The 72,089-nt window shown below is 37.1% G+C and overlaps 3 protein-coding genes and 1 long non-coding RNA gene across 7 annotated transcripts; 1 reads left to right on the top strand and 3 right to left on the bottom strand.

Annotated features, from left to right (window-relative positions):
- Positions 1 to 2,495: 2,495 nt before the first annotated feature.
- LOC149818785 (uncharacterized) lies at positions 2,496 to 4,593 on the bottom strand. Its single transcript, XR_016427354.1, has 2 exons — positions 4,258 to 4,593; positions 2,496 to 2,894 (listed from the first exon to the last, which is right to left on the bottom strand). It is a non-coding gene; the product is annotated as an uncharacterized LOC149818785 (long non-coding RNA).
- A 16,508-nt stretch (positions 4,594 to 21,101) lies between these two features.
- LOC149818784 (phosphatidylinositol 3,4,5-trisphosphate 3-phosphatase and protein-tyrosine-phosphatase PTEN1-like) lies at positions 21,102 to 26,869 on the bottom strand. 3 transcript variants are annotated; one of them, XM_089985713.1, is made up of 6 exons: positions 26,788 to 26,869; positions 24,327 to 24,440; positions 23,757 to 23,945; positions 23,006 to 23,239; positions 22,815 to 22,916; positions 21,102 to 21,388 (listed from the first exon to the last, which is right to left on the bottom strand). In XM_089985713.1, the coding sequence occupies exons 1-6, from the start codon at positions 26,863 to 26,865 to the stop codon at positions 21,194 to 21,196; spliced, it is 912 nt and encodes a 303-aa protein (XP_089841839.1). In that variant the 5' UTR covers positions 26,866 to 26,869; the 3' UTR covers positions 21,102 to 21,193. The 3 variants fall into 3 exon arrangements, with proteins under 3 accessions (XP_089841839.1, XP_089841841.1, XP_089841840.1); XM_089985715.1 differs by having other exon boundaries at positions 21,102 to 21,401; positions 26,788 to 26,867; XM_089985714.1 differs by lacking the exon at positions 26,788 to 26,869 and having other exon boundaries at positions 24,327 to 24,447.
- An 8,734-nt stretch (positions 26,870 to 35,603) lies between these two features.
- On the top strand, positions 35,604 to 66,213 carry LOC149818783 (U-box domain-containing protein). 2 transcript variants are annotated; one of them, XM_089984972.1, is made up of 16 exons: positions 35,604 to 36,730; positions 38,150 to 38,354; positions 38,444 to 38,595; positions 38,717 to 38,933; positions 41,109 to 41,261; positions 43,286 to 43,489; positions 43,692 to 43,804; positions 50,605 to 50,719; positions 52,119 to 52,208; positions 52,308 to 52,511; positions 52,640 to 52,735; positions 52,854 to 52,976; positions 53,132 to 53,224; positions 58,971 to 59,135; positions 65,370 to 65,459; positions 65,562 to 66,213. In XM_089984972.1, exons 1-16 carry the CDS (start codon positions 35,883 to 35,885, stop codon positions 65,658 to 65,660), a joined length of 2,967 nt encoding a protein of 988 aa, XP_089841098.1. In that variant the 5' UTR covers positions 35,604 to 35,882; the 3' UTR covers positions 65,661 to 66,213. The 2 variants fall into 2 exon arrangements, with proteins under 2 accessions (XP_089841098.1, XP_089841099.1); XM_089984973.1 differs by lacking the exon at positions 53,132 to 53,224 and having other exon boundaries at positions 65,562 to 65,671.
- Positions 66,214 to 69,705: 3,492 nt separating this feature from the next.
- NRP1 (nodulin-related protein 1) lies at positions 69,706 to 70,563 on the bottom strand. The gene is made up of 2 exons (XM_089984883.1): positions 70,039 to 70,563; positions 69,706 to 69,900 (listed from the first exon to the last, which is right to left on the bottom strand). Exon 1 carries the CDS (start codon positions 70,554 to 70,556, stop codon positions 70,059 to 70,061), a length of 498 nt encoding a protein of 165 aa, XP_089841009.1. The 5' UTR covers positions 70,557 to 70,563; the 3' UTR covers positions 69,706 to 69,900; positions 70,039 to 70,058.
- Between the last annotated feature and the right edge of the window lie 1,526 nt (positions 70,564 to 72,089).

The raw sequence follows: 72,089 nt of genomic DNA, 5'->3' as shown, positions 1-72,089 counted from the left end.
GGATATAGATCATCTGGATCTTATTTAGCATCCCCCTGCAAGCTTAGCTCTCCAATGGTGAGATTGTGCTTGGTTTGAATACCTTCAAAACATCCAATAAACAAGGGTTTGGTCAAGATGTCTACCAAGTGTTCTTCGGAGGTAATAAATCTAAATTCAAGCACCTTGTTCTTAACCTTCTCATGGATGAAGTAGAAGTCAATCTTGATGTGCTTCATGAGAGCATGAAAAACGGGATTTGAAGCAAGATATGTAGCCCCAAGGTTATCACACCAAATGACAGGTGTATTGGGTTGGCCAATGTTTAACTCTCATAAGAGATAGCTCAACCATAGTTCAAAAACAACCCTTGCCAAGACCTCATACTCAGCTTCAGTGTTGGACTTAGCAATCAGTGGTTGCTTGGATGAATTCCAGGCGATCAAATTAGAGCCAAGAAAGGTACTAGTGGAACACCTATCATTTGGGCAACCTACCCAATGAGCATTTGCATACCCTGAAAGCTGGGATGACTAATTTTTGTAAACATGAAAGTTCCCTTAAGATATTTGAGAACCCTTTTGACATGATTCTAGTGAACTTGAGTAGGAGCATGCATAAATTGACAGGCTTTATTCACTACATAGGATATATCTGGATGAGTGAAAGTAATATATTGTAGGGCCTCAACAATGCTTCAATAGTGAGTCGCATCCTCAAAGGGTTCTCCTCCAAATTTATAAAGGGTCACATTAATAGTTGCTAGTGTGGACAATGGTTTAACTTCAAGTATACAAGTGTGTTTTAATACATCCAGAATATACTTCTTGAAAAGAACCAGCCCATTGGGCAAAGGAACAACTTCAAAGCCTACAAAGAACCTTAGAGAGCCTAAGTCATTTATAGAAAAAATCTTCTCAAATTGGTTTATTAAACTTTGAACTTCAACACAAGAATTCTCTATAACAATGATATCATCCACATACACAAGCACAAGCAAGGCAATATTTCCACATCTTCTAATAAAAAGTAACATATTTGATTTTGACTCAACAAAGCCCATTTGAATGAAATAATTGTTAGGCCACTCAAACCAGGCTCTTGGATCTTGTTTTAAACTGTACAGGACGCTACCAAGTTTACACACATAATTTGGATACTTGTTGCTCTCAAACCCTTGTGGTTGAACTATATAGAATTCTTCTTGAAGAAAAGCAATGTTCGCATCCAACTAATGTATAGACCAACCAAGACTCATAGCCAAGGACAAAACAATCCGAATAGTAGTAGGTTTGACTACAAGACTAAAAGTCTCAAAATAATCAACTCATTCATGTTGGTTATATCCTTTAGCAACAAGCTTAGCTTTGTATCTGGCAGTGGACCCGTCAGCATGCCTCTTGATTTTATAAATCCATTTACACCCAACCAGGTTTTGAGTAGGTGATGGAGAACCAAGGTCTAAGTTTAATGCTTAGCCATGACATCTAATTCTTCCTGCATAGCGACTTTCCACTTTTAATCAGAATTGACTACAAAAAATGTTTTTGGCTCAGACTTTTGAGACAAGACACTGACCATGGCAATGCTTAAGGGATATTTGGTGGATAAGAATAGTTTTGGTTTCAAGGTTTCATCTTGGGACCTGGTAATCATGTGATTAGTTTGAACTGGCTGTTGAACTTATTCAGGGGTTTTTTTCCTGAAGAGTGGCTAAGTTTGGGACTAGTAAGGTCAACTACCATAATGTTTTCAATATCAAGACTTGGGCTGACAGCCTCAAATTTTGATAGGGCCTGAGAATTGGGGGTTGGAGAAGAAGGATCAAGGACATGAAGGTTTGTAGTAGGTAAGCTAGGAAGAATAGTGGAATCAAGTTTAGAGGATTCTTGCAATGTACTAAGATCTTTAGATACTTCTTATTGGCAAAGTCAACTGAAGACCTCCTTAAAGGTGACAAGAGCACTAGAACCAACATAAGGAAACTTGGACTCATCAACGATCACATGCCTGGATATATAAACCTTATTTGACAGAGGATTGATGCTTGGTTTTGGGGTCCAATTTAGAGGTATTATAGGGAACAAGATAAGGATAACAAGTACACCCAAAAACTTTTAGGAAAGAATAATATGGAATTTGCTTTACCAATAACACATAAGGTGACTTGTTTTCAAGGTTAGGACTGGGAAGTCTATTTATGAGATAAACAGCAGTTTTAAAGGTGTCTACCCAAAACATGGTGCTCATAAAGGCATGAGACATCATACTCAGCCTTGTTTCTACATGTTTCTGCTTCCTTTCAGTTACCTCATTTTGTTGGGGAGTGTGAGAACATGATATCTAATGATTAATACCATGGCTATTTAGCAAATTTGAAAAGGCAGGACTCATAAACTCGTCACCCCCATCACTATAAAAAAAATTTATTTTAAAACTTTCTATAATATTTTTAAATATTTCAAAGCAACTCAAGGTGTCTGATTTTCTTGCCAAAAAAAAAATAACAAAGAAAATTGAGAATAATCATAAACTAATAACAAATAAAATTTATGTCCATCTCTAGAGAGCACAAAAGTAGGCCCTCACAGGTCAACATGAAGAATCTCAAGAGGATAAAAAGTAGCAGTCTTAGACAAACCAAATGGTAATCAATGAGTCTTCCCAACCACACAGCTAGAACATAAATAAGATAAATGCAAACCATTGACATGAGATAAAAATTGTCTAGAACAAAAAATATCCATAATACCCCTATTGGGATGTCCAAGCCTGCAATGCCATATTTTTGGAGAGGTATCCTTTTGAGCAAAATGTGTATATGCTCCCTTTCTTGACTCATCCTCTCCTTTGCTCCAAACATAAAGACCTCTCTCGCTTTGTCCTTTTAGGAGAGTAACCTTGTTCTTCATATCCTTGACATAGAAACATGTAGGATGAAACTTAAATATGCAATTATTACCATGAGTGAAACGGGCAACCGAAATAAGATTTTTCATGATTTGAGGAACAAGGAAAACATTCTTTAAAATAAAAGAATTTGTCCTTAGAGGGAAGTTTAATTGTATATGAGGAGGACATGAAAAGATTAGCAACATTACCTACCATAAATGTTTCTAGACCATGATATTCGTCTTTTTTAGTCATGACTCTTCCTTCTATTGTCACATGGTGAGATGCTCCTATATCTAGAAACCAATTGGGCTTTTCTCCAGATGACATGTCCAAGACTGCAGCGAATGCCTTAGGAATATCCTAGCAATTCCTAGTAGAGTGGTAAGTTTGACCACAAAACAGACAAATAACCCCTAGTGACTGGAGTTCCCCTTATCTTGATCACCACCACCTCTACCTTGATTATTTTCACAATTACCAAAAATTTCAAAATTCCTACCTTGACTTCTACCACCACCTCTTCTTCCTCTAAACCCTGAACCATGACCTCTTCCTTGTTGAGTAAAGAAGGTTGTGGCAGCAGTGTCTTGAGATGATCGTTAATTTAGCAGTTGGATCATTTTTTCTCAATTTAATAACATATCATATAGACGGCCATAAAAACAAGGAAGCTTTTCATTCTCAAAAGTGGTCGCAATGGTAACAAAGCTTTCATATTAATGAGAAAGAACATTCAATGTATAATGCACTAAATCAACATCAGAAACTAATTCATTTACAGCACTTAGAGAAACAGACAGATATTTGACATTATTTAAATACTCTACATGGTTTTGTCCCCTTTCTTGACATCCTGGAGGTCTCTCTTCATTTGCATAATCCTAAAGCTTGATTGAGAGGCATAAATTTTCTCAAGGGCGACTCATGCTTTCTTGGCACTGAGAATTTTTATGATTTGATTGAGCACAGCCTTAGTCACAATGGCCTTAATCTAGCTTAGAGCTAATTGGTTAGACCTTATCCACACAGAAAAATCATGATTTATAGAGCATCATTCACCTTCTTTGGCTACACTTTAATATCGATAGGGAGCAGGACACAGTCCATTTGCAATTTTTATCAAATCCTGATCATAACTGACTCAATTTATGACCCCCATAACAAGTGGTTATTCCCATGAAGCTTAATAGAAATCAAGCTGGAAAAAGTGTTCCATTGGATTCTCGCATTCGAGACCAATGTTGAACTCATAATGGATAATTCACCATAACTTAAGAAACATGACTGGGATAAAAGGATCAGTTAACCTACCCAACGAACCAAGGCTACCTTACTCAAGCAGCTTCGCACGGATAAACGAAGCAGGGCAATCGACACACTTACCCCACAATGCCAGATGATCTTGATACTCCCAGGGTACACGACTTCCCTGATGAGAAACAGCTCCACGCTGACCACAAGCACAACAGGATCACGGTTGTGCCTTCTGAAGACCCAGCTTCATGCTGGTCTCACACTGAACACAGGCATACGACACCTTGCTGAAGAACCGACACGCTGAACACACGTTGATCGCAGCAAGGTTCACGCTGATCACAAAGAACATACCTCAATGCCCACGACAATGGCATCCACCGCTCCTTCACGCTGGACCAGACTTTGACAGCTTGAACGATTCCAAAAGACCATGGCTCTGATACCATGAAAAATAATCAGAGTCTGATGATGGATGAAACACTATTTTATGTGGTTAGGCTGGCCTAAGCCTACGTCCACAGAAACCTCTTCCAGTCACTTTATTCCAAAAAAATTTCTAAAAGGGGGAGAGGTATATTTATAGCCTTAGGATACAAAAAGGGATAAGGACCTGGGATGTCCCCCAACCATACTCAAGGATTTCTGAAAACAAGAGACCTCTCAACCTGTGGGGTTTTCTTGGATCAGGGAGACTCTTAGGAACGTGTGGACTGGGATGTGGATTCTTATGCATAACTAGATCTGAATCTTCTTTAACAAAGGTGATGCACGCACGCTAGCTGCTCTTACCAGACAAACGGAGCCCCGTTGGTTGGCTCACAGAGTTGCCATCACCATCCGTTCTTTGGGTGCACTCGTATTTGCAAAACCCGGGAGATGGGATGGGAGTTGTTGTTTTCAACTTTCAAATTTAGATAAGATATAGTTGCCAAATCAGATGGTGCAAGCCTTAAATATTTGATCTTTTCATCTCTCAAGGTCCTCTTAGCAATAAATATTTGTTTCTTCCTTCTTCGATGCTTTTACCTGGAAGTTTGACAGTTGTGTTTGAGAAGAATATGGTCAATACAGTTTAAATCCTAAAACGGGGATTTGATCAATCATGTAGCTTACAAATCCTGGAGTTAAAAAAACTAGGATTTGGCATCTCATCACTAAATACAGGATTCCAAACAAAGCCTTGATTGCTTATGCTTTCCATATCCCGCTTGGTTGTATCTAGAAGTGGCTCTTAACAATGTAATGCCGTGTGAGATATTTGTTTGGGGATGGGACGGAAGATGGAGATTTAGTGAATTCCACTTACCGACGCTGCTACTTGGAAGTCTGGACCTGAACCCAAGATTTGTTCAGTCATGGATCTAGTTTCAAAAGTAGGAGACCATGTATTGTGGAAAGATAAACCACTGATTGAGAATGCTAAATTGATGTATAACCACAGTAGGTCTTGTCTACTGTAGATAAAGGTGGGGAGCCTCAATCTCCCAGCTTCATAATTAAAAAAAAAAAAAACTACATCTTTAAACAAAAAAGGATGTAGCTGATAACACTACTCTCATCACCCATTCTCTTTTTTCACTTTCATCCCCCATTGCAACACTAATTCCCAAAGAGAGTTTGGGAGCCTACCATCGGAGCACCATCCGAGTGAAAGTGTGGAATTCATATAATTTGATTTTGTTTGAGAGCATGGAGAAATGGTATTTGAGGGTGTTGACATGGGAAATGCCACCACCAAATCCTTAAATCAACTGCAGCCATGAAGAGGTGGTAATTTCCAAATATATTGCCGACACCGGTGCTTTCAACTACCACCTAGTTCAGTTTAAAGGTGCATTGATTGACCATCCCCCTGCCCAAACACCTTGTTATTCCAACTTTGTGAAAATGGATTTCAGAAAAGAGAATTCAAGCCTAGAGGCACGTTCTTAAGATCGCTATCTTTAGAACTTCAATCGCCCCACTCCGGAAATTCCGAAGATGCGAAAAAGGGTTTTGTTACGACTGAGTTCCCAGGATACAACTAGGCTTGAACCTCAAGAGAGTCACTGCTTCGCAAGAACAGATGACCTCTCCCACACATGAACTCAGCAAGCCAAAACCGAGAAGAAAGAAAGGAGAAAACTGAAGAGTCAGAAATTCTGATGATCTTCAAAAAGACGAAAATAGAAGAATTTATAGACTTTTAGAGAGGCCAAAACGTTTTGCAATAAATGAGATTAAAGGCCATAAATCTGACAGTTTGAAAATAGGACAAAAGGTACCTGGTCACCCACCTTTGACTGTCAATCAAAGGCCTCCAAAACCGTCCAACAGTCACAAAGCGCCTTAAACTCAATATAAATGCTATTAAACCTTTCAAATGGCCAGATGTCTCAAAACCGAAAAATCAAAATGGATATTTGCGCCTCATATGCACCTCGCACCGCTGCGAAGTGCAAAGTGCGCCATCAAAACGCCACATTGCGCGTGCGTGTGCGCGAACAGCGCGTCCGTTGCTGCACGCAATCCACCTAAATACTCAAGGCTTACCAAAGTAAAGAATAGATTACAAACTCTCTATTTAAACCTCTTGAAAAACTTTTCTCTCTTAGATATGAGACTAAACTTTTTCCAAAACACTTTTGGTAGTAACCATTAATAATTTAAAACTTTCCTAACACACCTTTCATTGGAAATGAGAAAGGAATGACTAAACTATCTCAAACAAATGCTTTGAGAAGTGCCAAATCCATGTTTTTTACTCCATGTGTGGAATCCATAGCTGCAACCTTAGGGCTTGGCTTCCGTTTGTGGATTCCTTCCTGTAGAATCCCATTTCAGTAGCCTAAATATTCGTGGGAATTCACATTTACTTCAATGAGAAACCACATTTACCCAGTTAATCCTAAGTCCAATGCACTCAAAACATTCACAAGAAACCTTCTTGCCTCTGAACGTGTTGACTTCTAAATTCCCGTTATGTCTTTGCTAATTCCTCAAATATGCAGTCAACAGAAAGCTAGAATCGCATCATCATCATCATATCATGCCTTGTCCCCCATCTGCATGAGGTGGGTTTTGAAACTCAGAAGAAATTGCCCAAGACTTTGAAGGTCGTCTCCTGTCATAATTGCAAGTTTCCTTGTTCTCACAATATTCTATCATGTTTGGAGAAGATCACCAACCTCAAACAGGTAATCCTGGCATTCCCGTTTGGTTACATGCTGCTGATTCCCATTTGGTTACTTGCTGCTGATTTTCTCAGTCTTTATAGACTTCTACCTTAAGATATATGGCGGCAAATTAAAGTTTGAAACGGTAAACTAATGGCATCCTTTTTTCATGTGAGAACCCGAAATTCTTTTATTTTTCTCGCGTTTTTATCAACAAAATGTCAGCCAGAAAATTAGTTTTAAACACAAAAGGCATATTAATTCACAAAAGAATAAAAACAAAAAAAATACAAAATTTTACTTTTCTGACCATATTAGCACATCCAAAGATCAGGGTCATAATTAGAGGTAAAGTCCCTTTGTGGGCTTTGCACTAGAAATTCAGTCGAGACACGCATCTATCTCAGCTTAAATCACAGGACTTACATTCCAAGTTTCCTGTGTGTGACCATTGTGACGATCTTCGATTGTAAATAGTTTGCCTAGTGTTCTTCCAAAGGCTAAGAGAAAAAGGAGGCTCTAAAAGAAGTTTTGGGATTCAATGGGTCTACCAATTACAGCAACATTTCTCATTCTCCTCATCCATCTGAATGCTAAACTATGGCATCAGATGAAGAAAACTCGAGCGATCTTGTGGGATTCCGACCAGGTTGGTGCAACTTTATTCCAACATGTAATATCTTTTGCTCTCTCTTTTTTCTGGTTCAATTTTGATGTGTGTTCCCTTTTATTTTTTTCTAGCGAAAAAGCATTTGCCACCAACATGGACTGTTGAGATTGGCCACAAAATCCTAAGTCAGAATGTGAATAGAGAGTTTCATATTTCCATAACACCCACTTTTAGTAATGGTAGTGGTGGTGGTGCATTCTCTGCTGGTGGTGCCAGCAGCAGGGGTGGAGGCTACACTGGTGGTGGTCGTGGTGACTGTACTGGTACTGGATATTCAGGACCTGGAGTTTCCGGCACACATGGTGACACAACTTCAGCAAACAGAAGCCCAGCTAGCAGCAGAGCTTGCCTTATTCCTATCAAGAAGGTTAATATATTGGTGGTTACCCTCTACTTTTACTTGTGATTTAAGATTTTATATCTTATCTTAAAAGTGCAATTATGCACAAGATTTGTCCCATTGATGCTAATATCGCAGTTGTTTGTATCTTTCTAATGTAAATATTTTTTTTACTCAGAGAAACCGCCCCAGGCGTAGAGACCTAGCCGTGTTGGCTCAGCCTGCCGTACTTGCGGTCTTTGTCCATGTCGGCATAAAACTCTGAGGGCTTACCCCTCGACCCCATAGAGTCGCCAAGCTTTGGCTTACGAAGGGGTGGCACCCATGGGATTTGAACCTAGACTGCCCGTCAAACAGTCTAGGCTCCATCCCACTACACTGGGTCTTTCTATTGTAAATATATTGCTACAATCATTTTATGTAAAACCTAATTGGGACGTCGCAAGTTTGAATCCCAATGGTATATGGCTGTATAACTGGTAGGGATCTGGCTAACCTCAGCTTTCTCTGTAAAAAAAAAAAAAAGACTAATTGGGATCTCATCAGTAAGCATGTTGATTTATTAGAAATCAAACCTTAAATTGTTTTTTTTCAAGAAAAAAATATGTTTTTATCAGTTGGAACACTTTGAAGCATTTATAACCATTGATTTTTGGATCACGAAAAAATCTTCCTCACATGTTGGAATCCTTTGATCAAATATTGACCCACACAAAACAGATCACATAAATCATATCTATAGGGTCAGATTAACTTTAAAAAACACAAGGGATTTGCTAAGTTGTTTGTACATACAAAGGATTGTAGCAAATCTTTTCCGTATCAGGAATATATTTGCTAATCATTTGTTTGTACAATCTAGGGGTGTCAACGGGCCTGGTTTACCCAGACCCAACTCGAACCAAACCCTATAGGATCCAGGTTTGGTGATAAATAAGAAGACCCGATTAAGACCCTAAGGTTCGATTAATACATGGACCCTATAGTCTCTGAAATTTTATACCAGACCCGGACCCAACCCGAGTTTCGATTAAGACCCACAATTTTTCAATGTAAAAATGATAAAAAATACGATTTTACTGGGTATGGTCTAGGTTTGGTTCACGTAGTTCTTATCGGGTTCAGGTATGGTTTTTTATAGCGGACCTGATTAGACCCGAGTCCAGACCCAATATCATATCCAAAAATCTGGTTTAAGTCTAGTTCTACTTCTACCTGCGTCTCAAACAAACCAGGCTCGTTGACACCCCTAGTACAATCTAATTGATAACTCATGATGTAAGACCCGAAAATTTTCTTAGAAATTATCCAATAGAAGATGAAATTTCATGATGCAATTATTTATGTATTCGTGCATAAATATGTATATGCATATGTATGTGTGCACATTCGTGTACAGATACATATATGTGTAAATGTATATCGAAAACCCTAACGCGAAAGTATATATGTATATATATTCCTTGTAATTATACCTAAGTTTGGTTCAAAAGCATATGATTAATTGAATTTCACCGACGAGACCTCTAAACGATCTAAACCCTTTCATTTTAGGTAATTCGACAAGAGATTGAGATTTGAGAAATTCGTAAGTCTTACTAGAGTATAGATAAATGTACATGTATGCGTATTGCAATGCATTTTTCATCGAAACCCTAAGTTTTATTTAATTTTCATAAGATCAATTGAATGGAAAATCAAAGAATTTAAATGATGTAAAACCCCTTTATTTTACGTACTTTGGGCAATGAATGTATTTCTAAAAGAATTATGGGTTTTACCAGAATTGAAGTTGAACATTTCAAAATATATATACATAATAATTCTAAGTGTAATTTTTAATAAAACCAAAAATCAGCTTGTGGGGTGTTTGGGCTCGACTTAGAGAGCTCAAACATGGACCTAGTTGGGCGTGTTTGACCAGCTAGGAGGTTTGACCAAGTTGGGCGGTGGTCCCTTGATAATTAAAATATAAGATTTTGAAGGATAAAATCCGATTGGCCATGTGGGCGGCAGCCCCATAGCATTTTTGAAAGAAATTAAAAGTAGCAAAAAGGATGCAACCTCTTTGGCCATAGGAGGGCGGCAACCCCAGGGCACAATTTGAAATTGTTCTAAAACCTAAGAGGACATAATAGACATAAATCTATGGCATTTTTGAAAGATTTCTAAATGATTTCAAATGAACGCATCCTATAGGGGGTGTGGGAGGCATACTTGAAATCACTTCCTTGGTGGATGTGCAACACATCCCAACTCTTCATTTTTCTGAGATTTAATCTCAGCCACACCTTGAAAACCCTAGACTTTATAGCATTTTTTAGAAGGGATGAGAGGGAATCAAGGGGCAATTTTGCTCCCTCTCTCTCATCTGTCTTGCTCTCCTCTCCCCTTCCTCTAGCTCCACCGAATTCTTCTCCTTGTGTGTGTGTGTGTGTGTTGTGTGGGGTGTGAACCGAAAGCTTGGTAGCCATCCATTTCCAAGTAACTAAGAAGCTTTCCATCTCCTCCTTCAACCAGGCAAAGGTGTGAAATCTCCACGGCTTCCATATTGTGCGAATCGTGTTTCCTTAAACATGAAATCCATTCTTTCATGGTGTGATATGCCATGCATAGAAGCTGGACGGATTAGAGATAGGTGGAGAAATTTTCGGTCGTTTACTTACACATGGTTCACTTGTTGCGCATACAAGTTCACACACCATGCACCATTTTGCTCACTTTCCTCCTGGTGCACAATACTTGGTTGTTGTATACATGTTGGTTCTCTTGGCCCCTTTTTTGCCTGGCCATGGACTGAACCTATGGAGTTCGGTCACCCCTTGTGCTCAGCCATAGGCCAGTACTTACAGCAGAGGAACCACCCTTATAAGGGTCGGTCTGTTGTGCGATGGTGGCTTTAGATAAACGGTTGTAGCTATGTTCCAGTTCGGACCTAGTTGAGCCCCAGATTTATTTTGCATGGTTTGCCTATGGCATCCGTTGGCTGCACTTACATTTTTAATGTAAATAACACAATTCAAGCCCACAAACGAAGTTATTGCAACTTATCGCGCTCATTTCTAAGCATGATTGTGAACTTTACAATGTTAACCATGATGTTCAAACGTAGAAGCTTTTCACAATACGCGTGATGGAATGATTCAAGAATCATAAACGTTAGTTATGGTTATTTGTGCAAATGAATTTTTGTGGCTAAGGTACACTCCACTCTTGCACATATTGGCACGATCTCGATATGGAACATATGTGACATGCATAGCTGGTAAAATTCACATTTTTGTCGAAAGTACATGCTTGATGGAATTGAAATACTTTCACATGCACATGGCTCTTGTAAGGGCAGTAGAATGGTATTAATGAATTAGCACACTTTTTGCAATAAGTTTGACTATGTCTTAACACGTGTGCAATACTTGCATGGTTGCGAATTTCTATCATATGCATGATATTCAAACATTGTAATATTTTTGAATTATGCTAAATAAAGCACCTTACATGACATAGTTACATTATAAGCACGATGATTCAAGTTTCGTAAGTTACTTAACATGTCTTATGAATGATAGTGAATGACAACATGCTTATTGATAGCCCACATGCACTTGTCGCACATCTTTACATGATTTCAAGTATTCAAATGCATATAATGTGACATGGAAATATCAATGTTAGGGCAAGAATGAATACTTTTCACTTGCACATCATGTCACCAAACTTAGAAAAAATTGAATGAATGATGTTGATAATTCAAGTGTCTTATATTCAATAACGTTTCTTAGCATTTAATGAATGCTTGAATGTTTTCGTGTATGTTTATATTGGACACACGATTCACCCTTGACACTTGATTCGTTCCAAAAGTATAAAGGGGACATGAGGCACCTTGCACGGGTATGGTTGTCTTTGAGACTTTGTTGAATGTTGAACTCCATGGCGAGTTACGTGTGGGAGATGGACCCACCTCATGAGTCAAGCTCGCTTGTTTAAGTATGTCACACCCTTGTATGTTAATTGAATGTTATTGCCTTCACCGATGAAGTACTCTTCTTGGCTTGTTGTGCCAGAGCACGTAAATGTACGAGTGTGACCTCGACATGTTGATCGAGTTGCCCGGCGGAAAACACAAGGTTGAATGGGCTTAATTAAGTACCTCGAAATAAAGGAATGTTGTTGGATATCCCTAATTAAGATTAACTGTTGACTTATGAATTTGATGATTTCCATCATAGTAATTGCTCAATGGCTTACTTGTTCAATTGCTTACTTATTTGATTGTTCAATAGTTAAATTGTTTGACTGCTTAAATGCTTAAGTACACTAAGTTATGCATCTAGATGCATACATGTTACACGATGATGTTATTCATTATTTAGTATTAACTCTATGATTTAAGGTTGTATGTCCCGACTCTTTGTTATAATTAATGAAATGCTCGTTATTGCCATTGAATGATAATGTTAATTACATAATCATGCTAGTCGTTTGATAATGACTCTTACTGCTTATTTTCGATCATGTTGCTTGAGTTGTATCTTTCCTGCTTAGTTGTGACTCTTAATTGCATATATATTATGAGAATGCTTACATACCCAATTTAAATTTCAAAAGCATGCTATTACTTGTTATCCCTTATTACTCAGTATTCATTTTGCTTATTGCCTCTATACTTGCTTATAATTGTAATTATTTAATCATTGTGAATGAATGATAATGAGAGTTGCATCATGTTCGCTTTGTTTCCATTTTTTATAAATGGATATTGTGGATATTCTCTCACCAACTCGCAAGAGTACTGATCCTGTTTTATGGGGATGCAGGTTGTGCGATGGGCTCGATGTGCTGCGAGGATTGGATCTCACACTTCTAAACCTCCCGTGATTCTGGCAGTTATTTGGAGAAATGTCCCATCCTTTTTAGAGACATTTTGTAAAGAAATTAATTGTAGATATTCTGTCTCATTTTGTAAAATAATGACACTTGTTGTTTCCATTTGTTGATTCCTTCTATAACCCACTCAGAATTTCCAACCGATTTTCCTTATGTTTTTTTGCTTTGCGCAATGTTTTCAATGCTTTCAAAAAAAAAACTTTACTCTAAAAATCTAAGGATTTTCCAAGTTGGGATGTTGGGGCGTTACAGAACCGGTATCAGAGTTGTATTTTAGAAGTATGGTTCAAGACTCTACACGCTTCGACCATCGCACTGTAAGTATACCTGACTTAGTAGATTTTATTGATTGTTGTTTGGTTGCTTATACATGCGTAGTTAGATAAATATGTGTGTTTTATCGGTTGTCGTCGGATGTGAGACACAACCTTATGCTTAAAGCCTTACATGATTTGGCTCAAGGCATCGAGAGTCTGAACCAAGCGGTTGAGACTGTTATGTGAAGCGTGCAAGTGTTTGTGAATCAAGCACTTTCTTGTGCGAGATGTAAGATAGATCACGTGGGGTAAATCTGTCCCCATGAACTGAGTTTATGCACCTATTGTGGCCTGAGAGGACACTTAGTAATTGAGTGTCAATTGAAGTTTGGTGTAGAGTTTTGGAAAGGGTAACGTTGTTACGCTTGTGGATGTGGTTTCCTAAGTTAGTTTGTGTCAACTCCTGTGAGAGTTGAAGTCTATGACCTAAACCAAGAGACTACTTACGTATTTCACCTTCTTGTTCCACATTACTTCAGCGCAGACGATTTATGAATTGTAACGATTATCGAATGATTACACCAATTGTATTGAAGATGATGTGGTTTTGATAATAGTCGTCTGATGAGACTCTAAGTTAGTGTTTCCCATTGTTTTCCAACTACGTTGGATATGTTCATAACCCTATTCTTGTTGAAGGGTAATTTGTGGAAGTGATCTTCCGGGCAGACTGCTAGAGCCTTGTCTATGCCTATTGAACCTTGAAATTTCTAGTTGGAGGAAATTAAAGATCCCCAGTTGTTCTTGGTGATGAGAACATACAAATGTATGCGCTTATCAAATTGCTTGTGAGTTGTCAATGATGGCAGTCGATACTTGAGAGGGTCGTAGACGGGGATAATGAAATGTCGATCTTTATGGTGGATTGTTTTTTAGAAAGCGTTGTGGGAATTCTTGTTCCCCGCCACTGTCTGAGGGGCTCGTGGTGTGATGAGATTAGCTCGGGTGGTGATTCCTGGTGATGCCAGCAATGCCATTAGAGGGGTGATTCTTTGATGATGTTGTTACGGTGATGATTCTCTAATGATGCCATTAGAGTGATGATTCTCTAATGAAGGTTATTGGAGTGGTGACTCTCCAACAATACTGTTAGAGTGGTGATTCTCTGACTATGCCGCTAGGGTAGTGATTCTCTAACGATGTCATTAGAGTGGTGATTCTCTAATGAATGTTGTTGGAGTGGTGATTCTCCAGCAAAGCTGTTAGAATGGTGATTCTCTAACAATGTCATTAGAGTAGTGATTCTCTAATGATGTTGTTGAAGTGGTGATTCTTCAACAATGTTGTTAGAGTGGTGATTCTCTAACGATATCATTAGAGTGGTGATTCTCTAATGAAATTGTTGAAGTGGTGACTCTTCAATGATACCGTTAGGGTGGTGATTCTCTAACGATGTCATTAAGGTGGTGATGCTCTAATGATGTTGCTGGGGTGGTGATTTCTCAGCAATGCCGTTAAAGTGGTGATTCTTTGACGATGCCATTAGGGTGGTGATTCTCTAATGATATTGTTGAAGTGGTGATTCTTTAACAATGCCGTTAGGGTGGTGATTCTCTAACGATGTCATTTGGGGTAGTGATGCCTTAATAAAGTGGCTGGAGTGATGATTCTTCAACAATGCCGTTAGGATGGTGGTTTCCTAACAATGTCTTTCGAGTGGTGGCTCGTTATTTATGAGATCGATGTGGTGATTCTCCGGATAGTGCGTTAGAGTTACAATTCTCTAACGATGATCGTCCAGAATGGTGATTTTCTGACGATAGTGGCCTTAAGTAGTGTCACTTGGGGTCATTCGAAGAATATATTGAGATATTGCACAATTAAATTGTGATGTAGCACTGCTTGAATTGTGCATACTGCACTCGAGACTTTTGAAAGATTGATACGATTATTACTTAGCGAGCATGGTTGTGAAACCTATTGATTAATTACTATTATATTTTTTTTATCCTGATAGATGACATGAGAGGCCAGGTGCAGCGATATCATGGACACCGTGAACAACCTTACTGAAGTTGTTCAACAACAGGTGGCCCATGATAAGCAGAACATAGGTACGGTCACCTACAAGCACTTTATGGAAATAGATCATCCTGCTTTTAAGGGTAAGACGGACCATGAAGTTGCTGAGTCATGGATACGCGAGATGAAACATATTTTTTGTGTTCTAAATGTCCCAGAGAAGCAGAAGGTGAATTTTGGTACCTATCGTTTGAAGGATCATGTTGAGAAGTGGTGGAACACGATTTCTGCTGTTAAATTCCAAGATAGGAATGTTACGTGGAATGAGTTTGTAGAGGTTTTGAACCCTGCATATTTTCCAAAGCATGAGCAAAGTAAAAAAATGCAAGAATTTTTAGAACTACAACAGGGGAGTACAACCCTGGCAAACTACATCACTAAGTTTCATTCTTTGGAGTGATATTGTACAAATGCATACAAAATGAAAAAGGATCGAGCAATGAAGTTTGCTCGTGGGTTGAAGCCAACTCTGAGAACCAAAGTGTTCACTAGCGGGCCAAAATCACTCGATGAGGTCATCGAGGTAGCAACATTGTTGAAAGAAAACTGAATTGAGGAGCTGAGGAACCAGCGGAATAAACCCGGATCACAGATCAAGATTCATGTGAGTACTAGTAAGAAGAATCCTAGCGAAAAGCAGTTCAAACCACCCACCAAGAAGCAAAAGCGTCAAGAAGACTACAAGGACCGCCAGCAACGAAGGCAATCACAACAACTAAATGTCCAACAAAAGTGTCGATGATGCAATGAAGATCATCCCTTCGAAGTTTGCCCTCTCTATGATAGCAAGTGTTTCAAGTGTGAGCAGCCAGGGCATATCGCCAAGTTTTGTCCCAAAAAGTCTTCTGGAGAATTAGTTATTGTTGATTAGGGTCCATCAAATGAGAAAATTTGACCATTACCGAGAATCTTGTTAAGGTCGTTGATCATCGGGATCAAGTTTTTACATACCAAGACCATTTTGTTGGTCAGAGAGTGTTGGCAACCCCATGGCATCGAAGAATGCGCATTGGAGCCTGAAGCGAGTATGAGGGAAAACTATCCTGACCTTTTTGAACATTTGATGTTGTGATTTCACGAACAAAATCCTTTTTAAGGAGGGTAGGATGTAAGACCCAAGAATTTTCTGAGAAATTATCCAATAGAAGATGAAACTTCATAATGCAATTATCTATGTATTCGTACATAAATATGTATATGCATATGTATGTGTGCACATTCGTGTATAGATACATATACGTGTAAATGTATATCGGAAACCTTAAAGCGAAAGTATATATATATATATATATATATATATATATATATATATATATATTCATTGTAATTATACCAAAGTTTGGTTCAAAAGCATATGATTAATTGAATTTCACCGAGGAGAGCGCTAAACGATCTAAACCCTTTCATTTTACGTAATTCGACAAGGGATTGAGGTTTGAGAAATTCTTAAGTCTTACTGGAGTATAGATAAATATACATGTATGCGTATTGCAATGCATTTTTCATCGAAACCCTAAGTTTTATTTAATTTTCATAAGATCAATCGAATTGCAAATCAAAGAATTTAAATGATGTAAAACCCCTTTATTTTACGTACTTTGGGCAATGAATATATTTCTAAAAGAATTATGGGTTTTACCGGAATTGAAGTTGAACATTATATATATAATTCTAAGTGTAATTTTTAATAAAACCAAAAATCAGTTTGTGGGGTGTTTGGGCCCGACTTAGAGAGCTCAAACATGGACCTAGCTGGGCGTGTTTGACCAGATAAAAGGTTTGACCAAGTTGGGCGGTGGTCCCTTGGTAATTAAAAGATAAAATTTTGAAGGATAAAATCTGATTGGCCATGTGGGCGGCAACCCCATAGCATTTTTGAAAGAAATTAAAGGTAGCAAAAAGGATGGAACCTCTTTGGCCATAGGGGGGCGGCAACCCTAGGGCACAATTTGAAATCGTTCTAAAACCTAAGAGGACATAGTAGACATAAATCTATGGCATTTTTGAAAGATTTCTAAATGATTTCAAATGAAGGCATCCTATAGGGGCGTGGGAGGCATACTTGAAATATTTCAAGTATGCCACTTCCTTGGTGGATGTGCAACACATCCCAACCTTTCATTTTTTTGAGATTTAATCTCAGCCACACCTTGAAAACCCGACTTTATAGCATTTTTTAGAAGGGATGAGAGGGAAGCAAGGGGCAATTTTGCGCCCTCTCTCTCATCACTCTTGCTCTCCTCTCCCCTTCCTCTAGCTCCACCGAATTCTTCTCCTTGTGTGTGTGTGTGTGTGTGTGTTATGTGGGGTGTGAACCGAAAGCTTGGAAGCCATCCATTTCCAAGTAACGAAGAAGCTTTTCATCTCCTCCTTCAACCGGGCAATGGTGAGAAATCTCCATGGTTTCCATATTGTGAGAATCATGTTTCCTTAAACATGAAATCCATTCTTCCATGGTGTGCTATGCCATGCATGGAAGTTGGACGGATTAGAGATAGCTGGAGAAATTTTTGGTTGTTTACTTACACATGGTTCACTTGCTGCTCATACAAGTTCATACACCACGCACCATTTTGCTCACTTTCCTCCTGGTGCACAATACTTGGTTGTTGTATACATGTTGGTTCTCTTGACCTTTTTCGCGTGGCCATGGACTGAACCTATGGAGTTCGGTCACCCCTTGTGCTCGGCCATAGGCCAGTAGCTATGTTCCAGTTAGGACCTAGTTGAGCCCCAGATTTATTTTGCATGGTTTGCCTATGGTATCTGTTGGTTGCACTTACATTTTTAATATAAATAGCACAATTTGAGCCCACAAACGAAGCTATTGCAACTTATCGTGCTCATTTCTAAGCATGATTGTGAACTTTACAATGTTAACCATGATGTTCAAACGTAGAAGCTTTTCATAATGTGTGATGGAATGATTCAAGAATCATAAATGTTAGTTATGGTTATTTGTGCGAACGAATTTTTGTTGCTAAGGTACACTCCACTCTTGCACATATTGACACGATCTCGATATAAAGCATATGTGACATGCTTAGTTGGTAAAATTCGCACTTCTGTCGAAAGTACATGCTTGATGAAATTGAAATACTTCCACATGCACATGGCTCTTGTAAGGGCAGTAGAATGGTATTAATGAATTATCGTTCTTTTTTCAACAAGTTTGGCTATGTCTTAACACGTGTGCAATACTTGACATGGTTGCAAATTTCTATCATATGCATGATATTCAAACATTGTAATGTTTTTGAATTATGCTTAATGAAGCACCTTACATGGCATAGTTACATTATAAGCATGATTATTCATGTTTCGTAAGTTGCTTAACATGTCTTATGAATGATAGTGAATGACAGCATGCTTATTGATAGCCCACGTGCACTTGTCGCACATCTTGACATGATTTTAAGTATTCAAATGAATATAATGTGACATGAATATATCAATGTTAGGGCAAGAATGAATACTTTCCACTTGCACATCATGTCACTAAACTTAGAGAAATTGAATGAATGATGTTGATAATTCAAGTGTCTTATATTCAATAACGTTTCTTAGCATTTAATGAATGCTTAAATGTTTTCGTGTACGTTTACATTGGACACACGATTCACCCTTGACACTTGATTTGTTTCAAAAGTATAAAGGGTACTTGAGTCACCTTGCAGGGGTATACTTGTCTTTGAGACTTTGTTGAATGTTGAACTCTGTGGTGAGTTACGTGTGGGAGATGAACCCACCTCGTGAGTCAAGCTCACTTGTTTAAGTATGTCACACCCATGTATGTTAATTGAATGTTATCGCCTTTACCGATGAAGTACTCTTCTTGGCTTGTTGTGTCAAAGCATGTAAATGTACGAGTGTGACCTCGACATGTTGATCGTGTTGCCATGCGGGAAACACAAGGCCGGATGGACCTAAGTACCTCGAAATGAAGGAATGTTGCCGGATATCCCTAATTAAGATTAACCATCGACTTATGAATTTGATGATTTCCATCATAGTAATTGCTCAATGGCTTACTCAATTGCTTTCTTATTTGATTGTTCAATAGTTAAATTGTTTAACTGCTTAAATGCTTAAGTACACTGAGTTATGTATCTAGATGTATACATGTTACACGATGATGTTATTCATTATTTAGTATTAACTCTATGATTTAAGGTCATATGTCCCTACTCTTAGTTATAATTAATGAAATGCATGTTGTTACCATTGAATGATAATGTTAATTAGATAATCATGTTAGTTGCTTGATAATGACTCTTACTTGAGTTGTATCTTTCTTGCTTAGTTGTGACTCTTAATTGCATATATGTTATGAGAATGCTTACATACCCAATTTCACTGTCAAAAGCATGCTATTACTTGTTATCCCTTATTACTCAGTATTCATTCTGCTTATTGCCTCTGTACTTGTTTATAATTGTACTTATTTAATCATTGTGAATGAATGATAATGATAGTTGCATCATGTTCGCTTTGTTCCTGTTTTTCATAAATGGATATTGTGGATATTTTCTCACCAACTCGCAAGAGTACTTACCCCATTTTATGAAGATGCATGTGATTGACAGGTTGTGTGATGAAGCTTGATGTGTTGCGAGGATTAGATCCCACACTTCTAAACCTCTCGTGATTCTGACAGTTATTTGGAGAAATGTCACATCCTTTTTAGAGACATTTTGTAAAGAAATGAATTATAGATATTCTGTCACATTTTGTAAAATAATGGCAATGTGTTGTTTCCATTTGTTGATTCCTCCTATAATCCACTCAGAATTTTCAACCTATTTCTTTTTTGTTTTTCCGCTTTCCGCAATGTTTTCAATGCTTTCAAAAAAAAAGTTTATTCTAAAAATCTAAGGATTTTCCAAGTTGAGATGTTGGGGCGTTACACATGATGCAAATCATTTTGACATCATATGTGTTGTCAATGAAAAATATGCTTTTATGAGTAAAGAAATTTCAAAGCATTAATGGTTGTTGATCTTTAGATTAAAAAAGAAAAAACTGCTTGGATGTTGGAATCCAGTCATCCAAGTGTTGGTCTTCACAAAACAACCCATGGAGATCATATCTACAATGTCAGATTTACCCAAAAAAGGAAAATGCTAAGCTGTTCATGCATACAAATTATTCTAGCAAATCTTTCCCCGTTTTGAGAATATATTTGCCATTTGTACATACAAAATAGAATTGAGATTTTATGATGCAAATCGTTTTGCCACAGTCATTTCTACTAACTTGCTTCCTGGTTCACCTTTTCCGTACAATTAAGGCTTCCAAAAATTTTCCAAGGTCTACCCATAATAGAATGAAGAGAGCTAATTATTGGCAGTAGAAACATTAAATGCAACGAAAGGAGGACCTGGAAAACAGCTGAGAAGTGAATTGACATTTCTATTGGTAAAAGTTAGCAATACCAATTATTCTGTCTTATTCTCTGTTTCTTTTGGGGACCCATATGCTTAGTGGAGAGCCGACCCAAAAATCTCATGTAATAAACGAGTTGAAAGCAAACTTATAGATTTTAAATTTGCTAGCATGGGAAGTGTAGCAAAATGTTTTTAAAAAAAGGACCAGCTCATAAATAAATTATTTATCATCCAACATTGATGAATTAAAGAACTATTAGCAGGATATTGAAGAGCCCTTTTTAGATGAGGTTACAAAGGTTAGTGGGGACTCCATGATTACTCTGGAAGAATGAGGCAAAACTGTTGGACCGTGTCATCAAAGTCATCAAGTCATGGTAAGGCTGGGCATTGAGCATTAACAGGCAAAAATAGCAACTCCAGTCTGAAAGCTGGACCACATATGGATTTTCCTTTGCGTCCAACTTTATCCAAATCTGCAACAGAGAACTGCATAACGATATTCATGATTGTGGTCAACAATATTTCTATAGTATATGGTGTCATTTATACATATAGTAAGATTAGTATGAGTGTTCATCTATATATACTTATATATTTTGAGAAACTTCTTACACTCTAAGGCCTAACCCCAAGGCTGCTTGGGTTGGATAGGCTCAAGCCTCAACCAACTTGGACTTTGTGACTTGACTCATGAATCAATTTGGAATGAGACAAATCTCCATCTAGGGCTGCACATGAATCATGTCCAAGCCGAGTTTGGGCTGGCTCAAAAAAAATCATTGTTCAAACTCGGCTCGAGCTCAGACCGAGCTAAAGAGCCTCTGTCCATGATTGGCTCGAGTCTAGCGCAAGCTGAATATCCTTAGAAAAAGTTTTTGAAATTGGTCAAGCACTGAGGATTTGAACTCAGGACCCCTCTACAAAGAACTATCGTCTTATCCATTTGGGTGATGCCCTTTTTGGTTTGGTTTGTCAACAAGATATATACATACTAAACGAAGATGTGTTATATAACTATATGATCCAAGCTTAATCGGGCTAATCAAGCTTAACCAGGCCAGATTTGCTGTTGAAGCTCAGCTCATTATGTGTACCAACCCTGAGCCCTTGTTCAAGCTCGGCTTGTTTTTGTTTTTGGACAAGTCTAAGCCGAGCCCCAGCTAGCTTGGCTCATTGTGCAACCCTGTCTCCATCCCATAAAAATCCCCAAGTTAAAACAGTGCATTTAATACTTGATGACCCATTCAATATTCTATACCAAAGACTTGTGTGTTCATGCTTAAGGTTCCGTATATTGGAAAAGTGATGCAATATTATGAAAGTTATACTGTCCAAGCATGTGAACATGTCCGGGGTGTCCAGCTTTTGGTTCCCACTGGAATTTATCTGTGTCTAACCTGGTGAGTATACCTCTGTGGGCTAGGCCTGGTTGCAGAGGGCCCTATTTCCTAGGAAGGTTCCTCATCGTAAAAAAAAAAAAACAATACAAAAAGAAAAGAGTATGTCTACATGCCTGTGTCAGTCTAAGGTTTCAATAATTTATAAAATGAAAAAGCAATAACTTATAAGGAACTTGATTATAGGTCAAGATGACAGGGGTGAGAATATTTGCAAGAGTCCGATGATGGATTATCCAACTTTTTCCTTGGATTTGAAAATGGTAGGGGAAGGAGCGTAGGGTGAAGAGTATATGGCACTAGCTACTTTTGGTGGGGCCTAACCAAATCCAGCAAAAGAGAATTTCTGCAATGCTGTCACGTATCATATCAAGAGTTCGATAAATGAATCAATCTTATGAAAGAAAGCATGCTGAGGCTAACGCTATTACAGTGTATGCATGTATTTAGGATGTGAGCCTTAACAATTACAAAAATCAAGGAAGTAACCGGGGAGGCATACCTGTAGCAAACTGCTTGTTATAAATGTTGTGTTGAAGCAAGCATAAAATAACCTTCCACCAATAGTTTTCTCATAAAAAATCACCCTCACATCTCCGGCAACCTGCATTGTGAGTATGACAACAGAAGTTTCAGTTGCTTGGATCACAACAACTGGAGAGATTCTAGAAACCAGAAGTTGCAGCTTCATACCTGATGTGGTTTATCAAAGCAGTAGTCAAGGCATGTATTTTTGTAAACAGCAATTTCAGTATCCATCTGTACAACAACATGTGGCAGCTCCTCTTCAGGTTGCCTCCCATTCCCATCCTTCTGAGCAAAGGATAGATAGAATCGTGGATTGTTTGATCTGTGATATCCTTGCTTAACTTGTCTACAGTAACAACGAGCAATTTCAACTGGTGGCTGGTAGAGTTGCCCATGAACCTGTTTAGCACTCAAAATGGAGAAATGTCGCATTACAATCGACAAACAGGTCATCCTATTTTCTGAAGACTACAATGACTCAAAAAGACCTGACCCAGCTGTGGGCCAGCCATGGGCTTGAGAGTTGGGACCCTGTCAAGAGCGTATTATTCATGGACTACCTGACTACATGAGTTATTTAGCTCAGAAACTAAATGGCTCTGACCTAACAAAAATGGTCAATGGAGGATTGTTATCTTAGCTACGGCCCATCTATGGGCTATGTAGCTGGAACTCTGTCAGTAGCTAAACAGCTATGACTGATCAAGAAAGGCAGATTCTGATAAGGTGATCATTTCGAGAGGTCAAATATGGAGGGTCACCAAAATTCTGGACACTGAAAATTTGCGATCACTGTTTTTCATTTTAGCATCAGCATTAAAATTTCAGTTTTGTGAAAGGCACTGCATGTTAAGCAGGCATAAGGACTCCCACAACATCTATGATTACAAAGAAATCTAGGAGTTCAGCTTTCTACCTCTTGCAACTCAGAGACCACAAATAAAATGGAACTAATGTTTGTAACATCATAGAGATGTATCCTCTGCAGCTCTCTGCTGATCGGTTGTGGTAAATGCACCTCAGGAGCTCCCCCATCCAACCCGCTTGGAAGTGTCAATACCTTAGACCAGTATCCCACATACCGGCGCTGGCTTGGAATGGAAACCTTTGATTGAATGCTCAAATAGTTAGTAACCAAAAGGGAAACAACTGTCAACAAGCAATAGACAGTGGTTTGATGATGAATGAGAAATAGCAACCAATGGTTCAAAAACAAAAGGACCCAAAATGACCATTATATTTGGAAGTCTTCTTTTTAGAAACAGTTTCTTTTTGGTACTTTTCATATTGGCATGTAAAATAAATTAGTATTGATCAGCGAGCAAATATCTGAAACAGATAAGGTTTACTTGGAACAAGAAACATAAACGATGCTTCAGAGAGCACGTCATAAAACTTCTCATTAAATATCCATGTTTCAGAATGTAGCAACTATTGGTCAAACATGTCCACAAGAGAGCAACTGCTATAATTGTGAGACACTAACCCCTTGATTATTTGTAGTTCTCTTATCTGCATACAATTGCAGCGCCTCATCTGCTGGCAGGCCTGTATAAACCAGATAAGAACTCACCATCAAACCTGTCCTACCTTTGCCTGCCTGCAGAATTTGTAACATACAAGCATAATAAGTATGATGAAATCTTTTGCTTAGTCACCAACTTCACAAAAAGCATTAGAAGAGGGAAAATTTTAAATATCAGGAGATCACAACATATGTGATACATGGATATGGAAATGGAATAACTCATCTAGTATAGTGTAAGGTGTGACTTAGATGTTAGCTTTAGATATGCAACGATAAAAAAATAGTAATTGGGAAAGTGTCCACATACAGATGAGACAAAGCAAGATGGTGATGGAATACATCACCCACTATATGCCTCTTCTTTTTCCTCCTCACTTTTAAACTCTACACATGAATGATGAATGTTTTCTTTCAACTTTTCACTAGACACTACAAAGAGTATAAGAGCATAACTACATCAATAGATCTTAATAATCATTCAATCAATTTGACACGCTCCAACTTTACAAGTTAATCTTTGATGCTTCAAGCCAATGGAATTTAATTAGTTGAAGATCAACGTTCTGAAAAGGTAGTGCAAGTTTTAAACAAAACAGCACACAATGCATAACATTTGCTGAAGAGACATCCAAGATTATTTAAAAATACAAAGAGAAAAAGAAAGACAAAAAGATAGTCTTAGCTTTTTGACATTTTAAGAAACCAAAAGATAATGAGTTTTTATGGGTTCATAATGGAAAAAGACAACATAGAATCAGTATTAAGGCGTGGGCATTATTATATTCACCAGGGACAATGTGCTCATTTCACCTTTTAGAAATCACAGGCCTGCGGTCCCACATTTTATTGCCTTCTATTTCATATTTCAATAGTTGTACTAGTCTCGTAATATTCATTATTATATGATTGTCATTTGTGCTAATCTTTCTTAGGTGGAAATTTTCGTAATTATCCAAGATGTGTTAACTTTGTTGTACTACCCTATTAGGGCTTCATTTATAAAAGAAATTGTACAGCCCCAACAATTGACAGAAAAGATTGAGGATTTTGAGGTTTCCTCTTCTACCTTCAAGCACACCCTCTTCGTCCATTAATACCTCATGAATTGACAATCAGAACTATTCCTTTCATTTAGTAAAGCCCCTATCACATTAATCATGGATTTAAAACTCCTCACCTCAACCATCTAGAAGCATATGCCTTTGTGCGTTGAGCTCAATAAGGCATCAAGGCTTACACCTAATTTCCAGTAGAGGCAGTGACACATTTGCAGCTTCCTCATTAAAACATGAAAACAACTTGGGTCACAGCATGTTCTGCCAATTACCTTGCGTCATTGTGATAATTTCACGTTACCAATCTGAAAGAATTTCAGTTTTAACCTTACTTGGAGTGCAGAATTATGAAATAGTAGAGTAGCTTATCTGATTTTTCCCTTGATTTACACGCTTCAAAAGCAAATTTTTTTATTTTTGCTAGAACATGTTTTGCATGGAAGTTTAACTCCAGTTTGATTTATTGGAGACTGTAGGACGATGAAACAGATTCCAACTACTGAATCTTGATGTTAGACACGTCCATAATGCTTCATACTGGGTTATACTATTTCCCCTTTTCTTTATTACTCCGTCAAAACTCCTTAACATATACAAGTTTTATCCTGTCATAACTTAACAAACTTTCTATATTAAGTTTATCTTTAAAAAGATTATGTAGTAGAAATGAAAACAAAATGTAAAGGAGGACAGAGCAAAGAAAAGAATGATGAGGCAAAGGTTGAGTAATAATCAACAAAACCCAGACAGAAAAGATGGCTACCTCTAGTTTGCTAGATTCTAGTTGTTTGATGTTGTATGCTAGTTTTTACAATCTTTTAGTTAACGTTCTAATGGCCTTTTTATTATCATATAAATTCTAGTGGTTCAATGTTGCTACTTGTCAAGTCCTCAAACTCTGATATTTTCTTTTTATAAATCATTTGCTTGAATGATGAATATTTGATGATAGAATCATAGGTTAATTTCTTGACTTGTGATCTTACAATAAATTCTTAAATGAAATAGAATCGTATGTCACCATCATTTATTATCTGCCATCTGTTATATCACTTCAGTTTGCACATTTATGTTATAATGTTACTCGCGAAATTAGTTCCCTTTTGAACTATAATTCTGTAATTTTTTTTCCTTTTAAAATTATGCCTCTAAATGTCCACCTTGATTTCATTTGTGAAGCCTTGCACACTACAGAGTACACAATAGGGGATCCAAAATAACATAGATCCAAAATACAGAAAATGGTCATAGGGGAAGAAGCCAGTAAAACATGGCCACTTCAATCTTTTCACATACTACAAAGACAAGAACCAAGTCATGTAGCATAAAATAACAATGGCAGAGGTAAAGCATGCACATAATACCATGCAGTGGATTACGGCAATGTTTTGCGGATCCATTGAAAGCCAGGCATGTACACTTTCACAAAAGAGTTTGATCATTGATAGAGGAGGGACATGATTGTCATCAAATGGGAACTGTTCCAATCGGCCATAAAAATGTGAAGGATCATAACATTCTTCTGCACACAAATTGTACACCTGAAAATCATTTAAAAACAAATAAATGCATCGATAAGGGAGAAAAAACACACACGCACACACAAAAATATATAGACCCAATTCTGTAAGGGTTTTCAAAAGCAGCAACACTCAAAACTTTGTGGGGTTTATAACGTCTTGAAGGTCCACACAATTCCTATTAATATCCAACTTTGTTGTGACTGGTAATTAGTGGTGGCATGCCTTTTCACACAGGTGTCCTTTTGTACCAACGCTTGGGATGATTTTTGTCCCTGTTTGATCAGCAAAATCCCCTTCCTTCACTGGCACCATTCTAGCACTGGATTGGAGAGAAAATGCTAGAGTATATAACCTTGATGAGACACTCAATTGTGCAATTCCACACACTCACACACACACAGATTAGCACAAAATTCTACTAGCAAAGTGTTTTAGCATATTACTGCAATAGCATACATCCAGCCATTAAAAACAATGGTCATGGCCTATACTGTATCAGCCACGAACCAAACAGATGATTTAAATGAGAATGGTTAAGCAAGCTTTTAGAGGGTCCTGACATTGCGGTCCAAGTAATCAATGGTATTTGGAGCATTACCAGGTCAGGTAATAAATAGTATGCGACAATTGCATCTTGCAGATCCAATCAAGAATCAGAATAGGAACAAACAATGTGCCTCTATTAGCATGTAAACGAACAAGAAACAATGCATAACAAGGACTAGATGATAAATATGAATAAAATAACTCACATGAGCTAACCATTTATGGGCTTGGGGATTAGGCTGGGTACATGATCAGCCAGGTCCTGGTCTGAGCAGGACAGGAAGGTCCCATCAAGCTTGCAGCAAAATCAGGTCCAAACCTGGACTAGCCTGCATCATATACTATAAACTCTAGCCCAGCGCTTGACAATCAAGCTCAGGTTCAAACTCTCAACCAATTATGTCTAATAGTGGAATCAATCCAATCCCGGCTGGCCTATTAAGTAAAACTTGATGCCCATTCAGAAAGGAAAGAGGTGAAAAGTAGAAAATCCAAAGCAAACCACAAGATCAATTTGCAGCTATTCCCCCATGTAGAAGTTATTGTCTGTTAACAATTCGCTAAGATCATAAATAATCTTATCAACAAGTTCCCTCCTTGCCTTCCCACGGGTTGATGGGGTACGCTGCAAGGATGGTGACCGTAGGTACAGGGATGGGTCTCTAATCCCGGGTGCAGTTTCTTCGTGTAATAAACGAACAAAATTCCATCATGATCCTCAAAATCAACACAATTCTTATCAAATATGGTCCATGTTTATATCATTTTCTGGCCTACAAGCATTAGACTACTACAAGAAGATGACACAACAGGGGGCATGATTTCTCACCTAGTGTAGAATTCACCATTTTACTGCTTATGTCTAATTTGAATTTAAGCTGAGATGGATCTGTGATCAAAATGAGTTACAGAACATGATGAATTTAACGAAGACAACAAGAGCATTAGAAACGAAACAAGAGCTGTGCAAGAATAAGTGAATGACAAACCAACAGCACCTTATACTGGCTTCCGTGGCGCATATCTAAAACGCTTTTCAACTGCCACAACGGGTTCCGGTACACTGCGCGAATGCGCTCTGCGGGGAAAGACATCGCCAGGAGACGATCGGTGATGTACGACATGTCGAGGTCGTAGCCGGCGACGAGCATCCGCCGCCGCTGCTTTGAAACGAGATTCCGGATGGACAGAAGCCTGGAGATGAAATTGAGCAATTTCTCATGGCCATCGAACCCCCCGAGAGGTCCATCTCTGTCCGACCCCGCCTTGGAGAATCTCGTCCCCGTGGTGTCCCGCTCTCAAGACACCCACAAAAGGCAAAGAGCTACAATTTCTGCACAGATCCTGCTTTTCCGATCGTCCTGAAGAACATCATCTCCAAATTTCATCAAAAAATCAAAAGAACAGACCGGTTTTGATGCTCGTTCTTCTGGGAATTTGAAGACTACCCATTTCGAGATAACCTCAAAATCGATAGAAGGAGCCAGCTTGGATGGTTCTTCGAGCAATCTGAAGGCTACTCATCTCGAGATAACCTCAAATTCGCAGGAAGAAACCAGTAAGGATGGCTTTTGAGGGAAATTGAAGTTACCAACCTCGAGGTTTCCTCGAATTCGAAGGAAAAACACCACCTTGACGGCTTCTGCAAGGGTTTGAAGGACACACCAACTTGAGTTGGGATGCCTTCTAAACAATTACCCTTCAGTGTTTCTCAAGAGGAAGGAGAAGAAACCACATTCTAAGATTCGAAGGAAAACCACCACCTTGACGGATTCTGTAAGGATTTGAAGGACACCCAACTTGAGTTGGGATGCCTTCTAAACAATTACCCTTCAGTGTTTCTCAGGGAAGAAGAAGGAAGGAGAAGAAACCCTTTTTTAGGGTGTCGAGTGTGGTCTGATGATACTCTGATCTATTAGAATATTCGACGGGACGGGTTGTCAGGGGTTGACGTTGAAGGAAATTGAGCCCTTGCTTGGAGGAAAACACGGCCGACGAATTTAGGGTTGTCACCCTAAATTTGGAGGGATGGGTGTCTTTTCGAATTTTTTCCTACAACACCCTCCTTCCCTTTGAACTTTCAACTGAAGTTTTGAAATTATAGTTGGGCTGGAAAAGGAGACAAGCAGCTGTTCGACTCGGCTCGTGAGAAGCTGGCGAACCGAGTTATGAGCCAGCTTGTGTAAGTAAATGAGAAGAGCACGAACATGGCTCGGCTCGGCTCGGCTCCTATAGGCTCGTTATATATATATCCATACGATTGGACGTTCAACGTTTATTTTTAAGGGTATTTTTTTTCATAAAAAGCACATTTAACGCAGTCACAACTGCCTATTAGAACATTAACAGTAGTCATGACCACCACTAATGCTATTTTTTGCGCAAATTGGTTTAGTTCCATGTAATACCAGACCAATGTTACTTGTTTTCCTATATACATTTGACAGTAGCTTACCTTATAGCGGTACACGTTTGATTTTCATAGATCTAAACTATAAAAGAAAAAACTAACTATTGGATCATGCTTAGCATATTCTAATTAGTATTTTCATGTGTCCAAGTTAACTCAAATTTGATGTTTATATCATTTTTAAACCATCCTTATTTAAATGAATTGTAATTTTACCATCTTAAATCATGCTAAGCACAATTGTACGATAAGATTTACTATTTGGTGGCTAAATCTATTATAGCAAGAGTGTGTACCACATGGTATGAAACCACATATATATAGTGATGTGTAGCTGCGCAATCAATAGGAACGCTACCAGTGGAGCTGTGTTGAGTGTCCATCGTGCATGTGATGAATGCTCAATGTTTTTTCCCCAAAAAAATGTTGAAACAGTGTCAAAATCGCTCAAAAAGGATTTAGTGTTAGTTCCCAACTGCCACTAAAAACAAAATTTTTAATATCGGGTGCATCCCTTAAGGGGAGATAGCGATAGCTTTGACCACAATGAAATAGGACCTTTAGCAGTGGTCTAGAACCATTGCTAAAGCTGAAAACGGTGCAAAACGTGCTTTTTAGCATTGTTTGCATCATTTTTGCATGCTCCATTTGTCGTTCCACTCTAGTTGTGCACTTAAGGGTTTTGCAATTATAAATTTACAGAGAGTGTGTGTGTGATTGGTAGGTGCTTAATGCATAGGTGTTGAACACATGCTTAATCACGCTGACCGTCCATTGTACGCTTGATGGATGCACAGCAAAAAAATATACTAAAAAATATGTCTTTTGACATAAAAATGAGCAAAAAAATCATTTAGTGGGACTTATAAAGTACCACTAAATGTCAAAAGGATGCACGTGGCATAACAAAATTGTGCCAAAAAGGCTTTTTTTATTTTTGTGTATTGACCATCCATCAATGAACGTGATGGACGGTCAAAGCGATTAAGTAGGTGCTCAAGCATTTATTCATCAAGCAGCTATGCATTCCACTATATATATATATATATATATATATATATATATATATGAAAACCTACAAAATGGGCATGGTGCTAAATGAAACATGATATTATATTTCTGTTTTTTTTTTTGAAATTTCAACCCCATAGATGTGTTCAGCATGATTGATATACTAGAAATTGACCCTTGAATTATGCATTTTGGATGAAAATATGGTATTTAGAGCATCAAAAAATTATGAAATTGTAGATTGTTGATTTGAAACCTTATAAAAGCTTATCCATGCATCAGAATCAAATGCTCTAAGAAATGTTTCACAATAAAAACAAGCATATAGATCACATCTATATGGTTAGAATTTCAGAAAAGCAATGAAAATTCAATAGCATGGTGCCTATTTTGTAGGTTTTTATTTTCATATATAATGCATATATGTTTTATACATGGATTATATATATTATATCATGAAGCTTTAAAATTTAAGTTAAAACATTTTTTTTAAGTGAACCAGCTCATGATCGGCTTACAAAGCTTAGCAGGCAGGTGGTTGCATCAGCGACATTGTATATAATGTGAAGTCTTTCTAAGAGATTACTTGTCTTGAAAATGTGTTTTATTGTGATGTTAACAAAAGAAAAAGGGCAATGGCGTAGATGACCCTCACTTTTATTAGAAATAACATTGCTTATCACAAGTTATATATATATATATATATAATATAGCCAAATTATTGTTTAATTAACATTTTTTCTCTTCATGGCCTAAAAAATTAGGTATCTGGTTTTTTCAGGTGACAACTTACATAGTGTTTGATTTTTCCAAGCAACAACTGACATGGTGCTTTTTCAGGTGAGAATTACATGACACATGATTTTTTTAGAGGCAACGATTGCATGATCGAGAATTTGTTGAGTGATCAAAAGGTAAAAGTATCAAAAAAAAAATCAAAGGGCCATGTTTAACATATTTTGAGTAGTAATTGGTCATGTTTGACATATTTCTCGTCTCTGCCAAAACAAGGTTTGGTGCCAAAAGTGAGTACCATTTACACCATTGTCAGTAAGAAAAAACTAAACCCAGCATTTGCACGTTGACAAACCTCCTGTTGGTAACCCTTTAATTATTAACCATTTGTTTTGGCGTATCGGCGTGAATCTCATCGTATCGCCAGAAAATTGATACGATACTAACTTGAATCGGTTATTTTTTAGTAAATATAAAAATAGCTTAATTGTTTAAATAATATTTTAATATTATTTAAATGGCTTTAGCATGTGTCACATTCTGATTGGCACCTAATTTTTTTTTGTAATTGTTTTTTGGTCGGTTCAAAACGATTCACTTAGAATCGGTATCCACCAATTCACCAGAATCCTTGGCCAAACGATACGGGTCTGATTCCGATACTGACAACATTTAGCTGGGGGTTAGGCAGATATCTACTGGAGTTGAAGGATAAATTCATCAGATACAAGTACATGGGTTAAAAACCAACCAACAGATTATTCTGTCCTGGTTCCGCCTCTGTCAATGACAGCCACGGATGCCAAACTGCAAGCAATGTTTGTCATTGTAATATGTGGCTGTCAACGGGCCCGGTTTACCAGAACCAAACCCTATAGGGTCCAGGTATGGTGATAAATAATAGGACCCCATTAAGACCGGAGTCTGGACCCGAAGGTCCGATTAATACATGGACCCGGGTATAGTTTGTGAAATTTTATACCAGACCCACACCTGACCTGAGTTTCGATTAAGACCCGCAAATTTTCTATGTAAAAATGATAAAAAAAACATGGGTTTAATTCGTATAGTCCAAGTCTGATTCGTGTAGTTCTTATTGGGTTCGAGTATGATTTTTCTTATAGTGGACCCGATACCATACCCGAAAACCGAGTCCATGTCTGGTACCACCTGGGTCAAAACCAAACCCTACACGATGGTTCTGAATCTGAATCTAACTAAAATCCAAATCCAATTAAGTGTAAAAAATGGATTTTAGACTTGTTGGATCTATATTTCATTTTATCTTTTTTCATCTGACTCCAAATATGAGTATGATTAGGTTAGACTCGATCAAGTCGGATTCATTAATGTTGAGATCTGCCCCGAGTCTGAATTGTTGACATCCCTACCTTCACCCCTTCCAACTGAAGGACTCCCCCAACATATATGGGTGATCAAGGGTTTCTAAATCTTAAAATGGTGCCCAAACAATTCTTACCATTTTGCCCTTAAGTTGTACTCAAATCCTTACCCAAAGCCCCTTTTATATCCTATTATCTTTATTTTAGACCAAACTTTGATCAAAGCGCGTCCAAAGTAAGCTCATTGAGCTAGTACCTACTTTTGACTTCTCTTAAATAGACTTATATTTAAACCAAGCTCAAACACAAACTTTTGATCCAAAACCAACAACTACTCTTATTTTGATCACAATTCGTGTCCAAACTAGGGATGCACACCACACCAGACGGCTCCAGCCAAGCTTGGCTTGCCCAACAAATCCGGTGTACAAGCTTGACTTGACTCGACTCGACTTGAAGGAATAATACAATATTCTAGAATTTATCTTCTCAATTATGCTAATGGGATGCCACGTTCTAGTCCACTACAATATCCTTACTCTCTACCCTTAAAAAGCATATCCGATGAGTGTCTTGTTTCAATATCCTGAGCATAGCTTTCAAGGGATGTTCGTAAACTGGTGCCGCTACGAAGGTGTGTTGGAGGAAAATGTTGATGTGGTTATGGGTGTGAAAGACATCGCATATATTTAGATGCACGACATGAATGAAGTTGAGTGCTAAAGGGTTGAGTTTGTTTAACAACCTTTTAATCATTGTTGCACAATTAGCAAATTTCTATTGCATGTCATGAAGGATCGGACGAAGGATTACCTCACGATATTCCTCTTCGAACTTCAAGAGTGGCGTGAGGGTGACAAAGACATCAGCTTGTTGTCAATAAAACATGCCACAAATGAATATTTTATAGCCTCCTAGTAAGATGCATGTCTTTCAACAACAAAGAGGGTCTTTCAAGAAAAGAAGAAAGTTGAAGAGAAGCACAAAAAAAGCATAAGTGAATCGGAGAGAGAGTTGACTCATGCACTTAAAGAAGGTTCATATTTGGGTTGTTATATGCGAAAATTCATAACGTGTTTATATATAATTTGATAAATTTATAAAAAACATTTTTTTATATATTTATCATATTTTTATAAATATTTAAGTATGATATTTATGGTATATGGAGATTCACAAATAACTTCATGCAAGAGTATTCAATATATGCAAAAAGTAAGATATTTGCAAAATTAGTGGTAAGTGTTTCACAAACATATTTTTGCAAAATATCAAAAGTATATGTGAAAGGGTATGATATTTATAATTTTGATGGTTTATTTTTACTGAGATTTCACAAATAAATTTATTCGACTTCATGAGGTATAAATTTACATAAAAAACATGTGATTTTGAATTTAAGTATGTGTTAGACATATTTGATGGGTGGTACAATTTTTATCACAAAAATTCTTAAATTCGTAGTTGCAATATATAAAAATGTCCTAATGATGCGAATATTTGTGATATTGAACACTAAAAAAATATAAAAAATTCTGGAGTGTTTTAAAAAAATTAGGTCAAATTAATCGTACAATCATTTTCCATTTTTTTTTATATAATTTTTTAGATAATTCTTAGTTGTGGTAGCTTTTTCTTGGATCCTATGTCAGATTTAAGTAAAAAAAAAAACAATATATATATATATATATATATATATTTAATGTAAGGTCAAATGTTGTATTTACTCCTTACTGAACTAAAGGAGATATCGAGGGAGAAAAAAGAGAAAAATATAAAAATATCACCCAAAAGCAGACGGAGTGCAGCCAGAGGCACTCAAAGAGTTTTCAGTTCAAACCAACTAACGTAGAATCCTAAAAAGAGAGTTGCTTTACATTGTAGTGTCTCTAAAGTCTCCTAAGCATTCGGAAACACAACTTCATCAGCATGACACTAACTGGTGCCGTACCGGCGCTTGACCTATGCGTTACATACCAAGTTACGTCCTCCGATGATATCAATGATCCAAACTAATTGGGATTCTAACCGACGTATCAGATCCAAATATTAAGTATCCAAAGCTTGGATCCAAACAACTATTGTCGAGTCGGTTTGGATTTGATTAGAATCAGGACCAGTTACAAGTAGAACATATTTAAAGCAGATCTAACCGAGTGATTTCATTACAAGACAAGATCGAATAATCCTACCCGAATTGAGAACTTAAAATTTGAGATTCGATTGGATCCGGACCTATTCTTAAAAAAACGGATGATTCTACCAATTTCCAACATGTTTTCATCCTCACATACCAAAAATCCAAATTCGTTAGGTTGGATTCGGTAGTCAGATTCGGATCTGGTATCAATTTTTGCATCCGAATGTATACGTAAACGTCAGACCCCAAGCTAGTCAGATCCAGAGTCGGTTTTAGCTGATCCCAATTTGATACTGAATCTGAATCCGGATCCGATGATGCTAAACCCGATTTGGTCTTGCCAGATCCGAACCGAGTCCGACCCGTTAACCATCGTCAGTTTGTAATTTTCAGTAAAACGGGAAGGTGGATCCGTGATCATCAAAGCTTCCAAGAACCACTATATAAATGAAGATGGTTCCGCATCGAAAACGGATCCTCTCTCTCTCTCTCTCTCTCATATTTCTACTCGCGGGAGAGGGAAAACAGAGGAGCACGCCTCTGTCTCTGCAAAACCCTAGCGTCGCCAGAAAGAGGGAAACCCTAACCCTAACCCTAACCCTAACCATAGTCGGACCCAAAATTCTTCCTCTATTGGTCCTTTAGAATCCGTCGTCGACTCGATCTCTCTTCTGATTGAGAAGGAAGTTCGCTTTTTCTCTGGTTTCTTCCCTTGTTTGATTTCGTCTTTCATCCGATCGTGCTTCTGGAGATGGCGAGCCAGAAATCCCTAAAGAAGACGCCTCCAGAGCTCGAAGACATTCTCCTCCGGCGGATCTTCCTCATCTCCCTCACGGAGACCGCTGAATCCGATGCTAAGGTCGTCTATCTCGAGCTCACGGCCGCCGAGATCCTCAGTGAGGGTCGCCCCATGCAGCTCTCTAGGGATCTGATTGAGAGAGTCCTTGTTGATCGCCTTTCGTCCGTCTTCCCTGGCGCTGAGCCGCCGTTTGATTATCTGGTCGGGTGCTATAGGAGGGCGATCGATGAGGCCCGGAAGGTTGCGTCAATGAAGGATAGGGAGTCGAGGGGGGAGATGGAGGCGGTGGTCAGAGAGGCGAAGAAGTTGGTGATTTGTTACTGTAGGATTCATTTGGCTAATCCGGATATGTTCCCCCAAGCCGAGACTGTGACAAAGAGTTCGCCTTCTTCGCCGCTAGTGACGTTGATTTGCTCGGAGGTTTCAATCTCGATTGATGGTTTTAGTGGTGTAGGTGGCGGCAGCAGTGGAACTCGGTGTCCTCCTGGGTTTCTGGAAGATTTCCTCAGGGATTTGGATCAGGATACGCTAGAGGCTATTCTCAGGCCAGTGTTTGAGGATCTGCGGACGGAGGTGAACAAGGTTTCGGCTCTCGGGAACTTTCAGCCATTGTTGAGAGCGCTGAAAATGTTGGTTAGTTATCCTAATTGTGCAAAGGCATTAGTTAATCATCCCAAGTGGTGCCCAACACCAAGCCATGTGGATGGGAGAGTCTTTGAGGTAACGAGCTTGCTTGGACCGTTTTTTCATGTCAGCGCTCTCCCTGATCATCCCATTTTCTTGGGGCAACCTGATGTTGGGTACGTATTATCTGAGAACGCTATTCACATTTTACTATTGGCACTCTTGAACTGTTGCATTTTTAGAAAAGTGTTTTTTCCTGCATTTTCTTTTCTTTTTTATTTTGTCAACGCCATGAAATAAGTTGGTCCTGTTTTCTTCTAGTTTTTTTATTTGTTAGTATCACTTCAATGACGGGTTTCTGAATACCAATCTGTGCAGTCTGTATTCACGTTTTCAAATTTATAAGTAATAAAAGTGTTAAATGAATGGTAGTTGGTAGCTTGATTTCTACTGTATGATTTCCACCAACCATTCTTAAAGTGAGTTGTTCTTCATTTGGTGGTGATTTGAGATCCTTCTTCCTGGCATGTTAACTTGTCTTGGTATTTGAGTGGAGTACCAGCTTTTAAGTTCGTTAAGGTTTTTGATATTGATTTTCGTGTCAGCCTAGTCTAGGTGAAGGACTTTAGGAATTTGTGTCTCGACTTCTGTTCCACAGAGTCATGCGTGCAATTAGTATACAAGAGTGCATCAAATTTTAGGCATCTTTTTTCCTTCAATTTTGGGAAAGTGTCGAGGCCCTGAGCTGTTTAATGTTAATTTCAGTTGTGAGATGCTATTTTGGGTGTTTTCTCTATGATTTGACTCGATCTCTTGCTCACTCCAATGGGATCAATAGTGTACTATTTTGTGTATTTGGGGATAGCTTAAAGGTTTTCTTTTTCAGTTCCATGTTGTGCAGACAGTAATGGTACTGTGTTGCATGGGTGTTTTAGGCTGAATTCCAAACTTATCCTGCTTACTTTGCCTTGATAGAAAATATTGTCTTCATTTCCGATGAGGAATATGTGTTTGTTTGTGGAATAGTGCGTAATGGAATTGAGTTTCTTTTTCCAAAAGCAGACATGTTGTTATGAAGCAATTTGGGCTAGCAGGCATGTCATTGGTCAAGCTCTACTGCTTAAAGGAAAGCTTGTCTTTTGCACTGATGTTTCCCCTCGTTGCTATGTAGGACTACCATTCGATCTGTTATTTTACTTTACTGTTCTTTTTGATACATCCATTCTAGACCTGGTTGTTTCACCCTTCAGTCATCATCACGAAAAGTATAAAGTGTATTCTTTTCCATTTTCTGTCTCAAACTATTGGTATCATTGCCTGCTTATTATATTGACCATTATTTTTGAGTTTGGTCTCTGAGGTTCTGTTCCTTCTGGCTACACTTGAATGGTTTTGTATATCTCATCAAAATAAGTGAAGATAAGAAGATATACTTAGTTGTGTTTAACTGCAAAGTGGAAACATCACTGTAGATTGTTGAATGATCAAGTAATACAGCAGGTTGCAGACTATTTCTGATCTTATGGGCCTATTTTTTAATAACATGTTTTCATTGGAGTGCTACTAATATGTTTTTATGCGTCCCAAAATGTCAGGAAGCAGTGCTTCTCCAATGCATCAGCCCGTCGCCCACCTGACTTATTGTCTTCTTTTACGACAATTAAGACTGTAATGAACCAGTTGTACGATGGACTTAAGGATGTTGTACTTGTGCTTCTCAAAAGTACAGAGACACGTGAAAGCATTCTTGAGTATATTGCTGAATTTATAAAGAGAAATTCTGCAAGGTCCCATATGCAGGTGATCTCTTTTAGATTATATGTTTGTTTTAGTGGGTAAACCATAAAACAGGGTGATCAATTCTCTTAAATCTTTCACTTTGGTCACAGGTTAACCCATTTATCTGTGCAAGTTCTGGTGCATTTGTTAATCTCAGTGCTGTGATGCTTCGACTCTGTGAACCGTTCCTTGACGTACATTTGACAAAAAGGGATAAAATTGACCCAAAGTACGTCTTCTACAATAGTAGAATGAATTTGCGGTAAAGTTTCTAAGCTTATCCCTCTTTATCTTTTGACGTCTATCATTCATTGTTACAATTGGCTATTTTCTCATTTGATCTTGATTCCAAATATTAATATATTGGAGTTTTCCTACATTAGAGAATTGACCTCCATCCATGCCTCGTCTGAGGAGGTTGCAGCGTGGCTTGCCAATGACAAAGAGATGCAACCCAATAGCAACTCTGAAGGCAAATCATCATCAAGCTCTATCGAGAAGGGGAAATACTCCTTCATTTGTGAATGTTTTTTCATGACAGCAAGAGCACTAAATCTGGGACTCTTGAAATCATTGTCTGACTTCAAGAATATTATTCAGGTGGAACATCTTTCTGACCCTAGCTTATAATAACTATAGCATAGCTTATAATAAACTATAGTCTGATATTATCAACCAGCTGGGTTTAATTAAAAGCAGAAAAAAAAGCATCAACTTATCACCATCTAGTATTTGATTTCCTGTACTTTTTCATCTGTTCAATGTTTTGTAGAAATTTCTTACACGTGGATCTATTAATTTAGTAATGGTGGGAGTAGTAGTGGTAGAAGTAGCAATAGTAGCAACTGGACAATAATAAAAGCAGCAATGTTATGCTATTTTTATGATAAATATACAGGTCTGCATGGTTAAAATTTTTGTTTTCGTTTTGTTGATACATTTATCTGTAAGGATCCTGATCCCATTTGTTTGTTCTGTGATTGTTTGAAATTTTGTTTGGTCTTCCTCTTTGTTTTATTTTTTCAAATTTATTAGAACTAAGTCGTGAGCTGTTTGTGTGAAGGTAGTTCCTCCAGTCTTGTTGAATCTGCCAATCTTGTTATTGTAAATCAAGATGGACACTTTCAAGCCATATTTAAATACCCTATTGGTTAAAAACTGGAGGAAGAATAAGCTGCACTTTGAGAAGGAAAGAAAAAAATGAGCTGCAGGATAAACGTCATTGGGTTGAATATTATAGCTGGATTGGTAGTGTCCAAATCAAGATGTCAATTGCTGCCTTAGTTTTGATAAACCATGCAACTTTTATTAGAGGGAGAAAAAAAATGATGAAAAAGACTTGGAAAATAGGTTTTATTTTTCAGGGTGGCTTACTGCAGACCAATTCAACAGGCAGGCAAATGGAACTTCTGGAATTTTTTAAAATGGAGAACTCTCTTTCTCTCTCAAGATTGCCAGCATGAACATAGTTTTCTTGAAAAGGAATTATTGATGAATCATCTGAGTTGGGCATGCACATGGTTTTCTTTAAAAGGAACTATTAATGAACTATCTGAGTCTGTAATATTTCTTCCATCCCTTGTACCATTTATCTGGTATGATGTTGGTTAGATTGAAACATCAGGCTAGTAGATCTTTTTTTCCCTTTACCCATGGCCAAGTCATTCTGATGTTGATCTATGTCACAGGGATTTGGCTAGCAGGGTGCCACACCCGCGTCGACGCAACTCAACGTGGGTGTGGTCAACCCGATCCTGGGTGCGTTGACCGCACCCAGGGTCATTTTGGTCCATTTTTTGGATTTTTTTAAAAAAATTGCCCTATGAAATGGGCTGTGGGATTAAAAAAAAATTCTGCTGACTGCTGCTGCTCTTGTTTTATAAAGGGGAACTTGTGTCCACAACATCTGACGAGCTTTGTTGGCATCCCATGCTATTCCTGCCTCCAAACAATTAATTCGAAGCGTTGGAAAACATACTGTTAACTTGGAAATGATGATCCATCTTCCTCAAAAATTAAAACCAAAATTCAAGAGCCTTTTGAAGTCTTTATCCTTCAACCATCCAGATCCTTCTTCGTCAAGGATTTTCTCTCTCCATAATAAATGATAATGGTGGTGGTAGCCTTGGTGGCTATTAGTATTCACTTTTCTCCTGACGAGATGGGTGCTCTAGCCGTAGCCTTGTGTAGACCTCTCTTTTTCACATGTCAAATCCAATAAATTTCTTTTAGCTGTCATCTGTGTGCAACTGTATATAAAATGAAATTTGAAGAACCCTAGGCAGTGGCGTGGCAGTGGCGGTGGAGCAGTAGGCCTCGTGAAGACTCTCTCTCCAACAAACCACATCAAACCTTTCGCTTATATTTTTTTTCCTGAAGACCAGGGAGTTTCAGACATGATTGAATCATGACAGTCAGCAGAATGCAGCAGTCTGGGTCGATCAGATTGCCAATCCTTTCGGTTCATCAACTTTGTCCCGTTGTGCCAAAGTACACAACAAGCAGTACGTGGGTAACAAGTCTTCAAACAAACACACCAGCAAAAAAAAACTGGACCCCCGACCCACGCCGGGGGAACCCCGGACCCCCTTATATATATTTACATTTTTGCCCCTGCTGCACCCCCACACCAGGGTTTTTTGGAAGTGCCGAAACCCCGCACCCGCACCCATGTGACTTATTGTTGATTCATTGATTTCATGGCTAGTGTTGTAGATTTTTTGTCTATAGTCAAGTATTTGTTTGTGATTTGTTGAATCATGGAACCATCTGCAGGACCTTTCAAGATGTGAAGAAACACTGTCCAACTTCAAGGCTACACAGGCACAAGGAAACACTCCACAGTTGGAGGAAGATATAACTCGACTGGAAGCTGAAATTGAGAGGCTTTCACAGGAAAAGCTGTGTTATGAAGCTCAAATACTGAGGGTATGCTCCCCTGAAGAATTTGTATTTTTTGTGAACTAATGTTTAGTCAATTAACAATTCTTACATGACATTTAGTCTCTGAAATAATTTGGTAGATAACATTTGGAGTCTGAAAATAATTTGGTTATGTATAGTATTAGAGAATCTAAGGCCAGTTCAGTCATTGATATTGAAACATAAGTTTCTGCTGTAGGAAAAAAATAATGGTTTTGTACCTTCCAGGTTATAGTCGTAAGTCATAACTACCAGCAACATGTTGCATTGCATATAAAGGTGGGAGTCTTTCTCTATCTTCATATGCTGTTGTCATGATAACTTTCTAAATTGTGATCCAGTCAAGCAGGAACTGTGAAGTATGCAAAGGTTGTTCAACTGGATTCTGGTTGAACAACCGACAATAGAGCATACTCAGTTGTCATCGGTGCTTTGCTTTAATATGAAACTGAGCATTTTCTTTGAAGAGCTTCTTGGAAAAACCTGGTCATATTCCCAGATTTTGTCTCCTAGTCTAACAGCTGGAGATGGAAAATAAATTAAGGCAGATACTAGACAGTTGTGATTACTCAATCTTATTGATATGCCTACTTTCTGTACTTGCTGAAGTCAAGCTCAGTATTTTTTTTTAATTATGGTTATTAAATTTAGAAGCTTTTGAACATTTTGGAAATTTGGATTTATTAGGATTTTTTATTTTTTTTCTAGGAAACTGTCATGACTACCATGATAATTTCATGATGTTGCAATAAATTTAATCAGGTGATACTCAGTTTGCAATATTTGATTCCTGTATCTGTAATATTACTGCAGTTCTTTTCCCTTTAAGGAGCCTTTGGTATCTATATGCCCCTACCAGCTAACCATTTCTACACCCAACATTCAAATTGGAACTCTTTGGAAACCTTTGGTCATTTGATTTTTCAGTTCACGGAGTGTTCAATAATTTCAAATACTTCATTTAGATTCTTTGTAACTTCAGCTTTAGACTTTTCCCTCTTGCAATTTTGGTTGAAGTATTCAATTTTATGGCTTGCAAGAACCTGCATGGCTGCATGTTGGTTTTGGAAATATAGAGTGCTAATTGTTTGGCATCCTTTCTCTTTGTAATTCAAAATCTTAACATGCGTTTCTTCTTTCTTGTTTATGTGCACATAAACATGATATCAGCATAGTCATAGATATTTTTCCTAAAATCACAATATTGTCATGATATTTTTATTAAATGATCTTACACCATTATTTTGAAAAAACCATCAATTTAAATATTTTACACCTTTTTTTGTTTATGTGAATAATACATGATTCTTGCTTGCATTGTTTCTTAGTTCTATTTGTCAATGCCTCTTTTACTTTTTTCTCTGGAGCATTCTAAAAATATTAAATATATTTTGGTGCCTGGATTTTTTGCCTCCAAGAAGCAAAGCAGTAGCATTACTATCCAAGGATTTTGGCCACCTCCCTTGCTGAGAAAAAACGGACCCCTAACGTCTTCAGTCCAGGATGCCAAATCCCATTTGCCTTTTTTTCTTCTTACTTTCTGTGCCGTTCTGAAAGAAGAAACTGGAGCTTTCAAGTGGACTATTTGTTCACCATTTATTTGTTGGGCGAGAAGTGTGTTTCTTGGAGGTTGCTACAGAGGGTGAAACAAATTGCTTACCTCTTGTTATTGTGGATCAAGATAACCAAGTTTTAGAGTTCAGTTATTTAAAAACTAATGTCAAGCATAATTGTCCTAATGCTACTCTATTTGCTTTATATGCTAATAGGGTAAATATCTATTTTTCTTCCAATGCCATTATGGAATGGCCATCGCCTTTTTTTTGGGCGATCAGTTATTTTATGAGCTCTAGATTGAAGAAATGAATGTGAAATGTCTTGGATTTTGCTTCTGCTCATATACAGTTGGATTTATTGGTTAAACACCTAGATTTATGCCTTTTTCATATATTGAGGATGTCACTTTGTTTATATATTTTTGCTTGTATCCCATTATTACTTCTCTGACTTTTTTTCTCGACTTTCCATAGGATAGTGCACTTATTCAGCAAGCACTATCTTATTATAGGTTAATGATCATATGGTTGGTTGATCTTGTTGGCGGATTCAGACTGCCTCTGCCATCTATTTGCTCAATGATATTTGCTTGCATGCCTGAGCACTTTGTTGAAGATGCCATGGAATTGCTTCTTTTTGCATCTCGGATTCCAAAAGCTCTAGATGGATTTTTATTAGTGAGCATACTTACCGGCACTCTCTGATTTTCAATACTCATTGTATTCTCATCATTTTTCCCTTAAAAGATTGTCCAATATAGAAATTTCTTGTGATTATTTTCATTCTAGGATACCTCTTACCTGTTTTTCTTTAATTTTTGCTACTTTGATTAAAAAATTGATGGTTGTCATGGAATTTATGCTCTAAGTATTGTTTCAGGACGATTTCATGAATTTTATTATCATATTTATGGCAAGTCCCTCATATGTAAGAAACCCTTATCTAAGAGCAAAGATGGTGGAAGTCTTGAATTGTTGGATGCCTGAGAGAAGGTATTGGTTTTAAGTTGCTTACTAGCATAATTTTCTTTACTCTTTGTATTTGTTTATTTGGATTTTGAATGGCTGCTGATGCAACTTTTTGAGAAAGTATTTTAAAAGATATTTTTCAATAAAATTTGCTTGTGTAAACCATGCATCAAATTTCAAATTCCTGGTGAAGTCTTGGTCGAACATAGGGAACGTGAACGTGAAAAAAACTTTTGTACCTCACACAAAACAGTTTTTATTGCCTGAAATGAAAAACAAATAATATGTGCGGTGCGAAGGTCTCAAATATAAAAGGCCTTATTACAACCCAACTTAAAGTAAATGGCCTTATGGCCCTAAAAAAAATAAAAATATGCAGGGCCTTCTTCTCTTATGATCTAGCCTCTCTTGTTTGCTTGGATGCTACACTTAAGGGTTTCTTTCTCAAGGGGCACACCCTTGAGGGGATCTTTGGAGGTCCCTTTGCACAAAAAGCCTTACCTGCAAAACACACAAAAAAACACACACACAAAAAAAAATACACAAAACACAAAACAAGAGCAGAGAGCTATTTCTAAAAACAAATATTAGTTATAACAAGAAACAAACTCAACTAATTCTAACAAACTAACTACAATGTAACAAACTGGAAGATTCTAACTAACTAATTGCAAAACAAATTCTAACTAATTAACTATGTAATACTAAACTTAACAAATTAACTATAAGAAAACGTAAATCAGTCTACCTAATTGATGGCACGAAGCAATGTAAAAATCTGATGTATGCCACTGACTGAAAATAATTAAAAGCAAAACAGCTTTAACCACTAACGATGCAATATTAAATTACTAAAAAGACGTTAAATTACTTGATTAACTAATTATCTATGAAAACTATAAGATCTAATCTAACTACAATGCATGCTTAAACTGATAAAAAATAGACTAAGTGAACTGAATCACACTTGCTAAAAATTGAAATTAGCGTCAATCACGCTGGACTGCGTGATTGAAACATTAAATGTTGTCAACTACTTGTGTGTGAACCGCGTGAAACACACAATTTACTGAACGCCCAATAAAAAGTTTATTTTCACAGCAGATATATACTGATTCCAACAGATTGCGGGTTACCAAACTGATTGAAAATCTACAGATCAATTCTAAAAACGATAAGACATTAAATCTGAAAATTGCAAAATCTGCGTGGATATGCAATGACACATGATCTGAGATTTTCTGCCGATCTGCATGATCTAAGAGTCACTAAAATTTGTGGGATTACTCTGATCAGATTGATTCAAAAGTGGGCTGACCCGATTGCACGCTGTTGTATGTGATGCACAGGTCACGCTAGATATTCTGTTTGATGTTCACGTCAAAAATCAGCAAAAAGAAACGGACTGTGTGATCACCGTTTCTTGCTGCAACTCAATCAAAATCTTGTAAACACATGGGTTCACGCACCTCTGAACGCACACACATCCAAAATATCTGCATGTCCAAATGGATCTGCGTGATCAGAAAATCACACAGGCCCGTTTGATAGCTGCTGACGTTTTCACACTATGCGTGATCCAAACAAAACAGTGAATCACTAAAACAACTAAGCAAACAAAAAAAATAAAATCAACTAGCTAAATAGTGCAGAAAAGTTTAAATTTTATTCTACGCTAATTAAAACGATCAAGCAGGGAAAAATTTACGTTATATGTTATTCTAAACTAAAATATATGCTATTTTAAACTAAAAACTATTTTATGCATTTAACAAATCTGAAATAAATCTTGCCTAGATGCAAATCAAATAAAGAGACGGGAGAAGAAGCAAACCTTACAGCCGCTTCCGATGGAGGGGTTGAGAAGTAGCCGTTCCCGTGGTTGAACGCACACTTCAACGACAGGGTAAGAAGCACCAACGATAACAAGGATTAGAAGAAAGATGAAATCAAAGAGGAAGAAGTGGGGAAGAACTGATGATAGAACGAAAAGAGAGAGAGAAAGAGAAGAGGGAGAGAAGGAGGCTGGCGTTTTTCCCAGTGGGAGGATGTCCTCCTCTTCTCAAAAATATTATTTATAATACTAATCCTAGGTTAAAACATATTTTACTAAAATTATATCTAAGTTTTTGAAAATTCTAAAAACTACCTTTTCTCAAAAACATGAAAATTAAAACTCCTAAACAAAATAAAACACTAAACACGCTGGTAACCTTGCTTTTTGTACGATTTTCCTTCTTTTTGAAATCAAATCAACACACTGGAAAACATTGATAAAAATGGGTATTTACTTCATTTTTACGACGGATCATGCATAAAAAATGAATCTACTATGCATGATCAGCTGCATTTTGCTCTTCTCATCGTTTTCATTGTGTTTTATTTGCTTTACTAGTATAATCTAAACCTATATAACATGGGTACGCCCCATCAATGCTAATGTACTGGGTGCTTCCACATGTACATGTACTACATATTGTGCATACATAATGTATATTTTTGTTTCCATATTTTTTCTTCATCTCCAGAGAGAGAGAGAGAGAGAGAGAGAGAGAGAGAGAGAGAGAGAGAGAGAGAGAGAGAGAGAGAGAGAGAGAGAGCTTAATCATCTCTTGGCGGGTTGCAAAAACATAGTTGCAGGTGTTGGCTTGATTTGAATTTACAGATGTATTCTTTATAATTTAGCAGAAACAGTGTATTTGAACATAAAAACCCACCTAAATTAATATACTGCAGAAACAATGTATTAGATAAGGTTGGTTTTTATGTATAAATGTGTTAAAAATATAAAAACAAAATGAACCACTCACATTGCACAAAAACTGTGAAAGAAAAACAGTAATTCTCTCAATATAGTGTATTGCACTAAATAAACATTGTCAAACATATTTGCAGGTTCAGATAATTAAAAAATACCTGCAATCATGATTTTTTGAAGTGGTTAGGATGGTTAGGAGGATAAACTCCACACCCTTGTTCTAGAAACCATGTGTTGCACTGTGAAGACCAAAATTTGTTCCCAATTTTTATTTTTATTTTTATTTTTTTATAAACCACGCTACATTTAGGGACAAGAAAATGCAAGACCAAAATGAAAGCATGGCATATCAAAACAAGTTAGAAAATTTGCCAAAACATAATTTCTTTCATTCATTTTCAATATCAGTATGTATTTTACAAAATGTCCAACGTGGATCTCATATCCAACAAAATACACAAAAGATAAATGTATCAACAACACCCAACAAAAACCCATAAGCAGCTCCAAATCCATCATCCAAAAGCTCGTCGAAGTTAGTGCACCTCGTCGATTCGTTCTGCCTAGATGTCTCCTAAAAAACATTAAATTTAAATGAATGAGACTACAACATATCTCAGTATGATCCCTAAGAACTCGACTCGATCCCTAGCAATGAAACTTGCACACAAGGCCAAAACACGAGCCAACACTCGAAAAGCCTCACATGGTTGGTTGCTCAAGGAAGAAAGGACTAGCCAGGTCCTAGATTCAGCCAACAACAAACACATCCAAACATACATAGTAGGGGTCGACCCTCCTAACTCAGGAATCGACTATGCAAGTCCACTCTAGAAAACTCATCAACACAGGGGAGTCGACCCTTTAGGTTACTCCACAAGGCAACACCACTCCAATGCATGACTAAACTTATGCATGAGTGTTTTATTAGATCTTCCATTTAGTTTTTGTTGTATTAATTGAAATGCATCCATACAACTTTAGTTTCTTTGCAATTACTCACCACAAGGGGCACCACTACCAACCTTATCGCTAACTATGAGCACCTTGGTTCACTCAAGGGGGGTTCATTCAATCACTACCTTGTTCATTTTACCCCAACTTGGACACCGAGAGCCAACACTAGAGTCAGAGATCCTTCGTCAAGGAATCCTTCTCCCTAGAAGATTGTAGTACCCTACCCAAATACCCAAGCTAATGACTAAAACTATAGTCCCCTAATCCACTGTGGCCGGGGACTGGATCTGCAACCCAAGAAGCAACACGATTTAACAGGGTGGTCTCCTAATAGGCTAATACCCGTGGTCGGAGATGGGGTCCTCGACCCAAAAGCAAACAACAGATCCACGGGATGATCCCTTCTCCTCTGTGGTAGGGGACATTTTCAATATCTGAACCAAACTAATATTTTTGCTTTCACTAGTAAGTCAATCACCCTTGAATCCCACAGAGTTTCCCCTAATGCCCGTGCTCGGGGACAAGGTTCACATTTGACCCTTAAAAGAACATGGATCCATGGGATGCCCCCAAAGCCACTGGGGTAAGGGACTGGGTTCTTACAACCCAAAGTGATGAAACACACCATCTGCTATTCAACCGTTCAAAAACGGATCTCTCGGGGTTGGTGCAATCACCTCTTCTTTCAAAGCGTGACAAAAATATTATTTTAGTATAATCTTATAGTTATTAATTTATTATTCTCATGCATCTCATCTTACCTCTTGGGTACCTTCAAATCCACACCCGACAACAAAACATCAGTCCATAATCATCACAACACATAGGCATTTGCGTGCCTAAAGTGCACATACACTGTGCAGCAACCATGCATAAATCATTGCATAAACAGGTCCTTAAACCATGCCAAAACCTCAGGGTCATCAACATATATTTACTTACATCCTCCACTTATAATTCAATATGCAACATACTGAGAATCGGGTGACATGCATCTGAATACCATCTAATATGCACAAAACCATCAACAATAAGGCATGTTAACTCGAGCACATATGCTTATGCTGTGTCAAAAACGGATTCCAAACTTAATACACATTCATATATGTAGTGCTTTTAATGAAATCAGGTTCTAAACTGAATATACATTCATGTATGTTGTGTTTCAAATGAAAATCAGATTTCAAATTGAATTGACATTTATATATGCAGTGATTTTAATGAAATCAGGTTCTAAACTGAATATCATAAATCCTATGTTTCAATATGAAAATCAGATTTCAAACTGAATATATATGCAGTGGTTTTAATGAAATCAGGTTCTAAACTGAATATACATTCATGTATGTTTTGTTTCAAATGAAAATCAGATTTCAAGCTGAATGCACATACATACATATGCAGTGATTTTATTGAAATCAGGTTCTAAACTGCATATACATTCATGTATGCTTTGTTTCAAATGCAAATCAGATTTCAAACTGAATACACATTTATATATGCAGTGATTTTTGATAAAGAAAAATCAGATTTCAAACTGAAATACCCATAACGGGGAAGTTCACATATAAATCCCGAAGTTCATATAAAGATTTTGTGCAGACTTTCAGTTTTTCTCAAAACTGCAGAACATCACATAAATGTGACGAAGTTCACATAAAAGTTACAAAGATCACATAAAAGTTTATGCGGAGTTCGTGTTTCTCAAACTGAGGAACATCATGAAGTTCTCGTAAAAGTTACAAAGATCGCATAAAAGTTTATGCGGACTTCCTGTTTTCAAACTGAGGAACATCACATATATCTGACGAAGTTCGCATAAAAGTTACGAAGATCACATAAAAGTTTATTCCAACTTTCTGTTTCTCAAATTGAGGAACATTACATATATTTGACGAAGTTCACATAAAAGTTACGAAGATCACATAAAAGTTTATGCGGACTTTCTGTTTCTCTATGGAACATCACATATATCAGACGTAGTTCACATAAAAGTTTGTACAGACTTGCTTTTCTGTAGAACATTGCACAAACCTTCATACCAGACTTTTCATTCCAAAACCAAAAACTGATTTTCCCCAAAAACTGATTTCAGGGCTGCATTGAATATAACACCACAAACCAATTTAATCCAAGTACATCTCATGATTTAGATTTAACATAAATAAAAAATTATTCTTTCCCAAAATCATATTTCATGCTAGGAATTCAATATAAACATAACAACTGATTTTCCTAACATCTTAAATCATACTAGAATATATCCATGACAGCAAATTGATGATTCATTCCTAGCAAAAATGAGCATTTAGCCAAAAATTTGCCTAGGTACATGGTTCAGGCTAGGATCCTATGCAAGTTAGCTTGGGACCATACTCCTCACACAAGAAAATTCCAAAATAAATACGGACAACCCAACTAACTTCTTGACACGATCCCACACTCAACGAACGCGCCAACTCCACCAAAACACAACACCTCCCACTAAGGGTTGGCTCCACCGAAACAGACCCACATGTCCACTCTTAGGGGTCCAATGCCAAGAAGAAGAAGAGAAGATGGGGTTTCGGTTGGGAGAGTGAGGGAGATGAGTGAGGGGGATGCATAAAAGGGGAGAGAGAGAGTGAAATGAGAAAGGAAAAAGGGAGGGAAAAGGGGAATGATGCTTGTGGTGAGGTTGCAAAAGGAGAGGGAGAGTGGGCTACCACATGGCAAGCCTACTTGTCCCTAATTCATGCAAATGTTCTCCTTTGCCCCCCTGGCCAAAACAAAAGCCAACCCATACCCAAAATGCCACTCGGATTTGGATCCCAATCCAAATTCAAACTATACACGACCCAAACTTCTCTACAAAGCCAAAATACATGGGTTTCGGATCAGTTCTAGATCCAAAGAACCTCAAAATGGCGAACACAACTCCGACAATCACAATAACAAATTAAATGTGAGAAATAAGGCTTGAAAATCGAGGGTGTTACATGTACTGCAGGCCTACACGTATCTATGTGGCACATATCTAGATTTCTCTATCCTTATGTCTTTCATTAGAGTTCATTTGAATATTGAAGCACTTCTCATTTCTTTCACATCCCATATTATACCTGTGCAGTGGTTCCTCTGCAACAGCAGCACTCTTTGAAGGACACCAACTTGCCCTTCAATACCTGGTGCACAATCTTTTGAGGCTCTATGTGGACATTGAATTCACTGGTGCACATACACAGGTATTCTTTCTGAGAAACAAGCTTGTTCTATTTCAGCTCCTTTATGCATGACATCTTATTGAGTTATTTCTTTAAGGGAGCTTATGGATGTTATGTAACTACTCTCTCTCTCTCTCATAAAATCTTTTTCTTGCTGTTGTTTGCTTCAAGAAGTTGGCACTAGGCTTCTTGCAATCATGGCGTTGTATCTTCTGTTTATTCAAATGAATGGATAATTTTTCCAATTCATTAATAGCCTGACCATCTACTTGTTAGAAAACAAAGGGTTCGATAATGAACCCATAAATGCACACTTAGCAAATACACAAACCCACTAAGGGGCAACCAAAAACACATAAAGTGTTAAACTCATAAACCCACAAAGGGGTTAAGCCAAAAGGCTAAAAGAATATCTCTTTATTATGAAAAATAGGGTAAAAACCCTTTTACAATGGAGCTAAAGCTCCCTCAAGAATGATGAAAATACAAGGGGAAGACCCCTATTTATAACACCTTAGAGAAGCCACATAGGGGGCTCCCAAAGGAGTCATTGGGAGCCCCCAACGACTCTTTTGGGGAGCCTCCCTAGGTGGCGCAAACCACAAGAAGAATAAAAGAAAAGAAAAAAAAATAAAAAGAAAATTACAATCATATTTCAAATGGAATATGCGCAAAAATAAGTGAAATGACTAAACTACCCCTATGGCTAATAATAGAGAAATATATATTTTATATATATAATTAGGAAGATACGATTACATATATACCATATATGTATATGTATCATCCTTTATATATATATAAAATATATATATGATTACAATCATTGAAGAATACATTTTAACACTACTAAGGTGCTTATTGTTGCTAATCACTAGAAAGTTCTGGTGGATCACTGATAATGTTTTGGGCATTATTCTGGTTAAGTTTATAAGGTTATGAAATTATAAAGCACAATCCGAAGTTTGTGTAAGAAGTACAATAAATAATTCAAGTGTTCATCAGTATACCTTTATCATGCTTCTTGCTGCATTTCATCTTTTGCCTTTTGCGACCTTGGTTGCTGGATGCTCTTTCCTTCTTGCTGGTTGTTGTTGTATACATTATTGGCATCCCTTTGAGTTTTTATTGGTAGTCACTAGCCTGTAATTCCACTCATTAAGTCTTAATTAGTAGACTATAACTTTGGTTTAGACTTGACAGCGTTTAACTGCACAAAACCTTCCATGGGGCAACCTATACCAAATTCTTGAGGGTCTTCTAGCATATGTTTGCAGATTTCATGGTTTGATATATCAGTTCTATTGCTGCAGGAGATAATCCTTAGCTATTTCATTATTGTATCAACAGCTATGTTTTAGATATGTTGTGATTATAATCTCTTGCCTATTTGAGTCATGTTGATATTTTATCTTGACAGTTCTATGACAAATTTAATATTCGCCACAACATTGCGGAACTTCTTGAATATCTGTGGCAGATCCCCAGCCATAGGAATGCATGGAGGAAAGTAAGTTCACTTTCTTTGCTGGATTTGCTTTGTTGCTTATGAAATTTTATAAATAGATCACTGGAACTCATTTTACTGTTTTTTGGTCTATCCTTGCAGATTGCAAAGGAAGAGATGAAGGGGGTGTATTTGAACTTTTTGAATTTCCTGATCAATGATGCCATCTTTCTGTTGGATGAAAGTCTTAATAGAATTCTTGAGCTTAAAGAGATCGAAGCAGAGATGTCAAACACTGCAGAATGGGAACGCAGACCTGCTCAAGAAAGGCAAGATATAACACGTCAGCTTCATGCTCAAGAGAATGTAGGTTCAAAGTTTGTTTGAAAGAAGTCTGCTGGTATATTAATCCTAATTAATTCTCCTATTATGAAGCGAGACTGGCAGAATAGGTTCCTTGTGTAAATACTTATGTAAACATGTTCATATTTTAGATTATCCGGATTGACATAAAATTGGCAAACGAAGATCTGGGTATGCTGGCCTTTACTTCTGAGCAAATTACTGCACCTTTCCTCCTTCCAGAGATGGTACCATTCTCTCTCTTCTAGCATGACTGCATGAGTATTGCTAGTACTTGACTGATAATGCATCCCTATGGCTTTTTTAACTGAAATGCATTGTCTTTTCTTGTTTTCTCCCACCAAGGTTGAAAGAGTGGCAAATATGCTTAATTACTTCTTGCTACAATTAGTTGGTCCCCAGCGTAGAGCTCTTAGTCTAAAGGACCCTGAAAAGTATGAATTTCGGCCAAAGAAATTGCTCAAACAAGTGAGTTCTTTTCCATATTAATTAATTTCTGTGTTGTATATAAGTAATTTTCTTCTATTATATGCTTATTCCTTGTTGGATGCCATCTTTTGTTATCTTAAGACCAATTTATTTCCCATGGCTGACTGGTCACCTGATATGTTGGTTATGTGTAGATTGTAGATATTTATGTCCATCTTGCAAGGGGAGACAAGGAAGATGTTTTTCCAGTTGCAATATCTAAGGATGGTCGATCATATAATCAACAGGTATTCTTTTAATCTAATAACAATGAAGGACTACAAGAGGGCTACAAGCCAACAACACATGCCACTAAGGGCAATGCAAATGCACTAAGGCAAATAACAAGAGAGCAACACATAAAAATTATATATTTTATTGATAAATAATGCTCACAAAAAGCATAGAATACAATGAGCAGGTTGCCCATATACACAAAATGGGAGGAGGAGAGACATCCAAGTAGCCGACTGCTAGTCTAACTAGATGGCTCTAACAGCTAGTTAGAAAAAATTAAAAATATGAAACAAAAAAAAGTATATTTTTGAATATAATATACATATTATATATTCATATACTAAATAAATATATGTATAAAAACTATATATGTACATATATATATATATATATATATATATATATATATATATATATATATATATATATATACAATAATATTTAACACTCCCCCTGAAACATAAGCTAACTCAATAGTTCATTTCAAGTAGTCCCGAACGCAGTAGCAATCAATCTCAATATGCTTGGTTCGTTTATGGAAAGTATGATTGCTAGAGATATATACAGTGCTCTTGTTATCACATCACAACTTTGATGGTTCTGAAACATCCTCCATATCTTTAAGAAGAGTGCGCAACCAAATGATCTTAGTTGTAGTAGTAACCATAGCCCTATACTCAACTTCCATAGAGGATAATGATACTTTTTTGTTGCTTTATATATTGCCAAGATATAAGGGAATCACCTAGGAACACAGAAGCTAGAAGTCGAGTGTCGGTTATTGGGATTTCTTCCCTAATCTGAATCAGTATAAGCCATAAGATTTAAAGAGGAAGAAAAGGATAAAAAAATCTTTTGGAAATGGTGTTCTTTTTATATTTGACTATTCTAAACATTACACTCATGTAAATTGACATTAGCGCATGTTGAAATTGACTTGTAGTATGCACGACATGCGCACTGTCTGGTCGAGTAATAGACAAGTAGGTTAAGGAACCAATAAGCCATCGGTATGGTGTTGGGTCATCTAGCGGGGCTCTATCTTCAGCTCTCATCTGGACTTTAACTACTTTTGGTGTGTCAACACTATTGTCATCCATAATTTCCAAACGAGCAACAATACCAGCTGCAAACTTCATTTGAGATAGAATATACCCTCTTGGCGAGTAAGCCACTTCAATACCTAAAAAATATCTCAAATAATTGGGGTCAAAGATATCAAAAGTGTCTTTAAGCATATATTTAATTTGTTTAACAATTTTCCTATCACTTCAAGTGATTATCGTATCATCTACATATAAGAGCAATATTGCAAAACCGGAACTTGTAGATCTTACAAAAAGAGCGGTGTCAATATAAAACTACTTAAAATCATGATTCAACATAGTTTTACTAAGCCTATCATATCATGCCTTTGGAGATTGTTTAAGCCCATACAAGGCCTTTTGAAAACAAAGAATCATACCCTTCTCGACATTAAGACAAGGAGGAGGATACATGTACACCTGGTCATTTAAATCTCCATTTAGTAAGACATTTTTAACATCTAATTGTTATATGGGCCACTTCCTAATAGAGGCTATCACAATGAAAGTTCTAACACTAGTCATATGAGCAACAAGGACAAATGTTTCTTCATAATCTATACTGTATTCTTGAGAATAACCTTTGGTAATTAGCCTAAATTTATATCTTTCTAATGATCCGTCATTTTTGCTCTTAACTTTAAATACTCACCTACATTCTATAGTCTTTTTCCACTTAGTTTAAGGTTGAATTTCCCACATCTTAGCTTTATGGAGAGCTTATAACTGTAAGTTCATAGCTTCTACTCACTCTTTTATGTCCTTGGTGAACTATAGGTTGAGGGTTCATGATATTAGTAAATAGCTGTCACACAAACTCTTTTGACAAGACACCGCACCCGCACCCAGGCGAGTGCGACACTTGGGCACAACTTCCTTTGTGTTAGGTGAAGTCAACCATACTGAGGTCCATTTCTATCCAAAAGTAGATACATAAATGCACATAGTGTTAACTTAAAACTGTTAATATATATATATATATACACACACACACACCCTCCCCGCACCCTTGCACCCAATTTTTTTAAAGTGCCGCACCCGCACCTATGTGACAGGTAAATAGATATGAGACAAACTCTATAATTGGGTGAAAAGGACTTATAGGAAACAAACCTATTTGGGGATCTTGAGATGCGCTCGGATCTCTTAAGACCATGGTTGCCAGTTAAGGAAGCGGGAGCGAATCGGGAATCGTCTCGGAAGCGACCTAGGAAGCGAACCAGAAGCGACCTAGGAAACGAGGGTGAAGCAAAATAAAAATAAAAATGAAATAAATAAAAAATACAAAAAATTGAAAAAATGGATGAAGCACACTTTCCATTAAAGGGAAGCACACTTCCCATAAAAGGGAAGCCCACTTCCCATTTAAAAGTGGCGTTTCCCCGCACGTTTCGGAAGCACGATGTTTCACGCTTCTGAAGTGCGCTTTGGGGAAGCGCGCTTCCCCATTTACCTAGGCGCTTCCGGTAACTCTGCTTAACATTAGGTTCTTCTATCTCATGGAATTGACTATATTTATCAAGAGCACATGGAGGATTCTCACTTTTACATAGAGAGTAACATTGAAGTTCATGAGTAGATTCAATATCATTATTTGATTCATGAATAAGTTCAATATCAATATCATTGAAAACATCATTATCATTCTCACTAGAATTACAATAAACAATTTTCTCATCATTATTTGTGGGCAATAAATCAAACAAGGCATACTCAAGATATTTTTTAGATTCCTTGGCATCAAATCCTTTTTCATTCTCAAGAAATATAACATTTCTAGAAATGTAGAGCATGTCATTTTTCAAATGATAACATTTATATCCTTTTTGGTTATCGGAATATCTAACAAATGCACACTATAAGTTTAGGAGAAAGTTTGTCATATTTTTCAATAAGCACAGAACACTTGCATTCAAAAACTCTCAATCTTTTCAAATTCTGGCTAATTTTAAGAAGTTTTTTTTATAGTAAATTTCTTTTCCAAAGTTGATGAAGGCATTCTATTTATCAAATATACGACGGTTAGAGTCGCTTCGACCCAAAAATTTTTAAGAACATCATTTGAAATAAGCAAAGTTCTAGTAATTTCAATATGTCAGTGTTTTTTTTTTTTCGGAATTCCATTTTGTTGAGGTGTGTCTTGGGCAAGTTTTTTGATGTGAAACCCCATGGTTTAAATAATTTTGAAAATTGTTAGATAAAATTTCTTTTTCTAAATTTGAGCAAAATTTTTTTATGTTGGTTTTGAATTGATTTTTAACTAGATTATGATTTTTTTAAAACATGCAAAAACTTGTCTTCGAATTTAAGAAAATAAATCCAAGTATATCTACTATAATCATCTATAAAAGTAACATTAACTTCCTTTTGACATAACCGGAGCCAGTTCCCATACATCTGAGTGAGCCAATTTAAAAGGTTCTTTTGACACAAAAGTTTTAGTTTCAAAAGGAAGCATTTTTATTATTTACACAATCATCACAAAGTCTTTCTCCTTATAATATTTTTCTAAAAAAAGGAAAAAGTAACAATTTTAATATACTTGGGTGTCCTAATCTTCTATGCCAAAGAACGAGATAAGTTTCTTGGGCCTAATTACAAAAAGAGTCTTTGTTTAGACAAAGAAAATCCATATAGTAGACATCTCTTCTTCTATGGCCTTGCACAATTAGCTTTCCTGACTGGAGATCCTGCACCCAACAAGCCTTAAATGAGGAGTTCTCGCACCTATAATCCGATATTTGAGAAACCGAGAAAATATTTTAATTAGTTTTGGAATTACTCTGACATTTGTGACATTTTTTTAATCATTTGTAAAATTCCTCAAGTTTTCAATACTTTTGATATTTAAAGTGGTACCATTGGCGGTGGAAACACTTGAAAAGTCTGAATTGGTGCAACAATTAGATAAAAGACACTCATTGAGTGTCATATAGAATGAGGCTCCCAAGTCTCAGATCCCAGAGAATGTATCGAGAGGAGAAGATGATGACACAACGACACCGAAGGTGGATGTATTGGTTCTTAGGTATTGTTGAAGTGTCTCCGTCAATTGATAGATTAACAAAGTCCTTGAGGTTGCCTCCTTGCTTGTCTCCTCTCTTTTTGAAGGGTCTTCACTCACCAAGGCCACTTGAGCTTGGGACACTCCGGTTTTATGTGCCTCGATTCGTTGCAATGGTGACAAATGATGTTTCTTCCTCCATTTTATTGTTTCTCAAAACAAGGTCTATACGTCTTCACGTTGTTGCTGGGTTTTGAAACAACAAGAACCTCCTCACTTGTTTTTCTCATTCCAAGTCTGTCTCTTCTTGGCATATTTCAGCAAGTGCCTCACTAATTAGATGAACGATGGTGCTATGAAGAAGAAAAGACTTAACTTGCTCGAACTCTGGCCTAAGTCCAATAAAAAAGCGAAAAGATTCTCCTTTTCAATTTGTTTTTGTCTCATCTCAGTTGCCGAGACTTCCCATTTAGGTTTAAGCATTGCCAATTTGTCCCATAGAGGAGACAAGAGACCATGGTAGTCTCTCACACTACTATCTCGTCTCTTTGTAGTGCAAACTTTGTCTTGGAGATAATATTGATGAGCCATATCTTTTTGAATGAACATGTTTTTGAGGAAAACCCACACATCACAAGCTTTTCTTAAATTTGATGATGTTGGTGACAATCTTGAACTTCGTGTTATTCATAAACCATGATAGGATTTATGCATTAGTCGCTTTACAATCCTCTATTTTATTTTGATATTCTTGCAATGCTTTTTATTTTTCATCTTCATTGAGAGCCTTCACTTGATCTCCTTTTCGAGTAAGCTTTAGTTGACTTACCCCTATAATTTCTTTCCTTTGCTATGGATCTCCATAGTGGTTAACATTAGATAGTTGAAGTCATTGAGTTTGAAGAAAATCATAGTGGTAGACTCTTTCTTGGTGATGGTGGAGAATGATGACGAATAATGGAATTATGAAGAGCTTGAATCCGCAACCATCAATAAGAGATGAATGCTTCGAACAAGATGCAACAAGGCTCTAAGAACATGTAATCTAATAACAATAAAGGAATACAAGAGGGCTATAAACCAACAACACACCACTAAGGTCTATACAAATGCACTAACGCAAAGAGCAAGCAAGAGAGCAACACAAAAAATATATATTTTATTCATAAATAATGCTCACAAAAGGCATAGAATACAATGGGCAGGTTGCCCATATATATACACAAAATGGGAGGAAGAGAGACAACCAACTAGCTGCTCGACATTTCTAACGACAAGTCTAACTAGCTGTTAGACTAGCCGTTAGACATGCCTAATGGCTAGCTGGCTCTAACAGCTAGTTAGAAAAAAATAAAAAATAAGAAACAAAAAAACAAAAAAATATATTTTAAATATAATATACGCATTACACATTCATATACTAAATATACGTATGTATATATGCAAAAAGTATATAAAAATTATATACATACATATATAGTATATACATAAATAAATATGTATATATATACAACAATATTTACAATTCTTGGCTACTCTTGAGTCATTGCCCACAAATTTAAGCTAGTCCTATGTGCACCTTAACACGCACTTTTGTGTTGGCATTTTTGCTTGAGTTTGTCTTTATTTCTTCTAGTGGAATCTAATGGCTCTCATAAATGTATCCAGTTGTTTACAGCTGCAGCTGATGTTCTTCGTAAAATAGGAGAGGATGGACGGATGATTCAGGAGTTTGTGGAGCTTGGCAACAAAGCGAAAGCAGCTGCTTCAAAAGCAATGGATGTTGAAGCTGCCCTAGGGGACATACCAGATGAATTTCTTGACCCAATTCAGGTGAAGTAATTTTTTTTCTTGAAAAGCAGATGAATTGCTTAGAAATTAACTGTGTTTATGTTGCAGGCCTTTCCACGTTAACATTTACCACAAATATGGTGATTGTCACCAAGCGTGGGTATTTTAGTAGCTTTATGAGAAAGCACATTAAAGATGGTGCATTCCCAAAGTATAGCTAATACATATATGGTTTAATCTTACAAATTTACAAAAATGCCCATGGTAATGAAAATTTCAATGCAAATTTCCATCTTTTTTTATTTGTTGTGGGTATAAATTTGTGGTGAATTTGCCATTTTATTTGCTAAAGTTGACTTTTCTTTTTTTTGTTATATATATATATGTATATATGTGTGTGTATATATTGTTAGGTTGTGTATATATATATGCTGATGTAATAGGTAAATACCCATTAGGGGTATTTTGGTCATTTAGTCCTTGTAATAGGTTGTGCCCATTAGGCATATATTAGTACTTTTACTTTATTTTGCTCTTTTTTGTCTTTTTTTGTTTTTATAGGGACTATTTGGTCAAAGACCAAATAGAGTTTTTGGTTTTTTTTGGAGTTGACTAGTCAATAGAGTTGTTGGAACAATCCTAGCTGTTGGAACAATTATTTGGTTCCTTGTAAACCCGTTCTAGGTTACAACAACAACAAACAACAACAACTACGCCTTCATCCCAAAACAATTGGGGTCGGCGATATGAACCAAAAAAGAAAATCATTCTGGGTCTTCCACATGAATCCTTCTCCTCCCGTCATTTCTATCCAATGCCATGTCCTCGGTTGTGTGAGTAAATTCTAATGGTTGTAGGTTGTGTGAGTAAATTCTAATGGTTGTGATTTATGAGATTACTCTCATTCATTATTATGTGTATTAAAAATATTGCATATATATGTTTCGTATTGGTTATCTTGTTCACATTGTTGTATGCATAAATTTAATTAACTCCTCTTTTCTTGAGGGTTCTTTTTTTGAAGTGTTATACTTTATATGTTTGTTGCTTTTAGTATAAATTGATTATTTGTTTTATTTGAAGTGCTTTTCTAAAAAGTTTGGGATATTATTAATACATGATTATTTATCGCTTCTTGATAATTTATATGTTATTTAGTGATTAAATTCTCTTATGATCAGTATTTATGTTTTCCTAAAAAATATGTTGATTTTGGGTATGTTTTCCTGAAAAATATCTTTAGACAATCTTTCTTAAAGATTGTCTAAAAATTATTGCTACTTTGTTTGAAAAATTCTACTTGAGTGTTATTCTTGTTCGAAATATATAAATTTGTTTTGAACTTCATAACTATTTGGTTAGAATAAATTCTTTTGTGTAGTTGGGACCTTTATTTTATTCTCTTTACATGTTTTTAAAGATGCGATGGATTGAGAAAGGAATATATTCGATGCATCATGAAGATGAAGTTGGCCAATGAAGATGAAGTTGGCCAATGAACGTGTTTGGGGATGATCACCAATGAAGACATTTGAGAACTTGTATTTTTAAAATTCAATGTCATAAAAATGGAGATTTCCATTGAAGACACTTGAAGACTTGGGATCCTTTCCATTGATTCTGTTTTGTATTTTCAAACTTTTGGTATATCAATTTTTGGGGGGAGTTTATATATATATATATGTGTATATATGTATTTATAATGATGTAATTAGGTAAATACCCATTAGGGGTATTTTGGTTATTTCAGTCCTTGTAATAGGCTGGGCCCATTAGGGGCACATTAATATTTTTACTTTATTTTGTTCTTTTTGTCCTTTTCTGTTTTTATAGGGACTATTTGGTTAAAGAGCAAATAGAGGTGTTGGATTCTTTTTGGACTAGTCAATAGAATTGTTGGAACAATCCAACAACTATATTTATAGCTCTTGGATCAGTCCAACAACTCTATTTGAGGCTACCTTTTGTGTATGAATAGGGGTGTACCACCCCTCTTGTTCTTTAATGCTTCTCTTAAACATTCATGCTCAATAAAATATATATATTTTTATGTTTGTGTTCTTGTTTTAAATTCTTTGTTGTCTTGAATGCACTTAGTGCTTGTGTAGTGCCTCGGTGCTATTGTATTGTTTCTTTGTTGGACATGTCTTGTGTATGTGCACTTTGTGTTTACGGTCTTATAAGCCCTTAGAGTTCCTTGTTTTGTATTTCTGCATATTTCGTTACACACACACACACACACACACACACACACACATATATATATATATATATATATATATATATATATATATATATATATATATGATAAATGGGGTTTGCAGGCTTTTTCATTTTATTTTTAAATTCTGACCATATAGATGTCATCTATGTACTTGATTTTGTTGGGATCAACTCTTGGAGAATTAGATTACGACACATGGGTGGGTTTTTATAAGGTTCGAAAAATCAACGGTCCAAAATGTGTAAATTTTTTGAGCTCCAAATATTGTTTTTTTCTTCGAAAACACATGGTCAAGTGTTGGTTCCTAGTAAAGCGACCATACTGAACATCTATGGGGTCAGAATTGCGAAAGAAGCACTAAAAAAGCTGAAATCCATTTAACATGATCTCACTATATATATATATATAATTTTTTTATTTATACACACACAAACTCACACACAAACTCGAGGGTGGTACATCTGTCATGAAATAGCACATAACCCAAGACATTTCAAATCGTAGTCCAAATGCCAATTAAAATGTATTTGAATACTAAAAATATGCAAAACTTGATACAAGTTGTATGAATAAATGATTTCATTCACAATGAACAAAAATACATAAAAGAAATAAATATATAAGGGCCTCACTTCCATACACTAAAACCCACACAAAAGAGCTTAAAACTACTCATCACTCTCTCACCCACAATAGGCACACACATCCCATATATATAGAAAGAAAAGAGAGGAAGAGATAGAGTAGAGAGACGAGAGAGAAAGTCATCTCTAGCCATTGGACTAGAAATCTAGTTGATGCGCTTAGTTCCCAATACAAATCTAGACTAGTGTAAAGTCAACTTTAGATGAATATATATGTATATAAAAAAAATATACATATATATTATATATATAAAAATGTATAATATTATATATATATATATGTGTGTGTATATGTATAATATTATATACACACAAAAATGATAGAGTAATCTTAACAATCGAAAAAGGAATGGAGATAGCTTGTAGTAGAAGCTAGGGAGGAAAAGGGTGGTCAACCAAGAGGGGGAGGGAGGGAGAGAGATGAGAGTGAGGGCATGGTTGCCGGTCGAGGAAGCGGGAGCGGGAAGAAAGGCACTTTCAAAATTTTAGGAAGCAGGAACTGTGGGACGACTTAGGAGCAGGAATAGTCTCGAAAGCGACCTAGGAAGCGAATTGGAAACGACCTAGGAAGCGAGGGGAAGTGAAAAAGAGAGAGAGAGAAAAAAAACAAAAACAAAAATACAAAAAAAAAACATTTGGAGAAGCAAAAAAAATCGTGCTTCCCTGCGCGTTTTGGAAGTGCGACGTTTCACGCTTCCAAAATGCGCTTCAGAGAAGCGTGCTTCCCCACTTACCTAGGCATTTCCGGTAACTTTGAGTGAGAGGGAGTTGAGAGGTTAGGAATCTCTAACAGAAGTTATTAGCCAATCTCTAGCCAAAGTGACTAAAGCCATCTATTCTTATTAGAGAATCCAAGTTGTTACAAGACCAAAGATGAGATACAAGTGAGACACAGAGGCTTATGTAGACTCCTAATTGCCCAATTGACCATCTTACCCATCTAACTTCCCAGCCCACATCAGCATATTTCCTTCCCAAAATACCCTTTCCAATTACATCAATGCCCCATATAACCAAGTCCCAAACCTGACCCCTCACTAAGCACTTATACAATCCACTTAAGGAGGTCCAACCCAGCATTTGTTACCCACGTGGGCAAGGAGCTCCCTAGTTGCAACTCATAGGGGGAGGTTGTTTTGACCAAATCTGACCGGGTTCAGCATGGTAAAAATAGTAAGAATCAAGCCTTGACAACGTAATTTTTTTTGGAGGTTTGAAATTTTGGTATATTGTGGGCTGTTGAATTTTCAACCATCGTGAAATCTGATATGTACGCCAGAAAAACACGATCCAAATGTCAGTGTCTGCTAAACCTAATACTTAGATCACATCTGAATGTTCAAAAGTGCAAAAAAACAGAAAAAAATAAAAATATTATATTTTTCACTAGCGGGTTCCTTACCCATGAAGGTAACAAACATTACCCTATATATATAGACAGGAAGAGAGGAACCTATTAAATGGGTACAGTGTTAAATGAAACATGCTATTGGTTTTTCTATGTTTTTTCGAAATTTTGACCGAACAGATGTGATCTATATGCTTGTTTTTATAGTAATAATCACTTCTTGGAGCATTTGATTCCGATGCATGGTTAGGTTTTTATAAGATTTCAAAAATCAATGACCTACAATTTTCATAAATTTTTGAGGCTCCAAATACCATTTTTCCATCCAAAATACCTTGATCCAATTGTCAATTTCTAGCAAATCAATCATGATGAACACATTTATGGGGTTGGAATTTCGAAAAAAAATTATCGAAAATCAATAGCATGTTTCATTTAGCACCGTGCCCATTTAGTATAGGGCTGTCAATGGGCCTGGTTTACCTAGACCCGACCCGAGCCAAACCCTATAGGATCCGGGTATGGTGATAAATAAGAAGACCCAATTAAGACCTGGGTCCGGGCTCGAAGGTCTGATTAATACATGGGCCTGGGTATAGTTTGTGAAATTTTATACCAGACCCGGACCCGACCTGAGTTCCGATTAAGACCCGCAAATTTTCAATGTAAAAATGATGAAAAATATGGTTTTACTGGGTTTGGCTCATGTAGTTCTTATCGGGTCTGAGTATGGTTTTTTCTTATAGTGGACCCGATTATAACTGGATCCAAACCCGATATCATACTCGAAAATTGGGTCCAAGTCTGGTTCCACCTAGGTCCGAACCAAACCCAACCCGTTGACACCCCTAATTTAGTATGTTCCCATTTCTCTCTCTCTCTCTCTCTCTCTATATATATATATATATATATATATATATATAGAGAGAGAGAGAGAGAGAGAGAGAGAGAGAGAGAGAGAGAGAGAGAGAGAGAGAGAGAGAGAGAGAGTACCTTTGAGAACTGGAAATACGAGAACTAATGTGTGAATCATGATTTTCATGGTTTTTTGTTCTTTTCTCTTAAATCTAACCTTACGGACGTGATCTACATGCTTGGTTTTATAAGAACCTGCTATTGAACCATCCGATTTTGATGCATACACTAGATTTTTTTAAGGCTTTAAAATCAATGACTCATAATCTTCATAAATATTCAAGCATTCAAAAATCATATTTTTTTCATAAAAAATATACGATCCAGTGGTTAATTCCTAGCAAATTCACCATGCCAAACACATCCACATGCTTTGATTTGCAAAAAAAAGTGTTGAAAATTCGCATATTTATAATTCTTATATTCTAGTTCTCATATTTCAGTTTTCATATTCTAGTGACTCTCTCTCTCTCTCACTCTCTCTCTCTCTCTCTCTATATATATATATATATATATATATTGGAAGAACAATGCCCTTATGATGGAACCACTAAGATGTTTATGTTCTCGTGCTCACCTACCTTTTCAAGGAACATGTAAACCTTGAGTTTCTATGTCTTCAAGTGACATCTTGACACGGTAGCGTTATTGCTGTGCTTGTGTCAATGACATTGCATTTAGTTTTTGTGGGAAGTATTCCTTATCCTGGAATCTTTCCTAGAAGCTTCAATACTCATGGTTCATTATCATCCACATATCTTGATTGCTTAACTTCTCATTTCTGATACCTTTTTTCCCTCCATTTTATGGAGCACGGATGCATGCCCAGCAAGTTGGTTTAGGGATCCACTTGCTTATGTTGGCTTGCCGTTGTTTGCCCCATATTGTCAATTTACTTCCACAGCTTCTTTTGGGAGAAGAATGCTGCATCGAACTTTGTGCACAAGACCGCTATATGTAACTGAGAAAACGGATGTTTTTAATCTCTTAATTACATCATATTCTCACTGCTGCAGTGGTGGAAGCAACTTGGGAAAGGCACAAGGCAATCACTCATGCATTCACAAACATGAACAGCAGAGAATTAGTTTTGTTGGTAATGTTTCATTTTTCATAAAACTGATACAATGTAGTTGATGTTGCAGTATACACTGATGAAGGATCCAGTGATTTTGCCCACATCAAAGATTACGATGGATAGGACAACCATCCAGAGGCACCTGTTGAGTGATAATGTATGTACAACTCTAAGCTATTCTAATTTATACAATTGTGTCTTTAGAGCCTTTTAACATCACATCTCTTACATTCGATATGCCCTGATTGATGGTGGCCAGTCTGATCCCTTCAACCGATCCCATCTCACTCAAGATATGCTGATTCCAAACACCGAATTGAAGGCCCGTATTGAAGAATTCATCCGTTCTCACCAATAGTTTTCCCGAAACCAATGAGCACCAGATTGTACAGGATCAAGACTTCCGATGATGCAAAAAGTCTGCGTCAATTCTTCCAAGTGTTCTAGCGTCAATCAATACTGCCTGATTGAAGAAATGCTGATCAACCTTCATAATGAACGGCAACTGATGGGTGTCCTTTAGAGTGGAGCAATCCCCTTCTTGTACATGTTTCACACAAAATCTGTTCCATTCCATGAATGTATATTCATTGACCGTGTATTTTTTGCTGTCGTGGGGCATGATCTGTTTCTCTTGTATTTATTTATGAAGCATGCCCCTTCATCAAGTAATTTGCCATATTTAGTTTGTAATACCCCCTTCTACAACTCTCTCTCTCTAGATTTGGAATAATTGTTGATGAATTCTGGACTACCCAACTGCTGGCCATCTCTCTTGTGTGGTAAAATGTCTGTTAACCTCAATTGACATGCAAATAATGTTGCTCTAGGGACAAATTGACAATTCAACTACATGTATATGGTTACTCTTTAGAGACAAGTTGACAATTCAAGTTCATGGATTCCGTACTGAACATCCTAATGTTTGTGTATCTGGTATAAATTTTTTTTATAGTCGTACTTGTATAATGTTTCATGCTGAATTATCGATTGATTTGCTAGAATAGTCATCATGCATGGTTATTGAACTTCCCAACGTAAATTCTTTCATGTATGCTTTTCAAGAATTGTGTTGTATTCCCATTTACAATGGTGAGCTTCCACCCTTGGTTACTAAGCAAACAAACGAAAAATGACTGCACTGTCCTATAAAAATGGCTTGTTCTCACAAAAACTTACAAATATGCCAAAATTCTTTGCATGTCAAAAATTGTTGATTTTTGACCTTTTAAAACTATTTTACCCTTTACCAACGGGGGCTCTGCATCTATGGCAGGATCAGTTAGTGCTTGTCACCTTGTGTTGGTCCATTTAAAGTTATTTTGGACTTTTTAAAACTATTTCACCCTTTACCAATGGGGGCTCTGCTTATTTGGCAGGATCTGTTAGTGCCCGTCACCTTGGGACATTGAAAGTTCGAACCCAATGTTTCATGGTTGGGGTTTGCTTAACTCAGCTTTCTTGGTTAAAAAGACTATTTTTATCCTTTGCAACATATTTGCACGGATCTCTTGATGTTCGCACAAATGTATTGCAAACCTTCAAATATATTTAAAATTATTGAGGATTCATGCATATTACTTGCAAACTTCTGAATATGATTAAAATTATCGAGATTCACAATATATTTGTGCACGCCTTTTTATTTTTGCATAAATATGTTGCGAACTTTTGAATATGGTTAGGGGTGGGCATCAGGATGACCCAACCAGTTTAGAGCTTGGCTTATCGGGTTTTAAGTGCAGCTCAACCCATTTGTTAATGCATTGGGTTTTGACCCGGTTATTAACAAGATCAGGTTTCAAGAACAGTCCATGACCTGCCTAATGTTCAGTGGGTCAGTTCAACTCAGCCCAAACCTGTTTATAGGTTATTTTTATTGAAGTTTATAAATTAATTCCTATAATACCAAAAGCAATGAAGTAAATGAAAGATTAATGCAACTCATCTAGTTATGTTTCTGTTTTTTCATATAATCAACACAACTAATTAGGTAAATAGTAATAGTTACCAAGTTACATACAATTAGCCCTAAAAAAATTAATTAGGTAGCTGAGGCTTATCGGATCTGCCCGGTGGTTTGTTGGTTGATACAAGCTTGATCCATTTATATAGCGAGCTGGGTTTCAGACTGTAACTAATGGGTCAGAGCTTAAAACTGGCCTATGGCGTGTTGAGTCGGCTTGGCTTATCCGGTTGCCCGACCCATTGCCCACCCTTGTTATAATTATTGAGAATTCATAATATATTTGCATAGACCTCTTGACATTCGCACAAATATGTTACAAACCTCTAAATATGGTTAAAAATCATGGAGGAGATTCACAATATATTTGTGCGGGCTTCCTCAAGTTTTCATAAATATGTTGCAAACCTTCAAATATGATTAAAATCATTGAAAATTTTGCAATATATTTGTGATGACCTCTTTACATTCGCACAAATATATTGTGAACTTTCAAACATGATTAAAATCATTGAAGATATTCACAATATATTTATGTGACTTTTTTTTACGTTTGCACAAATATGTTGTGAACCTCCAACTATAGTTAAAATCATCGAAGAGATTTACACCATATTTGTGTAAACTTCCTCACATTTGCACAAATATGTTGTGAACCTTTGACTATTATTAAAATGAAACTAAGAAAATCCACATGATATTTATGTGGGTCTACCGACCTTTGTACAAATATCTTGCGAACCTACAAAATATCAAAATCAATCAAAAGAATTTTACATGATATTTGAGCGGACTTTCCAACATTTACACAAATATCTTGCAAACTTTTATAAAATTAAAATCAAACTAAGGATGTTCACATGAAATTTACATATACCTTTCGATATTTGCACAAAATATCGACATCTTATAGTCTCATGATTTTATACCCATATAAACACTTGTGTTTTTTTTGCAAATATGTTGCGAATCGTCTTGGTGATCTTAACCATATTCGAAGGTTTGCAACATATTTGTGCGAATGTGAAGAGATCCGCACAAATATTTTGCCAATTACCTGATGATTTTAATCATATTTGGAGATTTACAACATATTTGTGCATACGTGGGGAGCTTCACACAAATATATTATGAAACTCCTCAATGATTTTAATCATAATTGGAGGTTCGTAATATATTTAGGCGAATGTGAGGAGGTTTGTACAAATATGTTGCAAATTTTTTTAGTTTGTTTTTAATCATATTTTGAAGGTTCACAATATATTTGTATGAAGTGAGGAAGTTCACAAATATGTGAGAATAATCTCGATGATTTTAACCATAGTAAGAGGTTCACAACATATTTGTGCAAATGTAAGGAAGTTCACACAAATATGTTATGAATCTCTTCAGTGATTTAAACTATATTTGGAGGCTCACTACATATTTGTGTGAATGTGAGGAGGTCCGCACAAATATATTGTGAATCTCCTCAGTGATTTTAAACATATTCAAAAGTTCACAACATATTTGTGCGAACGTCAGAAGATCTGTGGAAAGAAGATCTGTGAAAATATATTACAAAGAATCTCTTGGATAATTTTAACTATATTGGAATGTTCACAATATATTTGTGAGAGGTCCATGCAAATATGCTGTGAAGTGATTTTGGACATACAATTTTTTTAACATATTTGTGGGTTATTGAGAGAAAACACTATTTTTTATAGGACAATATGGTTATTTTTCGGCAAATAAAAGTATCAGATTGACATAATTGTAACTTTGGTAAGAAGCAATGACAGTTCAATGTAGCAACAATTTTATTCACTACCCCTCAATACAAACTGATCTCAAAGATCTCAACTTCCTAATTCGGGTTCAAGGAACCCAGCAAGAGGTTTAAGCAGCCAATACTGTGCACACGATGCAGCGTCATTTCATGAGCCTAAATGTCAACTACGAAACGCATACCCAAATTGTCTTATGCCTTATCAATTAGATTAAATTATGACAACGGAGAAGTAACAACTGATCCCTTATTTGTATCTTCAACTGATTTAATTGTTGGATTTTAGTGGTGATGTTGATAAACTATCAAGCATTTATGTTATGAATTCTCTTAATTTCTGTGCATATATATGTGCAATTAATAGATTCTCATAATTTAGAAATTAAGACTTTCACTACCAGTGTTACTGAAAGTCTGAAATTAATATAAGAACCTAAATTTAATATACAAAACAAAGGTCACGAACAAATTATTAATTTTTTCGATGGGTTAGGCAGATCCCTAACAGTTAACTGTGCACACGAACAATTAAGCATGAGAGAGAGAGGGGGCGGGGGGGGGGGGGGGGGGGAGCGCTTCCCTTCCGGTAAAATAGTAGAATGGGCTATCGTCAATACAACACACTGCCACCGACAATTACACATCACGAAACAAATCGAGAGAGAGTTACTACAAGCTTCCATTCAAGTACTATTTATGTTCAGATCGAAATTAGCATACAAATCATTTAGAGCAACACAATTAACCACAGCCACCAACAATCATACATCACACGCACACACACACAAAGCAACTATAGAGAAGATGCAGGTAGCTAGTCTCCATAACCAGATCCCCCCTCCGATTCACCTTCACGTGCAGCTTCCAACAACACATTACACACATCAGAAGGAAAACACATCTGAGAGAGAGAGAGAGAGAGAGAGAGAGAGAGAGAGAGAGAGAGAGAGAGAGAGAGAGAGAGAGAGAGAGAGAGAGAGAGAGAGAGAGAGGACTAACGTTTCTTGGCTTCCGGAGGACTAACGTTTCTTGAGGAAACCCTCAGCCAATTTCAAGTAATTCCCATAGCCTGAACCACCCTCCTCCTTTTCCTCCGGTTTCGCGTCATGGGCAGCCGGCGAATGCTCGGGACCACCTGAGGCAGCATCTTCGGCTTCATGGGAGGCACCGCTGGCGCCGGGGTTCGAAGATTGGTGGTACTCATGGAGGTAATCCTCCGCCTTCTTCACGTAATTGCCGAAGCCCTTCTCCTCCAAACCTCCGTATTGGCTGGCGGCGCTGAGCAGGTCTTCGGCCGCGCCGGCCACCTTGCCCTTGTCCACGTTGTCCATCTCTCGCCCATAGGCCGCCTTCGCAGCCTCGGCGATCACCTTGGCGCTGGAGAGGAGGTCTGTGGACGATTTCCCGAGGTGGTCAGGTTTCCCGGCTGGTTCCCCGTCGGAATTCTCATAGTCCATGGCTGAATTCGCTGGATTCCGGTGGTGGTTCGCTTTGCCCTTCTTTGGTTGCAGATCCATAGCCAGAGGGCGATTATTTCTAGCACCCTGTAGGAATATGCTCAATGGATAAGTCTCTGATCCTGGATTATTTGTTGACGTAAATACCCTTAATCTTTCAGATAATTCAAGAGAAAACCCCATCACCGACAACACATTGGATAGCCTCCGGTTCCGAACAGGGATCCAGGGATGTACCATAGCCAATCACATAACAGCATTTCATGTGGCCCCCATGCAATGCTGTCTTGTGATTGGCTATGGCACTTAGCCATGTCACTTAACCGCTACTTTGATCTCAACTCGGATGACCTTGCTCACATGATTCAGAAACCTCAGGTCCTAGTTGCCTGTTACTCAGAGATGTCAAAGAATGGGATTTTATCCAATATATCCTACCAAATTCGATTATGTTTAGTTGCATTTGGTAAGCCAAAAACAATATCCGATTATAATTGGATGGGGATATGGTTTTGAGTTTTTGTGACTGAATTCAACAAATATCCAAATTTGATGGATATTCTAATCCATTTACATGTAAAAAAAAACAGATCTGATATGAGTTTTATACCAATAGAATCAGATTTTGAATCCATTTAGCAAACATCCCACTATGTGTGCGTTTATATTTTATAGGATAAGCTCCTAAGTCTATTTTAATTAGGGAAGTAAATGGTTCTGATTTAGATCAGATGTTGCCAATACCACATCTAACTAATCAGATGTCTGCTAAATAGATTCAAATTCAGGTTCAGTTTCAGATGGTAAAAAATTCTTATCAGATCTGTATTTTTACGTATAAATAGATTCCAATATCCGTAAAATTCAGATATTTGTCAGATTCAGTAGCAAAAATCAAAACAATGCCGACATCCACTTATAATTGGATATGATATCGGCTTATCAAATGCAACTAAACTAAATTGAATTCGGTCAAATACAAGTTCAAATCTGTTTCATTGACATCCTTAATTTTATTTGCTTGATGGATCTGGTCCATCAAATCAATACACCCTGATCATCGTGTTCAATATGCATAGATTGAAGTACAAGTGCACTATCCCATGCAAACCAGTTAAGGATTTTTTCAAGCTTGTACAATTGACCAATATAGAACCAACAGAAAAAAAAGTCCAACTGGTGGTGGTCAGACTTTCCTTTTGTTGTAACACTGCTTTTTTTTTTGTTCGACAGAGAAAGCTGGGGTTAGGCAGACCCCTACCAGTTATACAACCATACCATTTGGGGTTCGAACTTGCAACATCCCAACACAAGGTGTCATGCACTAACTGCTCCTGCCAGACAAGTGGCGCCCCCATTAGTCTCTCTGTGCTTCTTTATGCATGGAGAGTTACCCTACAACAAAACTGCCTCCAAAAGAACCTGCAGTGGCATATCTCCTGAGGATAGTAACATGCAGTTTGCTATACTCAAGTTGACCAAAATGTCCACCCAAAAATCTGATGGTGTGTCATTGTGAGCCTGATTTAGATTCTAAACTTTTTCCAACTCTCCTGTTGACTGTAATAGAGAAAGCACACAAGGATCCGTTCT

The sequence above is a fragment of the Nuphar pumila genome, chromosome 13, assembly GCF_984573655.1.
Source record: "Nuphar pumila chromosome 13, dmNupPumi1.hap1.1, whole genome shotgun sequence".
Classification (NCBI taxonomy): Eukaryota; Viridiplantae; Streptophyta; class Magnoliopsida; order Nymphaeales; family Nymphaeaceae; genus Nuphar; species Nuphar pumila.
Note: the sequence above shows the minus strand (reverse complement) of the source record. Positions and strands in the feature narration are given on the sequence as shown.

Coding starts and splice junctions, on each gene's coding strand:
- LOC149818783 (XM_089984972.1), top strand. CDS start 35,883: ATGGCGAGCCAGAAATCCCTAAAGAAGACGCCTCCAGAGCTCGAAGAC. Junction 38,934..41,108: donor ACTTCAAGAATATTATTCAG/GTGGAACATCTT, acceptor AACCATCTGCAG/GACCTTTCAAGATGTGAAGA. Junction 43,490..43,691: donor CTCTAGATGGATTTTTATTA/GTGAGCATACTT, acceptor GTATTGTTTCAG/GACGATTTCATGAATTTTAT.
- LOC149818784 (XM_089985713.1), bottom strand. CDS start 26,865: ATGATCAAACTCTTTTGTGAAAGTGTACATGCCTGGCTTTCAATGGAT. Junction 23,946..24,326: donor GAACTACAAATAATCAAGGG/GTTAGTGTCTCA, acceptor ATTCAATCAAAG/GTTTCCATTCCAAGCCAGCG. Junction 23,240..23,756: donor TGGTCTCTGAGTTGCAAGAG/GTAGAAAGCTGA, acceptor AGTGCTAAACAG/GTTCATGGGCAACTCTACCA.
- NRP1 (XM_089984883.1), bottom strand. CDS start 70,556: ATGGATCTGCAACCAAAGAAGGGCAAAGCGAACCACCACCGGAATCCA.